The sequence below is a fragment of the Stegastes partitus genome, unplaced genomic scaffold, assembly GCF_000690725.1.
Source record: "Stegastes partitus isolate 25-593 unplaced genomic scaffold, Stegastes_partitus-1.0.2 Scaffold226, whole genome shotgun sequence".
NCBI lineage: Eukaryota > Metazoa > Chordata > Actinopteri > Pomacentridae > Stegastes > Stegastes partitus.
The window spans coordinates 203,656-273,900 of NW_007577957.1; the positions used below are offsets into that span (position 1 = coordinate 203,656).

The following is a 70,245-nucleotide window of genomic DNA, read 5'->3' on the forward strand; positions in this document are numbered from 1 at the left end:
AAACCAAATTTAGTTCATTAACATCAGTCTGGTTTTGAGGTCATTTGAGGTGTGTCAGTCAATTTTGCAAACATCGACAACAATATCAAGGTGAACTTTGCGTGCAGATAACGGTTATATGATAGCAGAACATCTCTGTCACACTGTTGTGGTTTCGCAAAAGACTTCAATACAACAGAGCCATTGTCAGCGTTATTAGTAACGTCTGTGCTTTTCCAACTATGACCAAACGCAACGTTTGCACTTGATACACAGATGTTTTAGGCAGCAATGGCTCAAGCAAAACTTCACAATCAACATAATCTCCTCGCTACAAGTCGTCCGTTAAACATTTAATTACAGCAAAGCGTAGACTTATAATGCGCTTTAAAGCTGTTGAACATGCACGTGAGTATATGTACTGGATGTATGTGCAAAGCTGTTTAATGTAGCTTTATTTCAGTGTTAATTTTTGTCAAGACGGCACGCAGATGACAATAAATAAGATCAGGGCGGTCACTGAGTGGCAACACTGTTGTGCGGACTTTAGCCAAAGCTTGAGGCTGCTTTAAAACAAATAGTCTTTAATGTTTGTGGGTATGGAGTTCCACTTCCTTCCTGCTTTAATTAAAAGGGCAGATTTACAAAATTGAACTGCAGTCACCTGTGATAGATGTTCTACAGAAACTTCCACAACCTGTACAGGCCTGTGAAAGACAGGTGCCAGACGATGAACACTTTTAAACATCCGGCATGCATCAGAGTGAAATAGAGAAGTTATCAAAAAGTTATCTCTTGGATGAGAGGGGAAACGTCTTCAAGAAACTCAAGCAAGTCCAGTTGCTACGATTAAACTGTGAGAATAGCCATGACCTGGATGTCTGAGAATCTTCACAAAGTTGTCAAAACTGAGAAAATTCTCGTAATTTTTAGGTTGTGATGATGATATCTTGGCTTTTTTTCTTTTTTTTTAATCTAGTGCTTTAAGGATTTTGCTTCGTCTGTTGGTTTGCGACGGATTTTTAAGCATAATTTCTAGCAGCATGAACTACTGAGCCAGTGACGGAACCTGCTTACCTCATAACTACCTCTGTGTGATTACACTGACTCCCCGCGGTGGACCAGGTCAGCAGGGGATCCCAGGTCAGTCACCCTGAGGGGACATGAGCCTACACAAGATGAGAGAAATAACTTTGGGGTAGGGGGCCCAAATAAGCAGTGTTGTAAAGTAATGAGACAATGGAAGTGCAGATGACCTCCTGGGGGTCTTAAATCATCTGATGGGCTTAAGTTTGCTTTCCTGAGTCATATAAACTGCAAGAATACATAAACTCCATTAACAGCTTGGTCCAGCCCCAAATTACTCTGGAAGATGTTAAACACAAAATGGTTCATTTCACCTTCGCAGATTTTTTTTCGCCACCTAAACCAGGTCCAAAGCACATTTCTCTCGTCACCAATCATTTTGTAATGTATAAAATTGCAATAGCAATGCTGTAAATGTCCTGGGTTCGGCTTGCGATATCAGTTATGATCAAGAGGATGTCTCCGTTTGGTTTAGATACTGGTTAAATCCCAGTAACACAGCAGGCATTTATCTCCACTTAGTGTTGTTTTAAGAGGCGACACTGGTCCCACGAGTTAAAAATCCATCTCTTTCAGGCCCCTCAAAGGGACTCCTTCATTTGGTCATCCAGTCAGTGAGTAATGCCACTTAAATGCCACCATGACAAAAGCTTGAGAGAAAAAAAAAAGAGGAGGGGTGTCAGGCCTCTATTGGGAGCCATCGGCAGCACTGTGTCTGGGGCAGAGGGCTTCATTTCATGGGGACTGCAAGGTTTAAAGTTGAAGATTACTTTGAAATCTGCATCCCCTACCATCAAACTCTCCCGCCATAGCCCACCCTCCCTCCTCCCTGCAGCTATCAACTCCCACTCCCCAAAAAAATGAAAAGCTGTCGCCACAGAGAAGGGGATGAGTTCAGAGTAGATCCTCTTTGATGACAGAGAAGGGTCCTTTTGTTCTCTAATCCCCACACAAACCCCCTCCCCCCCCAACCCAAACTTCCCTATAAGTCCAACTGGACGTGAAGGGGGCTTCATAAACAGTCAGAGGTTCAGAAGTTATTAGTTGACCTGTTTTACTTTAAAGGAATAGACCAAAACAGTCTAACACCTCTTGCGAACACACAGACGTACTACATTTGGTGTTGTCAGTCTTCTTGAAGTGGAAGAGAAGAAACATATCATGAAAGAAATACTCTGAGAAGTCACATGACACAGCTGTGTGGTTGTTATAGGTCGATCTCAAGGGAGCAGCCATTAGCCACTGTGTACAACTCCAAAAGAGAAAAGGGGTCACCGAGAACCAGACAGTTGCAGGATACATTTCCTCTCTTCCTGTGTCTTTGCTTTAAGTGTGCGTAAAGTGTGTCTTTGTGTCATTATCAGATTGGACACACATATTTCACAGAGGAGATGAAAGTGTTCCTTTTACTTGCAACATCTGCCCTCTGACGGTTTGCGTCCCATCATGACCTCAAAGACATCGCCTGAGGAGAGCGATTATCGCCCCTCCGTACGCACTTTGGCTCGTCATGTGACCGCATGTTTGTGGGGATGTGTGTGCCCAGGCCTGTGTCTGTGGGATGGAAAAGGGGTGATCTGTGTGTCTGTGTGCATGTATTTGTCACAATATGTCTGGAGAGACATATGGCCTAACAAGCATGCCAAAACTCTAAAGGCCAGCAAGAGGGAGTCAATGTCCAGGGGTCAAAGTGTCGAACACAGCTTACCTAGCCATTTCACTTTCATTGTGGTGCTCTTGAGTTGTCAAAGAAGACTTTCCACCTCCGTCTGTCTTCTGTCTTTATCTCACATACTGTTGGATCTTCTCTCTGTCAAGTTGAAACAAACAGCATCAAAGTATGCAATTCATAGTGAAAGAAGTGCACACTGACTCCCTCTAGTGCAGAAAAATGAGATTACACAAAAAAAGACAAGCCACAGGACTCATCTTTACAAAACTCAGATAAAATACTAATTTGATATAAAGATGAATTCAAGATTTTTGCTTTTTTGTTGTGGCCTCTACACTTCTGTCAGTCACCTTCTTCAGAACAAACCCATGTGTTTTCACGTGTCTCTTCCCAGGCACATGCACCGAAGTACATTTTATCAGGACCAGTGCATCACACATCCAAAACAAAGTACATCAGCTCAACAGCTATTTTGGCATTTGGTATCTTGGTCAAAAACACTGGTGAATACTAAAGGTAGTTTTAGCACCAGCCACCACTGCACCATCAGCTCTTTTTAGTAACAGCTTCTCTTTGTGTTGGTAAGTGAACAAGCAAACTCTGCATTAAATGGTGCATTGTGCTCAAGGACATCTTTCTTATAAATGGCCACCAGTTACTGCCACAGGCCAGGCTATATTGATTTTCAACAGCAGCACTATGACGAATCAATACATTGCCGAGGACAGCTCTGTCAGGGGTGGTGCCTGTCAGATGATCCCAGTATAGATTTTAAAAAAAAAAAAAAGAAAGAAAAAAACTTTTCTATCTCCTAGATTTTTTTAAAGAAGAATTTAAAACAAAGCCTTATTGTTTGATAGGGAGTAGTGGACAAGAAACAAGGATTCTCCTACCTAAACTTCGTCAGTAGCTGCAGATTCACTTCCGCACCAATCTTCCACGTCTGGATCACTCCTCTCTCCCTCATCTTCTTCACACATTGAAACAAGAAGACATAAATGGACTGGAAAATAAACAAGAGCAGAAGGGACAAGCAGAGGGAGAAGTACAAATAGCAACGGACCAAAGCCAAAAATTGTTGCGAGACAGATAGTTGGGAGGAAACCGTCACTTCAAACTTCAGAAAATGAAAAAAAAACTAGCAGCAGTGCAGACGGTTCTTTCATCCACTTCATCAAGCATGTTTGTTTACCAGAGTGCAAGAGTTTTTATGACAGGAAATGGTGGTAAAAAGCATCTTCATTATGCATAATTCAATGTTCTCCAATAAAATTGTCAGTTGCAGTTTGGTATTATTGCTCAAAAATAGGAAAACGTATTAGCAGCCACTGAAAGCAGAACTAAAACTGCACTTGTGAGGCCCCATGTCATTTTTGAAACCACGGTGGTGTAAAGTGAGGAACTTTATTGAAATACAATGGGAAAATAATGGCCAGCCTACACTTTTTACAAGCCCTTGTTATTGTATCCCAATGTACATGAATACGTATACCACATGTCTGAATGCCTTGACTACATTACGGACTATATTGGAACCTTACTGGTTCAAAAAGCTTCTTAACATGACATGTAAGCTAGTCTGCTGTGCTGGGTATTTGGGTGAATACGGGTGGAGATTATTGGTTTAGTTTGTGTGTTGTGTTTATTATTATCATCATTATTATTTTTGTCAATTTATTGTTTTTTTTAAAACATTTGATAAAGTGCTTTGTAACTTTACAAACATCCATATGAATTTATTTAAAAATGAAGACTGTGAACCTGTTTAAAACACAATGGTGGTGAAATTCTAACATGTGTTGTGTATCATATTAAAACTGATGCGATTATAGGTGGTTCACTCATTGCTAGACTACACATTACTCCACAAAAAGAGAATAGTTAGGTTGAAAAAGTCAACAGTTTCTGTGGGTGTGAATTGCTCTAACACAGTAACTCCTTTGTATCATGTTTTGGACAGGAGTCTGCACACACACAGACAGATATAGCCTCGTGCACATCATTGTGCAATTTGGGTAAACCAGGGTAAGATACCCCTCGAAGCCCTCCCACATAGTTCCCCTCATGACCACTACATATAGTCCTTTCATTTGTTTTTGCCTGGGATGCTGGTTAATCTTTAAATAGCTTTGAAATCATTTTGATTTTATTATTATTGTAGTAGTGTAGTATATATATATATATATATATATATATATATATATAGTATTTAATTATTATTATAGCATTACTGAATTTCCCTTCTGGGATAAATAAAGTATTTTTCATTTCATTTCATTTCACTGGAGTGAGTAATTTTTTTTTTTTAAAGTGGTTTTCAGGTATGTTGATGTAATATTTTGACATGCTTACGAAAATACATATAAATGTATTTTATTGTTCACAGGAGAGTCACATTGAGAGTTATCCAGAAGTTTAAAAAAAAAAAGTACTTTTTTGTAATATGTCAAAGTAGGTAGTTAAATGATAGTTATATAAAGGTAAAACCTTTGTTCCTAAATAACTGGCAGTAATAAAAACGTTTAAAAATCTGAAATTATTTGTGTTGTCTGATATAGGTTGCAGTTTCAGTGAGAGCAAAATTAACATTTCAAAATAAAGTCAATCCTAGCCGGAAGTACAAAGTGTTTTTTTAAGGAAAAACACAAAATGCCTCGTGAGGTAAAATTCCCCCCGGGGGGGCTTCTTCCCTCCGTAAGGGGGGCATCTTTTTTCCCTCCAAATTTGTTTACTTGTGCATACTGCTTGTGCACACACACTGACATTTAACAGTGACACATTTAAAAAGAAACCACATAGTTCCTAAGGGGGCGTCTTACCCTGCTTTACCCTGTTAGCAGTGCTAGCTACACTCTGCTGTGTCTCCTTCACACACTGGGGCGTCTCGCTCTTCCTGCGGTTAAGACTCAATAACAACTGAAACTGAAAACACAAACCAGACAGCTGTTCTGCAAAGTAAGCGAATCATGTGCGACTCTCGGTCAAACCTTGTGGTGACAGCAGGTCCACTGCTTTTTGACCCATTCAAATGAACCCACAGCCCGGCTGTAAACCGAGCCGCTCGCTGCTTCACATGTAACTGACGGTCCGGACAGCGATGACCGCGAGTAACCTCGCTGACGTCCCCGCTGCCCCAAGCACGCGCCACCTCCAGTTCTCCAATCGCTGGCGCAGAGGCGCTGCGACGTCATTGGATATCTTCCGGGCTGGTAGCACTGGCCCGGTGATGCTCAGATTTACAATTTCACTGAATTATATTTTTGTTACAGACTCACCGTTGTGATTTATAACCACACACACTGTGTTAAGAGATTGTGTCAATATCCCGTCAGAGCTCTGGTCACAAGGACAAAGACGCTCGAGCCGGTACCGCAGCGACTCAGACGTAGCGGTTGAGAAAAGAGGTGAGAATGTGTTGCTGTGTGAGCGCTTTGCAGATGTTGATGAGAGGAGCTGATTGTTAGCCACCGGCTCGCTCAGCAGCGCGGCTCGTTGCCTGTAATACGCCATACATTCGTGTACAATGCGATGTGTGTGCTCAAACTTTTATTTCCGAAGCGAAAATGTATAAGTGAGCTGGTTTTACTACATTAGCAGCCGGCTAACAGCAGCTGCAGTGGTTAGCTGAAGCTAATGCTAGCTTCCTTGCATTGCTAGCTGCTAGTGCGTCTTTGAGCTGTCCGCTAGCTGCGAATCTTGATGCTGCCACAGTAGCCTCCTACAGCTCCAGACATGGACACTGTGTTCTGGAAAAAAAATGTCGCGGTATGATCGATTAGGCTAAAAAACTATCTGCTTACCAGTTATACTGTGGTAGAATTGCACATGCCATCTGAAATCCTGTGCAGGTTATCATGTGTTGTGATCTGTTGTGTTGAGTTGTGATCGTATCTAACATTGATAGCGATTGTTTTTAAGATAAGGACACCAAAAAAAGCACTGATGCGACACTGTGGCCAGTGCACAGCTCGAGAAGGTGCATAATGAAGACAATAAACAGTCTAATGAATAATGTATAGCCATATGTACAGGTAGAGATCATATCTGACTGTGTCAATGAGAGGATGGAGAGATGCTCAAAATAGACACCAAAGTCAAATCATAGAGGTGAGAGTTGTAATGTAGCCTCTTCCTGTTGTTCTAAAGGTCATTTATATTCTGGCACTGTGGATAAAATCTTAAGTATTAAAATAAATCATTGCTAGATAAAAATCAGTATGGAATTTCTTGGGCTGAAAGCTGCAGGACTTTCTGAAACACTATATTCGTGTCCTGCGTGTCGGCTCAAATTGTTGCCCTTGAGTTATCCTGATAATTCAGGAGAGTGGTGTTAAATGCCAGACATTTTACTTTTCAAAGCCTAATGCATCTGATTGTGGGTGTGTTTGTTAAACACAGGTTTTATCACACTAAGTATGTGGGCCAACTGTCAGCTTAGTGGCATGACAAACCTGCATAGCTGGACTGGCATCACAGTCATGGTGGCATTTTAACCATCAGGTGTTGACTGACTTTATGGTAAGTCATGCTACTATGTGTTACATGTTGAAATATTAACCAGGAGAGGGTGTGCCTACCTTATTCAAACTAAAGTACACAATGACGGAGCCTGTAGCGTTAAACCAAACTGTAGTGAGCTGGTCTGTGAATTCCCTTCCCAAGAGCAGAACAATTGTGTCAGTTGGTTGTGACATGTGAGTTGCTGTGAAACAGGTGAGACACGTTTATCTCTCGGTGCATTGTCTTTTTATAAAAACGTGATATCAAAGGCGCTGTGGTTTTGGGGTGGATCTGACTGAGTGAGGTGACGATTTGTATTTTCCTTGTATTTTTTTTTTTAAATGACAGGTTTTTGTTCTGAGGTTAGACGTCATGTGACTTTCATTCAAGTATCCAGAAGAGGAAGTTAGAGAACTGGCATAAACACACACATGGACACATTAACACATGCTGTTTTTAATTTATAGTAAACCCCATTTAGTGAGTGACAGATATTTATTGTTGCGTAGACCAGGGCAGAACAACTTGCAAAAAACAAACCCCCCCAAAAAATCTGATTGCCATTCTTTTGACAAATTTTACAATTGTAGTATGAGTCACAGTTTTTGTGGTAAAGGTATTTTTTGCACTTCTTTTCCTCTGAAAAAAAATCTCTAAAAATGATGATGGGATTTTTGGTACAGCGTGTACCCAACAAGCGTGTCTCGAAGGATCTGGAGAAAATAATTTGTAGGCCAGCGTCTCACTGTAGTGCCGTAATTGATTTATAATAGTGGCACATTTTTTTTCTTTATCAAAAAAAAAAATGCGATCTAGATATTGCATTTGGTCATATTGCAATTTTGATAATATTTCAATCAGGTGTTCGCTCCTGTTCTGCAGTGTAGCGTCGCATTGACCAGAGTGTGGTGCAGTGCAGGTGACAAGCAGTGAGGACTAACAATCTAACTGAAGTTAAACCCACGTCTTGCTTTCTGTTTTTCTGTAGCTTGTGTTTGCACATAGCCAGAAGCAGTCCACCTCAGTCAGCAGTCAGTGTTAGATTCTTGTCAGTGATGTTACACCAGGTTGTTAGGGTGTGCTAACCTGTCACGTGACCTCTAGGCCTCTCCTTCTAAGCTGCAAAATGAGTCACTGCCACTACTTCTAGCGTGGTCAGGCTCAGCGGCTGCAGGGCCGCACTGCCAATTACACTGGGGCCTTAAGCATACACTACAAATAGCTGAGCTCTCAGGGAGACAGTCAGAGTTGATCCAAAGGTTTTTGTAGCATAGCCAAACAACTTCTAGCAGTAACAAGTACAGCACACGATATAATCCTGTTGCAAACTAGTGGTAGAGCACAGAGAAGGTGAATAGTTCCAGAAAATTGTAGACACACTGTCCTCTGGGTTCAATTCAACCACTGCTTGTTTCAGAATGTTGACGGCTGTCCTTTTCAGCAGAGCTTGTTTATCCTGGCGGCAGCTCACTATTATTTCCGTCATCAAATTATCTGACGAATATTTCTTGACAAAATATTTCAAGTGGATAAATGGCTGGGTCTGAATTGTGTCCAGACCACTAAGTGATGGCTTCACATTCGGTATGAGGAACAACCAAAATATACAATTGAATGTTAGTTTACAAATTTGCAGGTGCCACTATAGCTCACCTGGTTGAGCTGGTGTCCCCGATGTGGAGGTCATGAGTTTGAATCCCGCTCATAGCCCTTTTCCACAGGTCCTTCCCCCATTCTTCTCCCCCACTTTCCTGTCTCTCCCTCTCACTGCAGTTGCACTATCAAATAAAGGCCAAAAAAATGACTTTAGTAAAAAAAATTTGATGAATGGAGTAAATCAGCAAATCCTAATATATGAGCGGAAGTTCAGTTTCTATCAACTAAACAATTAATAAAGTATACAGGCTCTGTTATTCAAACTGGATTATGATCAGTTTCATCACATCACGCTTCCGCTGTGAGGTCATCGTCTATGCAGCAGGGCCAGCGGATCTGGTGGGAGACAGAGTGCTGACTGAGAGCCATCCTAAGAATAGGCAGAGTTGGTCTTCATGCAAGCAAGGATTCGTTTACCAAGAGGCTGTCACTCGCATTCACAGCAGCTTGAGTTTTCAAAATGTGCTGATGCACCTTTATTCCAGACTGTGCTTCTAAAATTTCATGTTGTGTCTTTATCTTGCAGGTCCATTTGATTTGCTGCAAAAAAAGAAACCTCCGCCTGCAACCTTCACCTCCAGCAGCGGGCCAAAAACACGTACAGAGCAGAGGCGAGTACAGCGTGTCTTTGCGCTTCAGGTTCGATTCGGCACTCACTTCATCGTCAAAGATGAAGTTGAAGGAGGATATGAACCCCCTGCTGCTGCAGGTTTTCCGCTCCGTGGTCTGGGTCTACTCCGTCATAACCTTTATACCCTGGTACTTCTTCTCGGGTGCTGGCACCAATTTGGAACGAGCCCGCCGGATCAAGGCACGCTCGATTAGCGGAAACCCAGCAGGGCCTTACAGAGCCATCAACAGCCAAGAGAGGCTGGTAGCGTGGCTGCACCCCGGGGTGGACACCGTGGACAAAATGTTTGACTTCGCTGCAAAGAGATTTCCACAGAGGGACTGTCTGGGGACCAGGGAGGTGCTCAGCGAGGAGGACGAGCTCCAGCCAAACGGCAAGGTCTTCAAAAAGGTGAGAGACACAGACAGCCATTGTTCTTTCCTCACCTGCTACACTTGTGTCTTGTTTCATTATTATTTTTAAATGTTTGGTGTGTCAAGAGGCAACAGGCTTCTTATCTCATTTAGATTTAGGAATTTAGTGTTGGGTGAATGTGCAGAATTGCAGAAGTTAGACTGTTTCTCAGAATGCAGTCTGGCGCTGTGCTCAGTGTGTGGGATGTAGGTGGAAGAGCAGGAGTGTCATTGGTCTCACAGCTGAATTAACACCTGCATAGTCACAAAAGCCCTGTAGATGGCACTAACTGACTGCATTTAAATGACGAGGCTGCACGACTGGTACCAACAGGAGGCACGTAAAGTCAAGTCTGCAACCTCTTCCGTGGGTTCCATGTTGCTTTTTTATTGTTTCTTGTAATGCAAAGCAGCGCACATATTCATCCCATCTACATGTGGTTGTACAAAAGAATAAAAATCACACCATCAACTACACCTGCTCTTTGCTTTGAAGCAGGCCTGCCCAATATGAGCACTATTATCATGTTCTTTGGTGTAGCATGTAGGACAGAATCTTGAACTTGTACCTCTGCGTGTCACATTTAGGTAATTCTAGGGAAATATAACTGGCTGTCATACGAGGACGCCTACCACGCAGCAAAGTGCTTTGGTAGCGGTCTGGCAGCTCTCAGCCAGAAGCCTCAGTGCAACATCGCCATCGTCTGCGAGACCAGAGCCGAGTGGATTCTGGCAGCACAGGCTTGCTTCATGTACAATTTCCCACGTGAGTGACTCAAACATTCATATTCATGAAATCTTCGGCCTTCAGTTAAACATTTCAGATGACTGACTAAACCTGACTTGAATTCGACAGTGGTGACCCTGTACGCCACTCTCGGGCCCATGGCCATCGCTCACGGCCTGAACGAGACCGAAGTCACGCACATCATCACGAGCAAAGACCTGCTTCAGAGCCGTCTCAAGGTACCCGTCCGCTGTTGACACGCGTCTCCGTTGTGTGCACTTTGCTAAACAAACTCGACAATGACTGGCTGTTAATTGTGTGTAACATTAGAGCCTAATAAGAAGCGCAGTTCAATTTGCTTAATTAGTTTTTCCCCCTCTCACTCTCCCGCTTCCGTTCTCCCTCCCACTTACATCCTACTCCGCGTCCCAGGCCATTCTGTGTGACGTTCCGAGGCTGCGGTATGTCATCGTAGTGGACAGCAAACCCACGAGCTGGCCAGACGTCCCCAGAGGCATCATGGTCTACAGCATGGACGCTGTGAAGGAGATGGGATCCAAGCCTGACAATAGTGAGTACTTGTGCAATGTGATTAAAAAGGTTTCTAATTTTGTCAGGGAAATGGAAGTACATTGATGGGAGGCTTAATACAAAGCCAACACCCTAATGTGTAATTACAGTGATGTGCTGAGTGTGACAGCGAGTCAGCAAGAGGTCAGATCATCACTTGCCAAACGCTACAATACTGTTATTGTGTTGGCCACATTTTTTAGGACTTTGTTGGTCTTCCAGAATGACTTTGTTTATACTTGTCCTCTTATTTGACAAAGAAAACAAACATGGAATATTCAGAAATATTTAAATAGCGCACATGTGGAATGTTAACTTAAAAATCTAAAATGATTGTAGCCAATCAGATAAAAAAAAACAAGAATACAAGTTTGCAGTAATTTAAGCCAATGAAACTAATTAAAAGATGCCCAATCAATTCTTTAAGTGAGCGTATCTAGTAATCATATACTTATGTCGCTAACAAAATCAGCGTTCCCCTCCAAAATTATTTCTAAAATTGTACGATAACATGCTAAGGGGGAAAACTCATATTACGTGAAAGAAAAATGAAAAAGAGAGTTTTACAATAACTGCGGAGAAGTAGGAGCACATTTGTGAAATCCAGTGGGTCGCGACTGATTCGAATATCTGGCGTGAATTCTGGAAAAATATTATTTTTTCATTACACCAGCCCAGAAAAGATACCGGGGAACTGGAGATACCTGTTGGAGGTGTGGCATCGAAGGAGCAAACCATTTCCATGTTTTTTTTGGAACTGTCAAATTATTCAAAAGTATTGGGTTGGGATCCATCAGCATGTACAAAATGTGTTCTCAGTTGTTTTCCTCCTTTCATTTAAAACTCTTGGTGACACAATACTGAATGACTTTCGCAATAGAGACAAGAAACGACTTCTTTTAGCAGCAAGTAAAAGGGCCATCACCAGAAATTGGCTCAATCCTGAGCAACCAAGAAATGAGAACTGGATCAACATTATGCAAGAAATCTACAAAATGGGAAAAAGTGTCTTTTTGACTTCAACTGCAAATGGACTAATTTTATAAAACTTGGTTAAAATGGACAGAATATGTCAAGCCTGTAAGATCCCACTTTATGTAAAGCTGCCATTCAAATAATGATGGCTGCTGCAGATGATGATGCGATGTTACAAAGGTACCCCCCAACTGTTCCTGTTCTTAGTTTTATTTCTGAAAAAATAAAAAAAAATAAAAAATTAAAATTCCTTTATAAAAAACAAAATTTAAAAAAAAAAAGCTTTCTATAAACCTGCGTACAGCTGGAACCCTCTGAGCTTTTCTTGTATTTTTCGGCACCTCATTCTAAAAGATGTCACAGAAAATTAAGCAGTAATAGTTTTGATAATTGACTGATCAATAATTAGCAAGCGATATTGCCAGATATTAGAAGGTTTCAGCTTTTCAGGTGTAAGGACTTGCTGCTGTATGTTTTATATTGCTAAATTTATGAACAGTTGCTGGTCTTCACTATTATCAGACATTTTATAGATCAAGCCGTCATTTTCTTAAACGATTAATAGATGATTTGATAAGAAAAGTAGCTGCAGCAGTACAAAAACACCTTCATAGTATGCAGTTGTTATTATGATACAGTTATTTTATCGTTAATCAATTAATTCTTCATACTAAGTCAGTTATTGCTACTACTAATAATGCTGGCGTGTGGTCCATTTCCCCTCTTAACCGTCAGCCCTCCGCTCTCCCGTCTCTACAGTTGCAGTCGACCGCAGACATCCAGAGCCTTCAGACATCGCAGTCATCATGTACACCAGCGGCTCCACAGGCATCCCCAAGGGTGTCATGATCTCCCATGGCAACCTCATTGCCGGCATCACAGGCATGGCCGAGCGAATCCCTAACCTCAAGTACGGACAGAGTCACTGCTGTTTCTCTGACACTTCCTCTGATTGTTGTTATGTTCTGATATTCTTTCTTTTTTTTTTTCTCCCCAATGTGTGATGATTCACCAACCGTTGTTTTTACAAACTCATGAACCAGTTTTGTGTCCTTGTACATGAGTAATTCTTCTTGAGTATCTTTTGGAAATTAATTAGAATTTTTTTTTTGTGCTGGCAGTGAGACAGATACCTACATTGGCTACCTGCCGTTGGCCCACGTTTTAGAGCTCAGCGCAGAACTGGTGTGCATCTCTCACGGCTGTCGCATCGGCTACTCCTCTCCTCAGACTCTAGCAGATCAGGTCGGTATATTAGTGACGTCCTGCGAAAGGTCTTCTGACTCTGCACTGCCTCCGTGTTAAATTCATAACGTGTCCAAGATTTATATGATCACTGTGTAATCAAGCACCCATCTACACCTACAGGCTTAAATCTGTGGATCACTGAGAACTGAGCATTTGTCTTGTTCCATTTTCAGTCCACCAAGATAAAGAAGGGCAGCAAAGGAGACACCAGTGTGCTGAAGCCTACTCTCATGGCTGCTGTGCCGGTACGTCTGTTTGGCAAACTTATCACTGGTTTTATTGCTTTTATGGCCTGATAGTTGACATCACAATACATTACTTATCATCTAAGCCCTTGTAAAATGTACAATAACAGTCGGTGTTAACTTGCTCTGCTTGGCGCGTGTAGGAGATCATGGATCGAATCTACAAGAATGTAATGACCAAAGTGGAGGAAATGAGCAAACTGCAGAAGACGCTCTTTGTGCTGGCCTACAACTACAAGATGGAACAGATCTCCAAGGGCTACGGCACGCCTCTCTGTGACAGGTAGCACACACTGCACATACCTGTATACACGAACCCTGAGGAAAGCCCCTCCAGCTGACATACGCTCGCTCCGTTACACACCAGCAAACATTAACCTCTGTTCCTACTTGGCTAATCATAACATAGCACAAATCCTTCATTAACCCTTGCCAACAGCAAAGCCACTACAGCAGTGAATTATTCTCCAGCGTGTGTGAATCATTGGGTTTTATCGACGACGGTGTCCGCGCAGAACATTCTTCAGTATGACTCAATATCTGTGCTGATTAATTGCTAACTTTCTAAAAGTCAGAATGTTTTTTTGTTTTCTAGTAGCTGCTGTCATCGGAGTCTCCTCCACCTCTTAAGTTCATCACCACCATGCTGTGTATTCTTGTCCTTTTCCAGCTTGGTGTTCCAACGGGTGCGTGCTCTCTTGGGAGGGAACACACGGGTGCTGCTTTCAGGCGGCGCTCCACTCTCGGCTGCCACGCAGCGGTTCATGAACATCTGTCTGTGCTGCCCCGTGGGGCAGGGATACGGCCTGACGGAGACCTGTGGAGCTGGAACCATCAGTGAGGGTGAGAAGGGAGGACTTAGATCAGCTGTAATGATCCACAAGGGAAATTGTTTTATCGCTGTAACAAAGCGCACAACATAAATAATTATGGAAGAATATACAAAAAAGGGTGCAGCTACAGCTCACCTTGTTGAGCTGGCGTCCTATGTTGAGGGGCTATAATCCCCGACGCAGAGGTCATGAGTTCGAGTCCCGCTCATGGCCCTTTGCTGCAGGTCTTTCCTGCATTCTTCTCCCCAACTTTCCTGTGTCTCTCTTGACTGTACTATCAATTAAAGGCAAAAAAAAGAATATACACAAAAAAAAGCAGCAGGGAACAAAAAAAAGAATACAATACAAAACTTTCACTTTTTTTGTTTTTTTCAAGTAAACAATGACAATCAGAAGATAGAAAATAAATATGCAGAAATGAACAGTATATACATGTCCATACACACTATAAACACTAAAGAAAATATGAGTGGAGGAGCTATCTGACACAGAGGGGTGAGCTGTTATACAAATGGATGTATAATGAACGGTATAATTGAAGTTCTGCAGGGGAGAAAGGCAGAAAATATGAAAGAGTTAGGAGAGGAACAATGAGAAAAGACCGTATGATAGGGCGGCGCTATAGCTCACCTGGTTGAGCTGGTGTCCCATGTACAGGGGCTATAGTCCTGATGTGGAGGTCATGAGTTCGAATCCTGCTCATGGCCCTTTTCCTCAGGTCCTTCCCCCATTCTTCTCCCCCGTCTCTCTCTCAACTGCACTCTCAAATAAAGGCAAAAAAATAACTTTAATAAAAAAAAAGAAAAGACAGCATGGTAAAAGTAATTCTGCGAAATTCAATATGCTAAGTCTTTTGCTGGTGTTTTCAGTTTGGGACTACAGCACAGGACGAGTTGGTGCTCCACTGGTTTGCTCAGAGATCACACTGAAGGACTGGGAGGAGGGTGAGTATTACAGCAGCAAATCCATCCTTAAAGCACCCAGATATTAATGTTTTCTCTCTAATCAACACGTTCTGTGCTTCCCCTCCCCCAGGCGGTTACTACAGCACAGACAAGCCCAACCCACGGGGCGAGATTCTGATCGGCGGGCCCAACGTGACCATGGGCTACTACAAAAACGAGGGCAAGAATCACGAGGGCTTCTTCGTGGATGAGAAAGGCCAGAGGTGGTTCTGCACCGGAGACATCGGAGAATTCCACCATGACGGATGCCTTAAGATTATCGGTAGGAAATCAGCAAACGATAGAGCGTGTGAGGCAGGTGTTGGAATATATTAGCATCGTAATATGTGCTGTCTCTCTTTCTCGCTAGATCGCAAGAAAGACCTGGTGAAGCTGCAGGCAGGAGAATATGTCTCCCTAGGAAAAGTGGAGGCTGTTCTGAAGAACTGCCCATTCATCGACAATATCTGTGCCTATGCCAACAGGTAGAATCTCCTTTTTTTTTTTATCTCATTGCCCTGGCAGAATATATTGATAAAAACTCTTTAATGCAGACTCAACCAGGTGCAAACATTGCAGATATAATTTTCTTCTTCTTCTTCTTCGTAACTTGTTTTTTCAGTGACCAATCATACGTGATCGGCTTTGTGGTGCCGAACCACAAGCAGCTAATGGCACTGGCAGAGCAGAGGCAAGTGACAGGCACGTGGGAAGAGATCTGCAACAACTCCCAGATGGAGAAAGAGGTCCTCCGCATCATTACCGAGGCTGCCATTTCAGGTAGGGGCAAAGTTCTTAATAACCAAACTGAAGTGGGACAACTGGTGATACTCTCTGTCAAAGTAATTAGTTCAGATTTGCTGCCATGTCGTCCCCAGCCGTCGCGCCAGACGTTGCACAAGTATCACACCGTGTCGTATCCGCCAGGCTGGCTTGTGACTCTGCTCTCTCGCTCTCTCTCGCACGCAGCAAAACTGGAGCGGTTCGAGATCCCCAAGAAGATCCGACTGAGCGCCGAGCCGTGGACGCCAGAGACCGGCCTGGTCACCGACGCGTTCAAACTGAAGCGCAAGGAGCTCAAAACGCACTACCAAGAAGACATTGAGAGAATGTACGGCGGGAAATAACACACAGACACACTCCAAACAAGCACATTGAGCACACACACTCGCACACATACACAAGGAGCTCAAAACGCCACGACCAGGACTACTTGGAGAGGAGTTCTACTTTAGTTACAGGTAACACACACACACACACACACACTCACACATGCATTGTTACACAAAGAGACCCATGCGCCTCCTCCACAGCTTCCCTGCGACCAGCTTCGATCAAAGCAGGGGGGAGGAGGAGGGGGGGAAGGGAGGGGGGGGAAGGAAAACTCCTGAATGCAGCTTAAACGCTCTCTGTCAAGACCAAGAAGCAGAAAGGTCCCCTCACAAGACAGCTGAGCCAGCCGGGCGACGCACGGCGCGACGCACTGGCCCACTCCTCTTTGATGGATTTAGCCCTTTGAGTTGCTATGACTACCGAGGCGGCACAAGGAAGTCGGACCTTTTGCATGACTCGAAGTGAAACAAATGTCAGGCTTCATGACGGCGCGTCCTCCTCTGTTGCTTTTTCTCCCTCCTCCGCTGGTCTCCGGAGCCTTCCACCAGTACAGCACGGTTGCTCGGACATGTTTGGCAGATACCTGGCAGGGACACGGGGTAGCATGAGCCTGACAGAGGTGATCCCTGAGTAACATTCAGGTTGGAAATCTTTGCAGGGATCTCTGATATCTTTTAATGATTTGTGTATCTGTTATTGCTACTTCATGTTTGGTTTGTCAGCTTTTGAAACCCATTTGATGCGTGTTGTGTTTTTTTTCTGTGTGAGGAGTCGGTGTTGCGAAGCCATGAGAGATTGAGCATTACGATGTTTATAGCTACGTTTTTTTTTTCTTACGGTTATTTTATTATGGCGGTGTTGTTCACAAGGGGGTCATTTCTCTTTGGGGTTTTTTTTTTATTATTTCCATTTTGTTGTTGCTAATTGTACTTTCATGAGCTTTGTTTACATGCTTTTTTAACATTTTTTTAAACTCGTTTTCCTCTAATTATTCGCCTGTGTCCCACAAACTTTGTACATTTGAGTATGTGTTTACTGACTATGACAAGCAATTAAGTCTTCAGCCCTTTCTGCTCCCGGCCTTTGCGGCAGAGTCAGTGGTAAACGGCGTCCACTGGGGGTGTTTTTTTTGGGGGGGTTATTTCGTCGGTTCGTTGACGTACGCTAGCCCTGCCGCGTCTGCCACATATTCCTCCAATCATGACCAATGCACCGTATGGATGTCTCCAAGGGAACTCAGCTTACTGTAGAGAAGTAGTTACGAAACTTTCATCGATTGCTGTCCCAGTTCTTTTTTTTTTTTTGGTGCAACCGTACATGTTAACCTTTCTACTCTAGGTCTAGTTACTTTTATCTTCTTTTGTTCTTTTTTTTTACTTACAAATATGAAATACAAAATGAATGTGCAATATTTATACTCAAGTATGTAAGAAGGAAAAACGCACAGACAACAGCCCTTCCATTAATGTTAGACCTCCACTTCAGTGCAGATCGGAAGGCCTGTAGGAGACAAAATCATAGGCATAATAATAATAATCAATACGGTAGAGAGACACTGATAGGGAAGTTAGATGTAGCCCGTTTTGAACGTACTGTGCTTTAAAAAAAAAAGGTTTTTTTTTAATAAGACTGTAAAGTGAAAATGTAATATTTGGCATTGTAGAAATTGCATGACGATAAGAGTGCGACTGTACCAAAGCACCTGAACATAAGAGAGAATTGCACTCCACCTGGAGAAGCTCTTTACGGATACACTCCATGTAGTCGTGAGTATATAGAATAAGCTCAGTTCACTTCAGAGTAACATTTCTGTATCTTCAGATCGGTTTTATGTGTACGATACTGTATGTGCAATGTATATAAAAGGGTCTACAGTACTACAGGTCACCTGCCGTTTATTAGAAGTTGCGTAAAATGTACATTAGGTTTTCAGACGGGTGGCGATGTTCTCCGAGGGACTTTCTTGCTTCAGTATTTCTTTCTTCTCTTTAGGTTTAGGGACAGAAGATTACACGGTGTTTGGTCAGCGCTCCTCTATAAGGTCGATATCTTTGTTGCAGCCGCCTTTTTCTGAATGCAAAACCCTGCTTTGCTCACAGCCAAGACCGAGCAGCGATAACTACAGTCAGGTACTCTAACGACGTCCCTTATCAGATGCCTACTAGCTACATACAGGAGGGTTGTTTGTCCGTACCATCGTGACAAAGCAGAAGCTCATTCCTCCCTGTTTTTTCTACAAACATTTTTCTCTCCTGACATTTCAGTGAAAAGTCAGTAGCTTACTGTTGCTGTTTGCTGCTTTTTTTTCTCTGCCTGGCTAGGGGCGACTAGTTGCCTTTTTGTTCTTCCCCGACACACATGAACTGTCTTCAGGGGGGTCTTAAGAATGTGAAGCACTCCTCCACGTTCCGTCGATGGCACACGCGTCCCGCCAACAGAACTTGACGACAAGGCAAAGACGGCGGGGTGATGCAAAGATGAATTTCACCGCTCTCTGTTGTGTCCACTTGCTTTGTAAATAAGTTGTCTGGGAGGGGAGGAGAGGGGGGCTCGATGATCAAAGTTCAGCAAAACTACCAATAAGTACAGGTGTACAGCCTCCTGTTCATATATTTAATAATCTCTTCTTATTGGCCAGTTTTGGTGGAGGGCGGGGGGGGGGGAGGTGTTCTTGTTTTGTGTGGTTTAAGTGGCCCTGCAAACTGAGCTACTGCAAGTGTCTCCTTCCTTTTTATTTATTTGTGATTTGGCCTTGGAAAAATTATGTAATGAAATAAACGAGTTTGTGTTGTAATTACCGTTGTCCGTCTCGTGCTTGGGAAGGTGAACACCTGAGTGGCGTCTGTGAGGCGTGACGTGTGACTGCTAATCAGCAGCTTGATTAGAATCATCCCTAAAACCAAGAGTTTCTATGGCAACGAAGGCCAGTGTCTGTCTGTGTGTGTGTTTGAGTGTATGTGGTTTGTGAAAGGCTGTGTGGCGCTTCGACGCAAACAGAACATGCAGTTCTGGGAGTCAACCTTCACTCAAGGCTCATAAACAAAGGATTTTTTTTTTTTCTCTCTCTCTCTCTCCAGGCACTCAAAGGCTATTTTTCACAAGATGTTGAATCACAGACCTGTGAAATCATTAATTAGGGGAAGAAGCTTGTGCTCGTGGTGCATGGAAACCTGCCTGCTGCTAGGATTTGTACACAAAAAAGCCTGGATACAATGATGATATCAATACTAGTCTGTTTCCTTAAGTGATTAATCCATTGATTATTTTGTTGGTCATAGCCCATAAAATGCTAGAAAATAGTGAAAAATAATCACTTTTAGCCTAAGCTGACACTTTATATCACACCAATTCTCCAAAATCTACACATAAACCCAAAAGTGCACAAGCAAATATTCACCATGGATTTATTTTTTTCTTGCATTTCTGCTTTTAAAAACCACTACAGTCGTCCTCAGATGTATTCATAGCCTCCCATTAAAGAAGGAAGATAACAGGTGTCACTGAAATAAGCTGAAATTGACAAAATAATAATAAAAAATTATAAAATTTCACGAAAATCATGGCATTGCTTTTGAATTGTGGTTCAACAGAAATATTAAAAAATCAAGCATGATGGGACCCATAAACTAATATTTAGTTGAACAACCCTTTGAGCCAATCACTGCAATCAGGTGTTTTCTGTAACTCTCCATCAGACTTCTGCACTTGTTGACAGGTATTTTGACCCACTGCTCATCAGTAAAGTGCTCTCATTTGTCTAGGACAGTTTTTTTTATTATTATTATTCTTTTCAACCACAATTCAAAAGCAATGTCTTATTTCACTAAATTATAATTTAGCATTTTTTTATTTATTACTACTTTTTTCAGCTTCTAGTTATTTGAGTGACTGTTGTGAATTTTCTTTAATGGACGGATGTGATCTGAGGACGACTGTATATTAATGTGATAATTAGCTACTGAGTTAAATGTTCAGCTCTAGTAAGTCTGAGTTCAGTTTGGATTTTCAAGTTAAACTTTGCACCGACAGATTCTGTAACAGGATGCACGACACACATGGAGTTATAATACACCCTAGAATGAACGAACCGGAACTGAGCCTTTTAACGTATTGGAAAACCGTTTTTTGTTTTTTTTTTCCACTTTGATGCATTCTCCCTCTGCTGCTTTCTGCATTTCGTTTAAAATATAACAGTAACTACAAGACCGCAGGGAGTCGAGCAGTTCTTCTAACTCCTCCTCTCTTCTATTCCCTCCGTCGTGCCCTATGGGACGAGGGAGTGAGTCAGAGGCATAATGCTCCCTTCATTAGCCCACTGATTCTGACGCAAACACACACACACATTCATATAAGAGTGGCTCTACACCACAAAGACAACAACAACAGCAGCAGGAAACAGTGAAGGACATCTTCCATATTGTATGAATGTGGTTTGTGTGTTTCTTGTCTTTGCTCTCTGACACTTTATTCCAACTTTTTTTTTTTTTTGATTCTCCCACTCTCTCTCTCTCTCCCTCCTCTCTCGCTCTGCTCCCTCTTCCTGTCTACTTATGACTCAGAAGTGCGCAAAAAAAAATAAAAAAATAAAAAAAAAACTTTTATCTGCTTCAGGAGCACACTCCGCTGTGAGCCAATAAGCCATACTGGAGTTTACCCAAGGATGAGCGGAGCTGAACCTTAGCTTCCTCATAACACCGGAGAGGTGGGTGGTGTCTGGAAATAAAAAAAAAAAAGGATAATTACATCTGGGGCTGAAAGAAAGGTGGTACAGGGAGGACGGGGACTTAGATATCACCCTGGATTGTTGAGCTGATATGTTAGACACACTGAGGTACACCAGGGGTTGGCTGGATTACGGTTATTAACTGTTGAGCTGCACAGGAAGTAGTTTTTTTTTTATTAAAGCATGTATAATTTGCCCCTTCAACCTTTGGAACCTAATCATTATATTGCAAAAATAAAGCTCAGTTTAAATGAAAATTCTCAGGTTTCTGAAGAATTTTTCTTTATAAATGCAGTAAAAACCTTTTCATTTGATGCCCTCATGTTGGATTTCAGGACTATTTTTAGTGTCAGATGGCAGCAATTAAATGCTAGAAGTGTTTTTTTGACTTTGAAGCTACTTAGGGGTCAGTTTAAGGGAAGTGACATTTTTTCTAATTGGAAAGTTAATGAAAGTGATGCTCCACTTTTTGGTTGACTGTGTCTCTCCTATCGTGCTCACTCCTGCTGGTTTTGTTTTCCTTTTTTTTCAGGTTTGTAATGCGTCAAGCCGACCTTTGGCTTTGCGCCTGGTAACTCTGGCTGCACTGCGCCGCCCAACTGGGCCCTGGCTCAGGTGGGGTCATGGTGATGCGATGGGGGCCAAAGCAAAGAGAGAGAGAGAAAAGAAATGTGTGAGGTCTGGTAATGAGCTTGAGCAGAGGAGCGAGGCAAAGAGATAGAGGGAGGGAGGGAGGGAGGGAGGGGAGAGGCAACTGATACGTCTGGGCGATGACTCACCGATGCTGGGTATTTATAGCATCAGGAGGGAGGGAGGGAGGGTTTGGGGGTGGAGGAGCGATGGGGGCAAGCAGTTTGGGAGGCGGCCAGGACAGCAGCAGCAGCAGCAGCATCACCACCATCATCATCATCATCATCGCTACGCCGACAGGGAGTGGTGGAGGGGAGAGACCGCAGAGATAAAGCAAAGCAGAGGAAGAGAGGGATGGTGGGAGGGACGAGAGCAGAGAAGGGAGGTTGAAAATCAAGCAAAGTGGAGGAAGAGGAGGAGGAGGGGGGGGTATGATGAATGAGACTGAACCCAGGAAAAGATGAGAGGACTGTGAAGAAAAGAAGGGGAGACCAAAATAGAAAGCTTATTTAAAATTCCCACCCTAAAAAAAAAAAAAAGAAAGAAATAGCCGGTCTTGCCACACAGCAGGGAAGGACATACGCCAGGCTACACGTGGCGGAGCGAGAATACATATTAGGTTTTGAATAGAATATCTGCATTAGTCTGTCTCTGGTATAATCCATCCATATTTACTTTCCTGCAGCCTCACATTCAGTCTGCAAAAGGGAGGACGGAGGGGGGGAAGGTGGCAACACTTTAATGAACATAAGAAAAAAATCACCACTGTTGCCTAGACACTGTACATTTCTGGAGATCCAAACAGACAAACAGCCAATTAGGGAGGCAAAAAAGAGCAAACTATCTCTGCAACACACACAAAAAAAAAGTGCATTAAAAGCTGCTGGTATATTCAATTGGCTGTTTGTGTGATGGCATCATTAAACGTGACTAAACTTTCCCCAGGTTTGACTAACATGTGATGGCGCTCGCTTTTAGTTCTTCGTTTCTGCTCGCTTACATTGGCAGGACTTCTTCATCAATAAACACCTCCTGCCTCGGCCCTCTGGGTGACGTCAGCCGGTGCGTCACGCTTGCACCCTGTACCGTAGACATGAATATAATCGGCACACGTGTGCACTTACACACACACACACACACCGTCAGTTTGAGAAGGGATGATTCAGAACGCTCACAGTCATTAATGCACACAAGGAGCAGGGGGATGAAAGGTAATATTAAGTGAAAAGAGCAAAATTGAGGGAGACAGGTTAGAGGGAAGCAGTGCAGGAAAAGAGATGAAAAAGAGTTCAGAAGAGGCAAAAAAAAAATAAAAATAGTGAGACAAATTGGGAGAATGGTTCCTGAAGTGATGGAAGGGAACAAGATCCAGGTTTGTGACGCAGCCAGGTAGATGTGACTAAAATAGTGTCAGTGTCAGAAAGTAGAAACGAGCTCTGGAGTGCAGCTCAAGCGCATTGTTCTCTGGTGGACTGGGGGCTGGAACCAACAATAGTGTGTGTTTGACCATAGAGCTAATTAAGGCATCAGGGGGAAAAAAAAGCTGAGAAGCATGTATTTATAGTCCTCTGCAGGAGCTGAAGGGATAGTTTCACACTGCGGGCAATACATTTTCATGCTTTGGGACAGGTGAGAAAATCAGAAGAACTCTCCTACACGTTGTCTAAATACGCATTAGAACCAACTACCTTGTTTCACTTCACCAGCCTGATCTTCAGTGCTAACACAGCGCTATGCAGAATGGTCTGACTGCACCTGGGGTAGAATTGCCCCTACTTCTTTGTGCTTCTTTAAACCAATCACATCCATCTAAAGGTGATGCTAAGCCCAGGATGCAGCAGCGGTGTCCCCTTAAAATGGTGACTGGGGGAGTTTTGCATGCAAGGAGGTGACTACTAGCACAGCTGCCTGACTGCACGATCCAAACCTGCAAAAAACTTTGAGCGTGTAGGTTACTGCCCAAAGGTTCTTGTTGTTTCCCATAGTGATGGGGCTTTTGAAAATGGTAACAGGTCGATAGCGGGAGGGGAAAGGTGCGTATAATGCCAAAGGCAGCCTTATACCGGCAGACTACATCCGGTGAGTCAGGCTACCACCCAACTAATGCTGTTTTGTTCCTCCTGGTGCTGCCAAAGAAGCTCTGAACCGTCATGATATATGGACTTTATAAGACCTCTAAAGGTGTCCTGTGGTATCAGGCACCAAGACGTTTGAAGTACCATAAATTCAGGACTATTGAGTGAATATAAGCCGCACCCACTAACTTAAAAAAGAAAACAAGTTTTGTACATATACAGGCCGCACTGGTCTATAAGCTGCAGGTGTCCACATTGTAACATGAGATATTTACACAGAAAGATGTTACACAGGAAGATTTTTTTAACTTTTAATAAAATATGTACCGGTAACATACACAAATACGTACCGAAAATGCTTTTTTCCAAACAGCGCCTGTAACACGGCTGGTTAAGAAAATAAAAATAGGGTAACCTACCAGGAAAAGTCATTGATGGCTATCTTCATCTTCCTCCTGCGCACTAAAGTCGTCTTCTTCAGTTCAGAATTGAACAGCCTCAGAATTACTTCGTCACACACTTCCTCAGTCTCTCTTTCGCTCTCAACGTCACTTTAGTCTCGAGGCAAATTCGTAAAAATCCATAAATTAGCCGCATCGCTGTTTAAGCCGCAGTGTTCAAAGCGTGTGGGAAAAGTAGCGGCTTATAGTCCAGAATTTACGGTATGGTTCTTTAATTCCTGTAAGTGGTGAGAGGGGCCTTCATGGATCAGGCTTGTTTTTCCAGCACACATCCCACAAATGTTCAATTGAATTTAGATTTACAGATTTCAGCCTTAGGGACCAACTTCTTGAACTGTTGTTCCTCAAACTTTTACTTGACATCTTTTGCAGTGCAGCAGTCGAGCCTTATCATGCTGAAATAGATCATTCAAACGCAAAACATTACACAGAGCATCACACTGCGCCCTCTAGCTTGCCTTTTTCTCCTATTGTGCTGCCAGCTCTTCCATTAAACATTGCACCCAACAGTAAAATATGATTCCTCAGACTAGGCCACATTTCTTAATCGGTCTAGTTTTGACACGTAAATGCCTATTACAGAAGGTTTTGGTCGTTGGCAAGGGTCAGTGTGGGCATAAGTACTGCATGCCAGGAACCTGTCATTTTGGAGATGCTCGTCATCCAGCCGTCACAGTTTAGCCCTTGCCATAGTTGCTCAGATCTTTGCACTTACCCCATTTCCCTGAATCCAACACATCGACCTCAAGAACTGACTCGTTCCCTGCTTTCCAATATACGCCATCCCCTGAAAGCTGACGAGAAAATCTAAGTTATTCACTCCACAAGTCAATGATTTTATGGTGTTGGGTGTATGTAGCTAGCTGTGACAAGCAACTGGCTAGCTTAGCTTAGCATAAATCCTGGAGGCATGGGGAGATTTAAGCGTCTAAACATCTACATCAAAACAACACTTCACCATTTTATCATGTGTTGGACTGATATTGGTGCAGACCAAGTTGCTAAGGAACCATCCAAGTCTCCAGGAAGTCACCGGCCAAGAACAAAAATGATGGCACATAAAACCTGTGAACTCACAGCTACATTCCTGTGTACAACTGCACAAACAAGACACGACGGGTTAGTTTGTGAGCTCGAGAGGTGGTGGGAGATGGATTTTGTAACACTTGGACCGAGCCGCTTTGCGATAAGCTAAGCTAACGGGGGAAAAAGGTGATATCAGAAGTTTTCATGTAATAATAAGAAAATAAATCAGCACTTCTTTTGAAAATGTCAAACAAGTGATGGAAAGATGGCCACAGAGGACGAAGGGAGGCTTAGCAGTTGAATCCAGTCTCATTAATGCAGAGATATAGAATCCACTCCCACGGGCCTCCAGCTTCATTCCTGTTGCGATACGTGGACATGTGACCTTTCAGAAAAGGTTGAGCCTGTATAGAAAGTCCACCTTCTTTCATTTTTATACACTCTTTTTTAGTTTCCCTCTGCCCTCCCTCAACTGCTCAGACAGCCAACTCTTCCTCTCCTTTTTTTTTTTTTTTTTTGTCCTAATGGCTCAGACGAGATTTTGTGGCTCTAATCACCCTCATCTCTGTTTCTGAAACCACCTGCCTCCCGAAGACAAGGAGCATGCTTTAATCACGGTAATTGGCACAAGGAGAGGGGCTACAACAAAGGTTTAAAAAAAAAAAAGAAGTACTAATGAATGAAAGCCACTAGGAAAATGGCTAGTTTAAGAAAAACCAGTCATCTAATGAAGGAGACAAGGATACCAACCTGTGGGAAGAGATGAAGGTGGAAAAGCAGATGAAAGGCTGTGAGGCGGCGTCACCATGGAGACGTTGGTTGAAAGGAAGGTGAGCCGTGATGACGGGCGTGCCATTCTGCATGCTCTCCCGCCTCACGATGGTGGTGATGGTGACAGAGGGGGGGTGAAGAGGTGAGGAGGATGTGAAGAAAAGAAAAAAAAAAAAAGCTTTCTCTCTCTCATTGATCATTATATGTGTTTCTTTTTTTTGCACGAGTTTACGCAACAGCATCACATCTGAATTAAAGAAGAAGTCCAAGGTGGAAACGATAAAGTGTTTGTCAGCTCTTGGCTGAGTCATGAGTCCTTGAGCTGATTTTAAAGCATAAAAGCAAAAACTAAAAAAAAATCTGAACACGCACAGAAGAACACACTGTGAAAAACCTTGAGATGCAGCTTTGATAAGCAGTATCTGTGTGTGTGTGTGTGTGTGTGTGTGTGTGTGTGTGTGTGTGTGCACGTGAATACATGGGTGTTGTACCAGTGTGACGCACGCAGCCCATTGTTGAGCTGATATCATTCGCTCCCCGCAGCTTTGATTGGCGTGTGGGTAAACAACAGCAGTATCCCAACTGGCTGCTGCTGCTGCTGCCTTCGATGTGGGGAGGCGGAGAAAGATACGTGGCAGATACTGTATCATTCAATCAAGGAGAAAAAAAAAAGAAATATAAACAGATGGTTCATGAGGTGGAAGGGAAAAAAAAAAAGGGAGTGAAAATTAAATCTGACGTACAAATTTGGACCTGGCTGAACATTATCCAGTCGCTCATTTCAAACCATTCATGTTTTAGCATCCAGCTAAAAACAAACACATGCAGGAGGCCAATGCAGGTTCATTTTAATGTTTAAGAAATATGAATCCAATTATATAACGACATTAAAATCAATTACTAAAAGCTCTCAATATGCACCATGTTTGTAGACACTGTTGATGTCTAATCTATTCCGCACAGATGGTGTTTAGCATCTGATTGCCTTCAAAGCTACAAATATGATGCTTTCTGAATAAGGCACACTGTTACCAAAACACCACTTTGTTAAATAGACGGCATATTTGTGATTCTTCATCATTTCTTAGCTACAAAATGGAATGCAGCTTGAGTTTCCAAATCATAAAAGTATTGATTTTTTTTTTCTTTTTTTTCTTGAGTCAAATCAGAGGCAAACCGGTCCTGCAAAAAAAAAAAAAGTCAACTCTGATTGTTCCCCTGTTATTTTTTCCTGTTTCTAGGACAGGTGACTGTGGATTATTATCCATGTATTTGCTGATGAATTATTATGCGAACCACTGATTTGAATAATTAGATTATAACAATTGCTTCCATCTATTTCAGAAATTGCTTCCTATTCCGTAGTAGTCTTATTAGTCCTATAATTACTTCATTATCACATGTCATCCTTCACATAATATTGTGTAGACAATAGCAAATATCTATGATGCTGTAGTTGGCTCAGGAATCTACCAAGAAATCAGCGATGGGGAAAAAGGGACTTATTATGTTTCAACCTCGACAAACTCCAAGCTGCTGCTAAGTACATTTATTCAAGGATTGTATGTAAGAACAATTCTGAGGTAGTGTTTCTACTTTATGTTATTTTACACACAGACTCCACTTCATTTCAGAAGGAAATATTGAAATTTGGTCTCCTTTACGGGCTGCAAGGTGGCGCAGTTGGTTAGCCTCGCAGCAAGAAGGTCGCCGGTTCGCGTCCCGGTGGGGGCACCGGAATCTCCCCGTGCAGCGGGTTCTCCGGCTTCCTCCCACACAGTCCAAAAACATGTTGAGGTTAAATGGTGATTCTAAATTGTCCATAGGTGTGAATGTGAGTGTGCTTGGTTGTCTGTCTCTAAGTGTAGCCCTGTGACAGACTGGTGACCTGTCCAGGGTGTCCTCTGCCTTCACCCTAAGTCGGCTGGGATAGACTCCAGCCCCCCATGACCCTAGTGAGGATTAAGCAGTGTATAGATAATGGATGGATGGTCTCCTCTACATTTATTTAACAGCTTTACTCACTTGCCAGATGAAGATTTTACACAGTGGATAATATCACAAGCTTCTAAAATATACCAAGTTATTGCTGAACTAGAGGTTTCCAACCTTTTCACTTTTTGAAATTTTAGAAAAAGCAGTGTCGAGGTCACATTTCAGATGTCTCTGAGTTGTTAATAGCTCCACCAAATGTTTTTTTCTTCTCTCTCTAAACCTTGTACATGGTTTCATTTCAGTTCATTGCTCATTCGATACAATTTCTCACTAAAAAATCAAAGATTTGAGAAAGCTGAAAACAGATTTGTGAATCCGAAGAGTTTTTTTTTTTCTTCCCTCACATTTATCTGCGGTCATTGTATGTAAATATCTATTCAGAGGAGTTCAAACCTGCAGCAGCTACAGCAGTAACATGCTGCTGACACACTGATGCTTCACTATTGAAGTAAACAAAAGTGTGAATGTCATTTATAATAACATATCAGTCAGAGGCCCTGAACCAGCTCTTGTATTCTTGCTTTAACTGCTAATACTTGTGTACTTTTACTTAAGTAGGATTTTTCATGCAGGACTTTTACTTTTAATATTTAAAGAGTTCATTTTCAAAAACTCCATTTTTCTAGATTTTCAGAAAACTTATTTTTTTGTCGTTTGCTTGAGATAAAATCAATCAAAGTGAAGTTGAGTGGATTTGACTGAGTAGGAATGACATGACAACAACAGACTTAAGTTTGATTGATCTTGCCTCAGGTAGACGATGGAAAAGTGGGATTTCTGACGGTTTGTGAAGATGGAGTTTTTGCAAATGAACTCTTCATTTTTTTACTTTACTGCATCGGTACTTGTATTTGTATTGGACTACTTTTTTTCCCACCACTGCCTGCATTTCTTCTAATGTTCTTCGGCCACTTTTCATAATAAAAGCAATTTAAAAACTTCATGCAACTCAGATTGTTGCTTGGATAGGAAGCAGATATATCACATATACCAGTAATACGCCACTGAGGAAGCAGAGAGGGAAATCCATGCCATCAATACTCTGCCAGAAATTACTTTTGCATTGTCTAGTAATAAAGGTCATCTCTATAGATAGATCCAGAGAGTGAGAACGAGAGCAAAGGAAAGAGAGCATTAAAGTAATGTGAGGCAGGAAACAAAGTCAATGAGAGAGTGAGAGTGGCACTAAGGACTCATAATTCAATTAGCATCATTCTCTCTCTTCCCCGCTGTAACGCTCATTGATAAAGAGAGAGGAAAGGGGCGCAGCGGCACCGATCGCTGAGACGTTTCTTGTTTTTAATGTCTGAAGCGTCTCGTCTGTACACAACGATGCACACAGACAGCACATCACAAGCCCCAGAGAGGAATTACAGATGCAGTCAGTGAATCTTTCACCAGCAGAGCCCTGCTGGGATTTGAATTTAGAAAGCTTGATCTATCACTCAAAAATCATCACAGTGCCCAAGGGGGGGTTAACTTACACAACAACAACAAAAACTGACAGACACACACACAGATAAAAAAAACAGTATGTCATGTGTGTGATATCTAAATAGACGCCCACCCCTGACTGACCCACGGCCTCGACACCAGCAGAGGTAAAGAAACACCGCATCTCACTAAAAACGCGTTTTGCTTGTCGAGTATAATGATTTACAGACACATGCTGCAGCCATATGACATTATTTTTAGCAGGAACAACAGCGTAACAGTGGAGCATTTCTGACTAATGTGCGCTCGTGGCTGTCAAAGGGCTCCTGAGCTGTGGAAATAATGCAACACAGCTCTCATTTGCTTTGTGACACGTGTTTCAGTCTTGCACACAACTTCGTCAGTCAATAATGAGCTTTCAACTGCATGTAGCTCTATTCATTTTTTAGTGAAAACTGGTAGAAGTAAATGAGCGTTGTCTATTATCCACACAAGGGAATGCAACCGTCTGATAACCAACACGGGCTCTGCTGTGACCTGGAGTCGCTGCTGCCCCTCGGAGGGGGTGAAGGCTGTTTTTGAATGGAGAGCTGATGTCAGAGGAGTGATGCTGAGGGATTATACAACACATCTTACAAACAACACCACGCCTCTCCATCTCTGTCTCTCTATTTATCAGCCCCTTGATCTGTGATTCTGTTTTATTTCTCTCCTCCGCGAGCTGTGCACAAACACACATTGAGATGAACTTAAACAAACAGCAGCAGCAGCAGCAGCGAGGGAGGCGGATAAGTCTTTTAACGTCATGAGGCTCTCTGCTCTTCTTCAGCCCCAGAGGGCAGGCGGCTGACGTTGAAATAAAAAAAAGCATTGTAGATGTCTCATGGCGGTGACGGTGACACGCTGTGTGTGAGGGCGAGGTGACAAGATGAAGTGGGCAAGTTTTTTTGTGTGAAAAAGGATGGAGACACGGAATAAACGAGGGGCAAGTTGAAGGCAATTAGATGTGCAATAAAAAATGGGGCTGAAACAGAAGAGCACTTATGTGTGTGGGGTGTCAGAGGTACACTGAGCGGATTCACTTTAGAGGCTCTGGAGGAGACTTGACATCTCGCTGGAGCATCAGGGAGGATAAAACCACTGTTTAATGAGTTTGATTGGGGCTGTGGGGAAAACAGCAACAAGGATAGTGGGCGAGTCTACAGTTTCATCCTCAGGAGTAAATAAATGAAAAGTCTTGCAGTTTGAAAGAGGAACAGTTTGTCTCTGAAGCTTTTGTGTTGCAACACCTCGCAGCCTAAAGTGCACCTTATAGATTCCCCATGTGATGAAGATGCCCATTTTGATAACTCCAGATGTTCACCGGGTGATAAATGGTCCAAATGAGTGGCCCAAGCCTTAAGCAAGGCTTTTGATCTCACCATAAACTTTGTCACCACCCATCCATGACCTTTTATCGGCAGCCGGGCTCGCTGTGGCCCCTTTATCTTGTCAACCTGCGGAATGCTGGAGCTTTGGCCCCCAGCCGACAGGAGGGTGTTTATCACCATCTCTGTCAGCGGAGAGAGAGAGAGAGAGAGAGAGAGAGAGCTGCTGAACTGCGACAGCAACTCCGCGGTGGTTTTAGCCTGTGAGTCATCGCTAGAGGCTTTAACTCTTCGCATGCCAGCGAAATGCATGTTGATTTTAATGACCACCGGAGAGGAAAATGTTGTGTTTTGGGTACATTTGGGTGGGCATCACTTCAGATGACACAAACTAGGGGTTAGTTGAGTTGAGTTGCAACATTTCAAGCTGACATTTTGACCAAATAAAAACTAAAATCTGTACATTTGTGATGCCCAGATGAGCGGATAGTCACATAAACATGCCTCTTACTGTGAGACATGCAGCAGCAGCAGCACTGTTCACTTGTACAGATCTTTCTACAGAGAGCTGCTGTGCAACAGACAGCACGCAGATCTATTTTTAATACTCTTTAGTATGCCATATCATAAACCTGAATCATTTATATGGATTTTTTAGGACCGGCTATTGCGTGTGTTGTGTGATGACGCGCTGGTCAGGTGTCTCCTCATATAACAGGGGGGAGCTGTCCAAGTGCTGAAACCAGAAGAGAACAGATCCGCTCCTGAGGAGATGCCATACACCTTTACTGCTGTCTGAGCTTCATCGCCAAAGGTAAAAAAATACAAAAATAATACATTTTGTTCTAGGATTCGTTATTATTCTTTAATCTAAACGTACCAGATTGGGGAGATCGTGTTTGTGTTTTTAATGCAGCCTCACGCAGATCACGACACCTCACCTTAGAATGATCAACGTGATTAAACGCATCCTCGGAAATCGGATTATGTTGAGATGTTGTTGTAGTACTAGGGGTAAAAAAAAAAAAATAAAGATAAAAATAAAAGGAGGAAGAGATCGTTTTTTTAAATTGAGGTACATGTTGTTAAGAGGAAATCGGATGTTGAGGTTGCCCATAACAACGCGGGGAGTGACTCATCCAGTGATGCGACTGTATCTCCTCACGCACAGCATCATATCATTCAATTTGCGGAGCGTAACTCCCTGATAGGCAGACAAATCCCGGATCAAAACACACCCGAGATAACTCCTAGAAGATCTGGCTTTTCCTCCCCTTGAATTTCTAATCACTCCTTCTTTTTTTTCTTCTTCTCACTTTCTTGTTTCACAGGTAATACATTTGCCTATAATGCTGCATTTCCACCACAAGTTGCCCGCGGGGGGAGCCGTGGTCCTGCTCGCCTTCCTTCTCCACGGATGCGCCGTGCAGACTGCGTCTCTCCCCCGCCACTACAGGCTCCGAGGCGGGGAGAGCGAGGGCCAGCAGCAGGGTGCCTACCCACCCAGCTCCGACATGATCAAAGCCCTGGAGTACATTGAGAACCTGAAGCAGCGGAACGGTGGGGGTCGACCCGAGCCCGTGGATTACGACGAAGTGGACAAGTTCAGGGTCCTGCTTCAGCTCGCCTCGCAGCAGGACGAGGGTCCCGGGGAGCGCCAGCCCTCCGCCGGCATGCAGAGGCAGGACATTACCGCTGAGCAGCTGATGAAAGCTCTGCTCAGGTCTCTCCAGGATCAGGCCGGGAAAGACGCCAAGCTGAGCCCCGCATCGGCGCCCAGGAACGACCGCCGCACGCACCGGCACCGCACCAAAGACACTGAAATCCCCGAGAGCGCACCGGTAGATTACGGTAACTTCCCCAGATCCCACAAGAAATACCCGCTCATGTTTGAGGACGAGGAGAACACGGACGCTTCGAAGCGGGCCACGGAGGACCTGGACGAGCAGTACACGCCCCAGAGCCTCGCCAATTTACGCTCCATCTTCGAAGAGCTCGGCAGGATGCCCACTGTGGCCGGCCAGAAGAGAGACGTGTTTGGGGATGACGACGATGAGGAAGAGGACGGGATCAGCCTGAGAAACCAGGCGTACGAGGACGTGGCCGGAGGGGAGGAGTGGGTCCCCGTGGAGGAGAGGGAGGAGACGGAGGAGATGGTCAACGGGAGCCACGAGGAGATGGACCGGGCGCTCGGCGACCAGGAGGAGTCCGAGAGGGAGGAGATGCAGCGCCGGGCCAGCCAGAACCAAGAGGAGGCTGACGACGACACCAAACTGGTAGATTACTACCTGTTGAAAGTCCTGGAGATGAGCGACCAGACGCAGAAGCGAGACAAGACCGGCGAGCAGAGAAAGAGACTGATCCGCCCCTCCATCGTGGATCCCCGGACGGTGAAGGAGCTGCTGGAGCTCTCCTTGAAGCTCCACGTCCCCCCACAGGACCTTATCGACATGCTGCTCACGGAGGAGCTCAGGAAGCTCCACCGTGACCCCCAAGCCCCAGCTCGCTACACGGCCGGCCAAACCCCCAAGATCAGGTACTTCAGCCGCAGACTGCCGCTAAAGAGCAAGACCCCCGCCCCGGAGGACATGGACAGGGAGGACTTTTTAGACATCATCGGGGTGGAGACTATCCGGAACGAGTATCCGGTGGTGCAGAGGCCCATGAAGACCTCACCGTCCTCAGATAGGATCCCGGTGGCATCCAATCCTGCTGTGAGTTCAGGTCCGGTTAAGATCCCTCCTCCATCCGGGCGCAGGGAGAATCTGTTCCTATCCGAGCTCAACAAAATGCCCCTGAAGCGTCAGGCCGGCGGTGCTGCTGCTGCTGCTGCTGACGAGGATGATGATGATGGAGACGTGGAAGACGAGGTGACAACCTATCTGGCGGCCAAAATCCTCACAGAGTACCCCAACACCATCACCAAGAGGGACACCCAGGCGCAGCTGAAGGGACAGTTCCCCTACGAGCTGTACGAGCGCGCCATGAAGGATTACTTGGGGCAGGCGGACGCTGAGAAAAGGCCAGTGGCCAAGAGGGAGACCGAGGTGGCCACAGAGGAGAAAGTAACACCCACGGAGATGCAGGGCAAGGAGGAGATCACGGCCAAGACCTCGGCTCCCCAAACCGTCAACGAAGAGGAGGAGAAGGAGCACCGTGAAAAAACAGTGGCCGGGATGTAGCCTGCTCCTCCCCTCCTCCCCTCCTCCCCTCCCTGCCTCCTTCTCCCCAAGACGCACGAAATTATGAATATAGTATTTATACTGTCTCAAAAATAAAGTTTGGTGGACGTGATCTAGTTTACAAATTTCTATTATATGAACTATAGCTGGTATTGATATCATCCTAAATGAACTATAGCAATCCTACGAGTCAGATATAATTGTAAAAATAAAATAAAAAAAAAAAAAAAAAAAAAAAAAAAAAAAAAAAAAAAAAAAAAAATACCAGTCCCTACTTGCTGCAAGAACATTATGGAAATATTACAGTGATACCACAGGAGATTAAAAGGTGCACTTTGATTGGATGTCACTCTCAAATTGCCAGTTAGCCTAATGAATAATCCAAAATCTAAATTATTCAAAAGTTTTGTGATGTTGTTTAAAAAAAGTTTGTTTACATGAATGGTGTTTGTAAACAGCATTGAAAAAACACAGCCCTATATTTTCCAACTATAATCGACTGAGTAATGGTTTAAAAAGAACAAAAAAAAAAGGCTTATTTTTCATCTCTGTCAAACTATTCAATTACATATGTGAATATACATGTAAATTACTACGTATAATGCTGACTGGGCCTTTGGGAAAACACAAACACACAGGTGTGATGACAGGGGTACAGAGAAGGGGTTTTTGGTTGGGGGCAGCGTGCTGGGCTGAGAACGAGTGTTGTCGTGACTCGTGATATATTCAGGGTTAGTGGATTTAATGTTATTATTATGGATAATTATTTCCAAGTCTAAATATCAGACCGTCGCCTGCCTTCCGACCCTTTCATACTGCGAAGCTCTGTATTGTTGGCCTACCAGTGGTTGTGCTATGTATGCTCATTTTTAAACCATTTTGTACATGTTCAATAATGTGTGATCAATCACAGATGAATAAAGCATCAGCGGTATTATTTTTCTTCTTTCTGAGTTATGTTGCCTTATTAAAAAAAAATGGTAAAAATCACACAACACACTATAAGCAAGCAGTGTTTCCTAAGTGACTCATTTAAATGCATAGTTATGATTAAAAAAAAAGATCACTTGAAGCAGGTTGCTTATCAAAATAAACATTTAATCATAACAGCGTAAATTCCACATTATAAAACAAACTGACTCACACCCACGCTAGCAACTGCTCCTTTAAAAACTAAGTCCCACACATGTAATATGTTAAACGGTAAGAAACTTCTCGCAGTCGCTTATTGGCTCGCGAGGAAGCAAAACGTTGTAACTCCACAGTAATGTGTGTTTTTTTTTTTTCTTAAGACGTGTTTGAGATATAAACTCGAGTGGCGGAGTAGAACGGTTTACAAAAAAAACAAAGAAGAAACAAATCAGGCTCTTTCCAGACTGAAATCACTCACTTCCAATATATTAAGACATGATTTAAATGTAAATGTGACACATTTAGAAATCTACAATCACTTCATTGTTACGATTTTCAACCCCTCCCTCCCCGTCCTTTATTACGACTTCATTTCATTTTAATAACAGCACATGGTGTGAAAGAATCTTTGAAAAAAAACAACTCTCAAATGAAAACACATGCAGACGTGCTTCAGGCAGAAAGCAAGCAGGCATTTGATATGCCTTCTTTACTAAAATGTTCAGTGAATAAAAGTCCATTTCAGAATCTTCTTTGACTCACATACAGTACATCCGGCTCCTGTATTCCTCCCCGCTGTTGTTGTTGTTTTGTTTTTTTTCAATGCCCTTTAATCCACAGGTTAAAATGCAGGTTTGCTCATATACTCCTCCATGGTCTAGAAAAAGAGGCACAACAGGGTGAAACATTAAATTCTCAAACACCCAGCAAAGAAACAAAACAAACAAAAAAAATCATTATAATACAATTATTATTCACAGGCACACATCTACACATCACCTACACTAAGTGCTGAGCACACCAACACACGGTAGGTAACTAACACAAGCACAACATCTAACCTTTCTGTCCATATTCAAGGTCATCCAAACAGCTCCACCTCATACCACTCACTGCTGTCATCCTGAAGCGATAATGGTCAAAATGAATGAGAGGCTACGCGGCACATAATCCAACTCTAGATTAAAAGTGTTAGTCAGCCCTACTCAGAAGCACAGAACAACACACCCAGTTAAACTACCGTACCACACAGAGCCATGAGCCTACAGGGAGAGCAGCAAGCGTCAGCCAAACACTAAAATTCTAAAACACGTTCCAGGAAAATCTGTCTCTCCCTCGCAATAACACTGGCAGAGAGAGAGAGAGAGAGAGAAATGCACACAGAGAGGGGTAAGAAAACAGCAGCATGAACACAAATCTATTTGAAATGACAAAAAAAAAGCTAATATCCACATGCCTTTTAGCTACGAGAAAGACAAAAGGCACACCAGCGACTCAGCAGCACCATTGTTAATTGAACTCACTACACGACTGCAACTAGTTCACACTCACACCAATGAACTCAAAGTTCCCATGTCAGACCGATTTCACACATCGAGACCTTTTAAAAAGTACCCCACAGCCATAGTTTAAAGAAAAAACAAAAACAAAACAGGATGTAATCACGTCTAAACTACATTTGAAAACACGTCACTGTCGCTTTAAGTGCACTGAGTCATGCAACAGATGTTACATGCTCACACCACAGATGCGAGGAGGTACGCGTTTCGTTGCGAATTCATTTCATGTGTATGCTCCGGCGCGTCTCACCTCCTGTAACATGTCCGAGGATTCGATGCAGCGATTCACAATCTGTTTGGAGGTTTCTTGTATCTCTCCTCCCATTAGAAACTCATCCAGGATAAAATAGGCCTTTTCAAAGTTAAAGATTATGTCCAGCTCACACACCTGAGAGGAGGGAAGACGTCTGTTACTGTAGTTATTATCAAATAAGAGAATTTAGTTCACAAAATATGTAGATTGTTTTTTGGGATGAAACATGCCCATATAAAGGTCAACAGTAATATGCTCTGGATTGAAACAGCCATCACATCTTAACATTAGATTTCGTACTATAGCTACATAACGAACACAAGAGAGTGGAATACATTGCCAAAGTATTTGTCCAGCAGCTCCACGTAGCGATGAATAACCTCCAGGGCTAATAGCTCATTCTCCTGGTTTTCTATGGCCAAGCAGAAGTACAAGCTTGCATACCTGAGGAGAAGTGGACATAAGGATGACTGTCAAGTGGTATTATGAAGTCCAATGGGGTCAAATCATCAAAATCTTAGAACTAGTTCTGCGCGACCATTTCTAATCTGCTCAACACTTTGATGAAATATAGATTTTTAAAAAGACATTTGTAAAAATTTTAGCTTGATATATCAAATACTTTCCGAGATAAATGTTTTAAAAAATGGCTGCCAACCTACTTTTAGCACATTTTTTAAAAAAATGTTTCAGCAACAATACCTCAGGAACATTTAAAGATGAAAACCTGAAACGTTCCCTGTTATTTCTCATGATGCTATTGAACAACTGAAGAGTTCATTTGCAAAAACAGAAAACTCCATTTGTGTAGATTTTCAGAAATTTTTTTTTGTCGTTTACTTGAGATGATATCAATCAAAGTGAAGCTGAGTGGATTTGACAAATGACAACAATAGAGATCATTTAAGTTTGGTCGATGTTGTCTCAGGTAGACGATGGATAAGTGGGTTTTCTGAAGGTTTGTGAACATGGAGTTATCTATAAACTCTTTCATTTAGCTACAATATCAGCTCAGATAGTCTCTAAATATGGCTAAGCTGAAGTGTGAAAATAATCTGGCTTTTATTTTTAATAGTTCCTGAGATACTCCCGTTGAAACCTCAAATTTCAACGCAAGAACAATGTGCTGAAAGTTGGCCCACAGGCAATTTAAAAACTAGTAAAGGTAGATATCTCAGCAAGTATCAATCTAAAGCTTTACAAACATCCATAGTTTATGATAAAAAATAATTCCAACTGAATCAGAGACGGTTGAGCAGAATGCCTGTGAAAAGATCTGAGATGCTGATGGTCCACTTCAATAAGTTACACAGAAACTAATGAATGCAAGGTAAACAAACGTGTGTAGGCAGGAATCACCTCTTGTAAATGATCTTCAGGTCTTTCCAGTGCAGGAAGTTGCAGGAGCGTGGTTGCCGGGCCAACACCAGGCTGGTCATCTCCCTTATGATCTTCTTCTTCTCGCGTTCTGGAATGGGCGTGAACCATTTCTGCAGACGCAGCTTCCCCTGGCGACTGAAGAGCAGCAGGAAGCGCATCTACCGGTACGAGAACATCACACTGTCAGCGAGGAAAAATCCTGTGATATGACGTGCAGACAATGGAGACGAATACGTTCCACACACAGCTACTGCGAAGGACATCATTAACCAGCCGCCCGATGCACACACCTACATACGCTACGGGTCAAACAAGTGAACTGGCATGACTCATTAACGAGTAACTACACTGGACAAACACAATCAGTGAAGGCAAAGAAAGAAGAAGAAAAAAAAAAGGCTTAACAGGCAGAAATGTAAACGAACAATTGAGGAAGAGGTAGTTTCCTTTCCAATTTTCAAGAGAGCTAAGGAGCTGCAGTTTGGATGTTTAGAGAGTTGGTTTCCGAACACTTGGCAGGTTTGGCTGTAAATCAAAACACACGTTCATTTTCTCCCAACTCTATCGGAACCACGCTGCTTCCTTTAGGTCTTCCTTTCATTGTCGACGTTAGAGAAGCTGTAGGGGTAAACTGTGTTTTGTGTCGAGGCTTTGTGGTGAGTTTTTCCTTGTCAGACGTGAGGTTGTCGAGGTTGTAATGCCTTCTGAGACATCTCTGTGATGGTCATTAAATAAATGGACTTGAGCTGAAAATGGGCCAATATTTCCTATAGGGCTGCCGCTGATGGTTATTTTCACTGTAGTGTAGGGGTGGGAAATAAGATAAACTTATCTCCACCATGAAGCAGATTACTGCATTAATTAAAACGATCAAAACCAACCTTTGTATTATTCGTCCAGCGATATAATCTCAGAGTCAGCACAATAATTCTAATAAACAGTTTGCTCTTGGTGATCAGTCAAGAGTGTTTTATAATGTCAGGGAATTAACTTAGAGCTTAGGTAACTATAAAGATCGGATAAAGTGACTGAAAGTAAGCTATAGAAAACACAAGAAACAACTAACAAATAACAGCAAACATAAAATACAAAGATGATGGAAATGCTGATTGAAAATCTGAGAGTGAGAAACCAAATGTGGAGCAGAGACTTCAAAAGTCTTTTCACCCGAAGCAGTGGATTAAACTTTGGGATGTTTGTTTGAATTTTGAAGCACCGGTTTAGAGATAGAAGCTCGATATTTGCAGTTTCCTCGGTGGGTGCAGCGACGTCTGGTGCAGGGGGCAGACGTGGCCTTCAGCTTCAGCAGAGTCGATCAAAGTGTTGAAGTTGAAGTTGGTAACACAGAAGACCAAAGTGGGAGATTCTGTGGCCGTTTAGAAAATCCACTGTTTTTCAGGGGAAAAGCTTTTTAATAGTAAAATAGCTGACCAATCACAAAGGGGAGCTCCGGCTGTAAAGTTTTGTGCCTCTTGGGCATATGTGTCTGTTCATATATCCTACATAGATTAATCTAAGGAATAATTTTCTTGATAAATGTGGTAGCTCTTGGGTCTATAGGAAGTCAGACCAGCACTTCCCAAACCCTAAGGTAACACCCTAAGGTGTCCTGTTTTGAACCCAACATATTCAGTTTACTGTCATAGAGGAGGAAAGAAACCAGGAAGCATTCAAATGTAAGAAGCAGAAATTAGAGAATTTAGACAGTTTTTTTCCTTTAAAAAACAGTAAATTCATGTTTTAGTTGGCAACTAATCGATCAATCATTGCAGCTCTAGTTTGAGCTGAGAGGAAAGACTGTACGTTTGTATGCTGTATGCTTCAAATCCTTTTCAACACTCACAGACCCATTAGTGCATCCACTCTAAATCATGCTGTGCAACAACGATCATCTGAGCACAATTTAAATTCTAGAAATGCCCAATAAGCTACATTAAACTGCAAGCAAACATAAAAACTCGCACTGCAATATTTCATTCAAAAGAATAAACAGCTGAAATGCACGACACAGTTGCACAATGTACATCTAGAAACAATCATCAGAGCACCTCCATCACAGCTTTCTGACTCTTAAAGAGCAGCTCTTGGCTGACGGATGCTGTTTTTTTTTTCTTGTTGATGTTGTAATGAATAGCTGGTTTGATGACTTCAAGCCCGACAGCAATCACTTTCTCACTGTATCCCTCTTTGTTAAACACCAAGATGGCTGTCATCTCACAATTCTCTGCTTTTTTTAGGCATCGTTGACACCGGATTATCTGATGTCTTTAGAGCTTAGTCAGAAAATAATTCTTAAGTTGTTTTTTTGCTGAACTCCTTTATTAGGTTCTCCTTTCTTTTTTTTTTGAAAACCTATTTTATCTTGACTGTTTTTATAAACTGTTTTAATAATCTTAACTACTTTTCTCTTACCCTGCAGAATGTAAAGTGCAATACAAATAAAATGTATTATTATTATTATTAGTGGTAGCAGTAAGTCATAGAGTTTGAATTTTGAACTTGTAAACAGTCACTTTTAAATAGAAGTATTGCATGTATTAAATAAGTATAAGACATTTCACTTTTTTTTAATATATAAAATTATTTTTTTTTAGTGTTAAAGGCTGAAGTCCTGTTGAGTAGACTGCAAAATAAATAAATACAAATAAATACAAATAAAAAAGTCAAAGCTATACCTTTCTCTGTAGCCAATAAAGTAAAAACACTAAAATAACAATAGTAATAATAATAATACATATATTTTTTTATAAATAAGGGGGATGTCAAAGGTCAGTTGGATTTAACAAAAAGACATACCAGTTGCTTTATTGTGTGCACCTGGACAGAAAAGAACAATACAAGCTTATTTAACGGACACAAAACCAGTTTAGATCTAAAACCAATCCCTGCATTGGCAGTTTAAGATGTTTATCTGCCGTAAAAAGCCCATAGGCAAATTGTTATGGAAAGCTTTGAACTGCCAGTAGAGCAGAAGTCGACGGAAAGTGACGAAACCCGTTTTACTAAAGGGACCGGTTGAGTCAAGCTACACCTTTGTTTCCGACTGTCGTAAAAAAGTAGGATTTAGAAAACGATATTTAAAAAAAATAAGAGCCGCAATAAAACCAGAATACAGTCTCTGTTTGGAGGCCTGACAAGAACAAAAACGGCCCCTGCGTCAATGAGGAAGTGGTACTTTTAGCTACCTGTCAGCGACGACAGGTGCGACAGGTGAGCGGCGGGGTGCGGCTAGCTAACAGTCCCCCGGACAAGCACTTACCATTTTTGACGCGTCGCCAGGAGCCTTAAAACGCTATCAGAAGATTAGAAATGGTGCACTTTAACCCTCACAAAGGGTCAGACGGTCCGGCCGAACGCATATCTGATCCTCGGAGCGTTTGGGGAGCCAGTGTAGAAGTTGGTTAACTCCGCCCTCCCGGCCGCCCGGAGGAGCAGACGTGTCACCGCCCCTCCGGATTGGTCGTAGTAGGTTTGTGTTACAGAGGATCCGCCCAACCTTTAGCCCACGTGACTTGCAGACTTAACAGGAAGCATGTTAATGAATGAGCTGGTCAAACTTTTACTTACTGCACTGTCAGGGTGTGCTTTTTTTTTTTAGTGTTATTCCCGTTTAGTGTCGATAGAGAGCAGCAAGTGCCCCCTTCTCTCCTCCTGTTGCCTCATGTGATGCTGATCTGTCACAGTGTTGCACAAGGACTGGACAAAAACACTTTTTTTTTTGGAGGATTGTTGAACACATGAAATCATGTCCATGTACCGAAATGCCATCTGGTTTTTGAACGGGATCCATCATTACACCAGGTTAGTACCACATCACTTTTGGTGCTGATGTATACTGCTGGATGTGTGGTCAAACAGAGGCAGGGCATGCTTGGTGATTGCAACTCTATTGTTTGTTCAGTGTGTTTACTATCTAAATGTAGGATTTATTGTTGGATAAAAATGATTTTCATGTCATTGATTTAAGCCTAAAGGCTTCTTAACAGAAGGTCTGATCGCTGTGTGGCACCCGTCGCTGCACAAACTGGCCTTTATGCACAATTACAATTGTTCTATTGAGCGTCTTGAGGATGACATTCACATCACCCAACTGTGCTGGAGTTAAAATGTGTTGAACGGCGAACAGATTCAATCAATCTTTAAGCTGCCTTAAAAAAAAAAGAAAAGAAATCAATAACCCTCTCTTAACTTTGACACCTATATTGATCAGGATGTTTTCTGTGTTGCCTTCAGAAAAGGATATGAGGCTGCATCTAAAGACTTTGAGCCCCAAGACCTGAACGTATCTGTCGTGGGAAGGTCTTTTATGGTCACTGGGGCCAACAGTGGAATTGGCAGAGCAACAGCCATGGCTATAGCCAAGAAAGGTACAATTTTGGAGAGGTGTGCTCTTTGTCACACACCTGATATTGATAGAAATTTAAGGGTGACGATGGTTTTTTACAAATTTTTATCTCCAGGTGGGACGGTCCACATGGTGTGTAGGAACAGAGATAAAGCAGAGGAGGCCAGGACAGACATCGTCAATGAGTCTGGGAACACGGTGGGTGTGGTAGCTTTGCACATGCTTGCAATAAAAAGCAAACAAAGAAGTGACAAATATTAAAATGTGATAATTTGTGAGAAAAAAAAAAGAGAAGGTACTTACAGTCGTCCTCAAATGTATTCATACCCTTCCGTTAAAGAAAAGACAAAATTCACAATAGTCACTCAAATAACTAGAAACTGACAAAAGTAATAATAAATAAAAATTTGCTAAATTATACTTTAGTGAAGTAAGACACACTGCTTTTGAATTGTGGTCTAAAAGAATAGTTAAAAAAAAAAAAAAAACTTTCCTGGACAAATTGATTGCAGTGATTGACTCAAAGGGTTGTTCAATAAAATATTAGTTTAGGTCCCATCATGCTTGTTTTTTTTAATATTTGTGTTGAACCACAATTCAATTCAATGTCATGATTTTCAAAAATAAAAAAAATATTATTTATTTTTCTTTTATCCTTCTTTAATGGGAGGCTATGAATACATTTGAGGACGACTGTATCTTGTTCTTCTAGGAGGTATACATCCATATTGTGGACATGTCACAGACACGCAAAGTCTGGGAGTTTGCGGAGGCCTTCAAGAAGGAGTATCCATCACTGAATGTGTTGGTAGGTGAACTACTTTCACATCCTTATTTCTTAATACTACGAATGATCTCAACTGTCTGTTCTTTCCTACGCTGTGGCAGATAAACAACGCAGGCTGTATGGTGCACAAGAGAGAGCTGACCGCTGAGGGACTGGAGAAGAACTTTGCCACCAACACTATGGGTGAGACCTGAATCTAACAGTCAGAGGAGTGTCAAAGCTGTGATACACTTTTATAATCTGCCCCCCAATCTCCGTAGGAGTGTACATCCTCACGCAGACTCTCATACCACTTCTACAGAAGAGCCGTGATCCAAGAGTGGTATGATTACACGCACAAACACACACAAACGGAGTCTTCATCTGCATCATGTGGACAGCATAATGCCACTTTTGTCCAGGCTGTAGTGGCTGTTGTCTAAGCACAGTGCTGCGACTCTTTCTCCGTTAGATCACCGTGTCCTCGGGAGGCATGCTGGTCCAGAAACTCCGAGTGGATGACTTGCAGTCGGAGAAGGGCTACTTTGATGGCGTCATGATCTACGCACAGAATAAGGTAGGAGAGGAGGAAGATGTGATCCCAAAGAGGAGGCTGGCATTTTAAAATGAGATCATTCGATGTGGTACTTAGACGTGTGTGTGGGGTGTAGTGGTTTGGTTTTCCTTAAAATAAATAAGTAAACACAACTCTGTGATACATTTAAAGGCATGAAGAAGATGGACGAAAAGATACTAGATGGAGGTTTAAATGAGGTGTTGTTTCTTTGCAGAGACAGCAGGTGGTGCTGACACAACACTGGGCCAAAGCCAACCCTGTCATTCACTTCTCTGTCATGCATCCAGGCTGGGTAGATACACCAGGTACCGTCTCAGTAGGGGACCAACCCAAAGGGCCAGCGAATGTATTACTGCGGTTTCTCTTTCTGTGTTCGAATAATTAGTTTGTTCCTCAAAAACGCCTTTTAAAAGCGCTCACAACGTTTTCAACAAAGACTGACCAACATGTAGGAGAGAATCTGAGTTGGTTTTTTTTGTTGTTGTTGAAATATTAACCTTACTCATACACCAATGACTGCTAATAATTTCCTGTTTCCAGCTGTTTCCTCATCAATGCCTCAGTTCCACCACATGATGGGAGACAGGCTGCGCGGCGTCGAACAAGGAGCCGACACCGTGGTGTGGTTGGCCTTGTCCAGAGTTGCTTCCAGAACATGCAGCGGGCAGTTCTTCCAAGGTGAGCAGGGCTGTTCAACCTTCTCAGGTGAATAAAGACATCACCGTCATCTGGCGTCCTGACAGATGATTTGTGTTGCAGATCGTAAGCCGGTTCCCGTCCACCTCCCTCTGGCCTGGACTCACAGTTCCGCTGAAGAGATCCAGAGCTTCGTGACCCAGCTGGAGACTCTGGCCAAAGCCATTCAGTTACAACCTGATGTGGATCTTAATGGTCCCCTGAGCCCCTCCAGACCTCAGTTTGTCTAGATTCTGTTACATGCCACTGAACCTTTAAAGTGTTAGTAACCAACATGAGAAGTTACTGGAAAACGCAACACTGTTTGCCATATTTAGCCTTATGCACCTCCTAACCTTGTTCACTAATTGTACAGTTACTGTTCAGTGTCACATAATCTTGACCTGTGTTGTCAACTGGACTGTTTGTTCTGAAACTGTCATGAACTACTGATTAAAGACTAAGTAACTGACTTGAGTTGAATATATCCAAAGCAGTTAGTCAATGCATGTGAAATTTGCCTGTTATATTGATGGTTTGTGGGACTGTTTTGGTTCACGTTTGAAAATTTGCATCAGTGCCTGCAGGCTTAAATTGCAGTACTACGGTAAATAGTGCCTTGTGAAATAGATCTCAATAGACCCAGCTACACTATCTCCTGCATGGCACCACATTGTCCAGCATTTACACCAATTATAATACATTAAAAGCTAGACCAATAGATGGAAAATGAAAAATGCCAGTAATCATCTCCAATTAAAAAATCTGACAATTTGGGGTGGAAACATACAAAATAAATCATTATTAAATAAATGTTTTCACACTGATACGTAAGAGACAAATGTAGAAGATGATCAGTGCGTTTCTATGACAAACTAGAGCATCAATACTCATTTTATTTTGTAACAATCCACATTTGCTGTTTTTCAGAATTTTATTATTTTTATACAGTATTGAAACAAAACAAAAAAAAAAAATAATGTGGTGCATTCACATTTTTCCCAAGGGATTCTTTGCAAGTTTGATCTCTACAAGGGTAAAACAGTGAAAAGCTTGAAGCTGGATCCATCCATGTTAAAACTCACAGGGAATAGGAAGACTGGGCCTGATTTAAAAATCATCTAGAAGATCTGGTGGATTGTTGTTTATTTTTATTTTTTTTAATATTATGCGCCAAAGATTTTATTCCCCATTCGTGTGTGTTTACTGTGTTTTTGTAAGGTCGATGAATCAGGTTCCCAGGGCTTGTCTTTAAAAGAAACTTCCAGTCCATGCGTAACAACAGTCCAAAGAAAACAAACGATTCCAATTTTCCCCGTCCAGTCTCCTCCTCCTCCTCCTCCCATCCACAGTTCATCTTCTATGCAACGTAGGTGTACACTTTACGATCCTCTGGCGTCCTCGCCAAGTATTCTCTTTCTATTAGTCCTTCTATGCGCTTCTTGATAACCACAGGACTGGGAAGAAAACGTGCCCTGAGCTGCTGAGTCACCTGAAGAGACACAAAGTCACAAAATCTAAGGGAACTGTACCTTTTAGTGACATCTTACACAGCGTCATTATAAAAACATCTGGCATCAAGAAATGGAAAAGATGGAAAGCAACTGAATTTGTTCCTCATTTGGATTCTAAAGTGTGTTCCTTACCTCTGCTACCAGGACATTATGTTGCATCTTCTTCCTTGACTTCATGATTCGAACAATGGCTGCCTCAATCTCATGCTTCCTGTCGTCATCCACTTTCTGCCGAGTCTCTTTTCTTTCGGGGTCTGACTCCCCTTGTTTAGCAGCAACTGGTAAAATCGGATGCAGTTAAAAGATGAGGTTATTGGGGGGGGGGAATGCAAAAAAAAACATCCTCAAAGTATTGTTTTATGTTACAGAAAGGAAGAGATCAAACCCAACTTTGTGGCTAGCTTGTTATGTAGCCTCCATGGCAAAATATTTTTGAACAGAGGACTTTATTTATGTCTCTGATAAACTATAAGGTTATTCTGGATACATTCTGAGCTCAGCGCTGTACAAGTGGTGTCGAAACTGTAATTATAAGTGTTTGCTAAAAGAATACTAGATGATCTTTTTAGCTTTGAACATCGAAAGAAATGTGCTGTTTCAGCTTTCTATAAATGAAACTCTTTAAACAGTTTCTGTTCCAGTCAGCAGTGGACATACGTTGGTCCAGAGTTGAGGTACTTTTACTATGCATTATATACACATTATATACTATACACACACTCTATAGTGTATTGTACAAAGACTTTGCTCACCTGTCTGTATTTTGACTCTGTGCAGCTTGGAAGTAAACTGATCATTGACTGTAAACACATGGCCGTTTTCTATCTCCTTGGACTTTGGCTCCTTGGTGAGAACTCGCTGTGTGGGTTTCCCACAGGCCAAAGACTGCAACGCTCGCACCAACTCTCGCTCTGGAATATCTGTCTCCTGCTGAATCTCCTATGGAAGGGGACAAGATGGGGAATACTTTTTTCAAAAGGGGGACGCAGATTATTATTATTATGAAGTTCTGTCCTCGCTTAGAGGGATGCAAGAAAGTTGTACAAAATGTTTTAAAAAATAAAGAAAAGAAATGAAACAAAAACATCTGATGGAAGAGTGAGATGCAGAGGGTCAGATTAAGTTGCTGCGCTGTGCTCCCACCTCAAAAGTGCACTTTTCTCTGTTGTTGAAGAGCATGAGGATGGTCATCTGGAAGGTGGAGACCTGCAGTATGTGCTTCCGGGTGTTAGAACCGGTCACCTGGGCACCTCCCACGCCCACCTCTGAGCCATCCTCCTGCAGATAAGGTTGAAGAGAGGGGAACTAAGACTCTAAACTTGCAAAATACTACATTAACTTAAACTAAATTTAACATTAAATTAACCAAATTTGAATACTAAAAGCTGCACTTTTAAACTTTAGCGTTTACCTTTTTAACAGCCCCATAGAAAGTTGCGTTGAGGTCTGCCCCACCCATGTGGTGCTGCAGTGTGAGCTGCCTGCCACTGTGCTTAGCAAGGTAAAACCTGAAAAAGAAAAGCAAGGACCATGTTCTTTTGTGACCACATAATGGGACACTGAACCCTTGTTGGTGTAGCAAAATACTGAAGTGCACTACCGTCTGAAGACTTCAAAGGCGTGTCTAGGAGCAGGGGGGATGGTGCATTTGGGTGTTGCAGACTGTGTAGGCCAGTAGCCAGTAGTGAGGACCCTTACTGTAAGGTCCACACCACTTAGAGATGCCTGAAAGGGAGTAAAGGAAGTTTGAAAGAATTCCTCTCACAGATATAACAAGTACATCACCATTACAAGTTGGCTTGTTTTCTTGTTTACGTTTTGTAACATTCTGATGTACTAATGATCAAATATGCAATCAGCTGAATTATGGCTTTCAAATCTTGTGATTCATCAACAGTAATTCATGTGAAATGTGGGCCATTATGTGTTTTCTTGCTTTGATCTCGGTAACTGCCTTACCGATGTGGTCTGTATGTGCTGCCTAAACTCATCCATGGTAGTGTTGGAGATGCTCATGTCTCTGAACATTCCTTCCAGTTTTGAGGTGAACTGACATCCACATTCCGTCTGCAGAGGAGAAAGATAGGGAACAATGTGCTCAGACTGTTGGCAAGGATTCAAACAGGGTTAAGACAGAGCAATATGAGCAGCTATACGAGATCTACAATGTGAGGAGCAGTACCTATAGAAGTATGTGCACAAATCTGTACCCAGAACGTTTTTTTTTTTCCTTTTTTACCTTGAGCTTTGAGATCATGTTTTTTTCTGAATCGTCCGAGACACTCTTGTTGCTGAGCAGCCGGCGGCCCAGATGCTGCTTGTAGTACCTTTCAAACACATCCTTCTCTTGCATAAACCTGAACAACACCATGGCCTTGTCAAGAATCGACTCCACCTCCTGTTCTGTCAACTGGTTAAACAAGACGGGGGGAGGAAAAAAAAAAAATGAGGGAATGTACAGTCCAAGTGTATGCCTGCAGAAAAAAAAAAAAAAAAACACGTTACAGCTGCGCTTAAGCAATATTTCTGAGAGGCCACATACCCCTTTGACTCCCTTCTTGAGCTTATCATCAATGAAGAGAGACAGGTACTCTGGTGAGCGGGAGTTGAGGTTTAAGAAATACTCAAAGTCTCCAGCTATGGTTTGTTTGAAGAGTCTGTCATTGTTGAAGGACTCGAGGAGGAAACGATCAAAACGCGTCTTCAGGTCTAGCAAACCCTGTTGAGGAGGCAGACACAAAAGGGCTGATATCATCCGGCACAATACATTTCTCTCTTAGAATTTTAAGCCAAGTCCCCAAAGTATTCAAGTTTTAGAAAGTTTTTTGTGTGTGTGTGTTTTCATACACCCTGTTAAACCAGCGTACCTGGATATAGTCGACGGGGTTCTTGCCCTCTCCCTCTTCTGACACCAGAGCCTTGCCTTGTTCCCTCAGGTAAGAGCTCATACACTCGCACATTGTTTTCAGGCCATTTGGCACACGACTGAACAGCTTGTACATGCATGCCAGGTCTGGGAATGAGACACGATTTGAAAAACAATAAGAAACAAAAAGATAATTCTTTGGTGTTTCTTTGGCTTGTTTTCTATACACATCAAAATGAAAATCAGAATCAGAGAAAAACCTTAATGAACTAAAGCTTTTACCTTCTGTTTTGCCATTCTTGAGCATATGGACCAAGCCAGAGTTCTCCATTTCCACAATGGTTTTCATGTGTTTAGAAATGAGTTCCCTTTCCACAACCTTGACAATAGGCTCCTCTGTAGACTTGTCCAGGCAGTGCATAACTCGCTCAATTTCTTCATTGATTCTGGCCTCTACCTTCTTTATGTAGACACTGGCACTGTTTTCTGCAAGGAACTTTTGGCTCTCCATCTGAAAAGGTCAGATAGAGTGTGTTGTTTTAGATATATATATTTCAACAAAAAAAAAATCAATAGTAACAAAAACACGGAGCACAAAGCACCAAGCAGAGACTCACCTGGAAGAATTCAGCTGACATATCTAAGAAAGGGCCCTCAAAGTCCTCCTCATATACAGACCTGCCATCCAGGCCAAGAATCATCAGCATCTGGCAGGCATTTCTTATAGCTCCCCTGCAATGCATTGACGATAGAAAAAAATAAAAAATCAAGACACTTATTTAAGAAAGTTGTTAAGAGTGGCCCTACAGGTACAGGAAGCTTTAGATTAAGCTGCACTACTCCTGCATACCTGTCGACAACTTCGCCCTTCCTCTCACGTGCAATCATGTCCAGTAACGTCTGCCGTAGGTGGTCTCGAATGCAGCCATAGCGCACCACCTGGTCCCTGAATATGATGAGGCCGAGGTTGTACACATTCTCCACATTGTTCTGCTGAACGTAGACCCGGTCCTAGAAGACATAACAATGGGGCAAAAAAAAAGTTATTTCATGTATGGAAAGAAGTGTTATGATCTGACGACTCAAATGTACACGTCGACAGACTGAGGCTTCAAACAACACACGGGACAATACATTCGGCTCTATTGTATTGTAAAGGCAAAACAGCTTGTTTCGTTTATGTACACCAGCATTCCTTGACTTCTAATGAAAGATGCAAACAAAAATAGGGTCAGCACCATATCCAACGTAATAAAAACTGACAACTGTAATAAGTTCAGTACTGTGCATGTCCCCCGTTAGAGTTAAAAGCAAGCAGTGATCCGTCTGTGAATAGACCGTACAAGACGCCTGATGGGATGTTCTTCCACTACATGTGCTGCCTAGCAATCCTGCTGGCAATAATGTCGCTTCCTAAAAATCACTCATTTGGAAAATACATTCATTTGTTATAAGAAAATAAAGAAATCATAAGGGCTTCCTGCAGATGTTCTGTGTGGAGTTACTACCCAACCGCGGGATATGTTTACAAAAGGTGCAACTGTAAAATCTGCAAACAAAGGAAATGTTGCATTGTCATTGACACTGAGTGAATCTAAGAGTATACGGGCTATTATGAAAGTTATAGACATATTATGTATTCAAGAATGTACTTCAAGTCTTTTCCAATGCTTATCAGTATTTAAAAACTATATATATATATATCTTTTGCAATTTCAAACTCTCATAAAAGGCCTGATATTCCAGCAAAGCTTTCATTTTATACTCACATTCCCTCTGACAGGTTACAAAGATTTTACAAGTTCATTTGACAGCCAAAATAAATGACTGGCCAGTGTCTGAATAATCTCCCAAAAAACAGAAAGTTATGACATAAACCCCGTCGAAATGGTATAAATATTCAAGATGGTGATAACATGTTCAGTAACACAATTTAACATGACGAATTTCAGTACAAAATGATAAACTTTAGCCAGGGCCACTTCAAAAGAGGTCTATCTAGAATATACCACGTGATGGTAATGTGACTTGCAATACTGTTTTCTGTTTAAATGTGTAAAAGGGTGTCTTTATTTTAGTCTTACCGTTTTCCAACTGCCTGTTTTATGAGTGGATAACACTTGGCCTCCTGATGTGTTTTCTGATTAGAGCTCTAAATAAGCAAAGACTTCTAAAAAATAATCACACAGCAGGTAACAGAGGATAAAAGAGGGGGAAAAAAATCATGTATTCTCCACACAGTATTAATGGGAACAAATAATACAAAGTTTACAGAGAGTGGCTTCTAACAAGGTGAATACATGTGGTGACTGGTGAGTGAAACTTGCTGTTTTTCTCGCTCTCCTCTAGAGGTCAGCAGGCAGGCAACAACAAAAACAACAACTGGACTCTGTTCTTTCTACAAAGCCGCAGGAGAATTACATTCAAAAAGCAGAAGGCAATGAAAAGCGATACATTTTTAGTTCGGCACTGTGGCAACTTTTTGTGCGTCCACTGATCTTATCATTTATTCTTTAATATTTAAAGAATATTTAAATATTTTAATTTCGTTGTACCTTGTGTATGATGACAATAAAAAGCATTCTATTCTATTATTCTATTCTAAAGCGCGTAGCAAAATGCAAAGGACTTGGGGACAAGTTAAACTGAAATATTAAACTATTCATCATAATGGCTTTTTTCTACTGATCTATAACTTAATAGGCCACAAGGCCATTAATGCCTTTTGCTTCTTTTAAAAGTCCTATATCGTGAAAATTCATTTTATTCTGTTTTGTGGTTGTCACAAACTTGTGCAGTAAAAGCTGTTGAAGAATAAGGGCTACTTATACTTCAACAACTTGCGAGGTTGGCTGTCAACCACAGACAGGGAGTCTTCTTCCTGAACAGGATGCTCATCTGCATTTAAAGCTACAGACACATAACAGCCTGTTCAAAATAGCTTCAAAACTGAAAGATGCTTTGTGGGGACGTGTGATCATCCATTTGCTGAAAAGGTGCACAATATAGGACCTTTAAAACACATAAAGACAGCAGAATCAAAACAAGGAATATCTGGGCCACACTTGACCCTAGCTGAAGAGCCACCTATCCGCCAAAATATATCTTCGTCAGAGCCGCTGGCAGGATGCAGCAGTGGTGACTTCATTTCAGGTTAAACGACCTCATTGGACATTCCTACTGTTTGCGTCACAGGTGTAGCTTATTATCAAAGGCCCTGTGGCATGCTGCACTTAGATTCAGTCATAATGACAACACAGGTGATGTATTAGATGAGGAGATAGTGACTGACTGCTTCTCTTGCTATCAATGCACCGATCGCAACTGGCCCTCCTGCACGAATGGTGCGCCCGTGCTGGGTGGATTGAAGTTCGTCATCTAATCTTGTTTACATTGAACCCGCTCCCGAGTAGGTTTGACCTCACGGATATGTTGCTGTGACAACCGCTCCAACAACTGTTTCGAAGAACCGAGAAATCTGGGATCACGCCAAAATCGTCAATAATTTAATCCAGCTAAAACGTTAATCCACACACACAGAGAGAACGGGGGCCCCAGCTCTCACCGCGCAGCCTTGGTGAGGCTGCAGCAGTGAAACAACAACAGAGAGCCAACTGCCTGGGGTAAAGCAGGACAGGAAAGAGGAGAGTGTAGAACAAATGGACCCCAGGAGAGCTCTGTAGTCTCTGTTCTGACTGTGCCATTGTTTAGACTACACTTGCACTTATCTCAAGGGCTCAATCACTCACACACACAACCCCACACACACTCTCTGGACCTGGTGCTGGCAAAGGTAAATCAACTAGTCCTGCCAATTTTCCAGCAAAACAAATAACTACAGCAACAAAGCCTCATTGTTGGGTTCCCAAATAAAATAGAACCTTACAATCAAAGTCCAAAATAGGATGTAGATGAAGACCGGTAACAGTTGGAAACAAAAGGCCGTGTCGTGAAAAGCACAAAAATACAAACGCCATAACTCGCCTGCGTAGAAAAAGACCGGATACACAACTAAAAACACATTCTAGGCTTTTCCCACTGACAGAAAAGTGAACTGATTTCATACACTAATTAATGTGCAACGACAGAACAACACAATTCTATGAAACGAGCAAGACAAAACACACAGCAGCATACCTACCATGTACATGAGGATATCTCTGATCATGACCATGGCAGTTTGATGGTCATTCCAGGCCTGATTCAGTGTTTGCAGAAAGTTATTATTTAGAGAGTTTAGAACATCTTCCCGCACCTGAAAATACAAACAGCACATAACGTTATCTAAACAGTAGGTCATTATGGATAAATCAGTTCTCACATCAGCATTCTGTGCAGCATTTTTAACAGAGCTGTATTGGAGAGCATGGATGTCACGAGAACGGATATTCTGAAAAAGGGACGGTACTTTCTCGATAACAAAGGTACTTGAAGTATCGCAGCTTTCATAGGTGGAGCAACAGGTCTAAGTTGCAAATGAAAATATAAGTGCATGAGTCCATAATTGGGGACGGGGTACAGACGTCCAAAAGATAAGAATGCAAATCGTCTCATTTCTGGACAAACAGGGGAGACACCTCAAACTGATGTAAGCAGCTCAAAGGCAGACATCTGGATCTGTACACAGATTTTAAGCACAGAGAGTTTTAGTTGTTATTTTATATGAACAACATGTGACCACATTGTTCACACTCTAGCAATAGCTCAAAACGTGACCTGAGAGTTGCATTACTAAGCAAGTCCGACAAAGCCAGGCTTTTCTTTGTGTAGCTTGGTTGCACTAAAACCCCAATCAGGGTAATGGGTATCACTATAGTGGCTATCAGCTGTCTTTAACAACGCAGGTTTTCTTCAATGGTTCCTGTGCAACTCCCACAAAAGGAGATGTTTGATGTGTCATGTGACTGTGACTCTTCTTTCTCACAAAATAAACCAATGATGGGCGGCCTACTTCAGTCACGAGCAGCAAGCGGTTATAATGGTGCGCTATGAGGAATGTCAAACTGTATTTTTAAGAAATGATGCCGGGGAGGAATGCCGGTAGAAAATTATTAATTGTATAATTTAGTATTGTTTTTACACTCATTTTACTTTGTATTTCTATTACAACAGCTGCACATGGAAGCTCTGAAACTTTAAACTTCATACATTTAAGCATCAGCATAAACAAGGGCATTTCTTGTATGACTCTGTCCCGTAATAAAAGACAAGTGGAAATTACTCTAGTTTTTATCCAAATACAAATTAATGTTACTGATTGAATATTCACCAATAGACAAATCAATTTTCCGATCTGTGTTCTGTTAGCGGCAATGCCAGCAGTGTAAAATGGACTTGGCAGCAAATCAGGACCAAGCACAATATTAGTATAGGTTCCCATGGCAACATGACACATACAGTTTGGGCTGCTGTATCCGCACGGCTTCAGTCAGTGGCATTATTAACATATGACACAACAGGTTTGCAGAGTTTGCATGTTCTCTCCGTGCAGCGTGGGTTCCCTGGCTTCCTCCCACACAGTCCAAAAACATGTTGAGGTTAATTGGTGATTCTAAATTGTCCGTAGGTGTGAATGTGAGTGTGCTTGGTTGTCTGTCTCTAAGTGTGGCCCTGCGATAGACTGACGAACTGTCCAGGGTGTCCCCTGCCTTCGCCCTAAGTCGGCTGGGATAGACTCCAGTCCCCCTGCGACCCTCGTGAGGATTAAGCGGTGTATAGATAATGGATGGATGGATGGACAACAGGTTTGCATATATAACATAAAAGTCCATCATAGACAATAACTTCAAGAAAAAACTGCTGAAAGGGTGGCACTTCTTATGGCCGATTTAAATCCCAAACTCTGCTATGCACCATAGGTTACCATGGTGATCTACAGCCAGGTTAAAAGACAGCCACCTTCATAGCACTGACAACTCTGGTTGTAGCCTGAACATAGCTCGCTAACCCATTAATCTCTCTTCATAGGATACCTCTCTGAGTTCTGCTGATAACATTAGTAGGCTACTGACAATACTGCTCATCCTGTCAACATATAAAAATGTACGTGTGTGTGTGTGTGTGAGAGTTAGCATGCTGTGTGTAGCAGCCTCTGTGGTTTTCCTCATATTTCCTAATATCAGCATGATGAGGATGCTAAGCAGGAAAAACAGGCACAAAGTAGATCAACTCACACATAGCAGACGATATTTGTAGCTTCTCAGAGGCGCCGAAAATATGACAAAAATTTACATGATGTCCTCACAAATAAACTGGATAAGTGAGTTTCACAAGACAGTGTTGTTTGTCTTAAATACTTGAAGGCTACATTCCACAGTTTGTTGTTTTTATGGCAATATTTTTTCAAACATTTAATACTCATAACCTATTTATCATATGCATTCTTGCTTGTCATATATCAAGAAGGAAGGCACTGCTGTAGCAATGCTATACCACCATAAAAAAACAGTTCTTTGTTTTTTTTTTGTATAATATTGTTTCAAATAAGTAACATCTTTTTGTTTCAAGAAAGCTCCATCCCAAGTTTTTTTTTATTTTTTTATACAAGAGTGGTTTATTTTTTGCTGTAGTATTGTAATTGGTATAGAGGATCTTAGAATTGTAGTGGTATTGGTACCAACTACAATATTTCTGTTATTGTGACATCCCTATTGGAAAGGAAAATGTTTCTTTACTTTGTTGATGAGGTGCTCAGTGACAACCTCCCTCAGGCCCGTGTAGAGCTTCTCTCCATGCTTGTGGAGCACCATGGTGTAGGCATTCCTGTACAGCTCCTCAAAGCTCAGCCCGCTGTTGTTCTTCCTCTGAATCTCCTGTATGGCATTCTTTAGAAGGTCCCAGATGTTGTTCACATATTTCTCATCCATTGTCATCTGAAGGAGACAGAATGAGTATTTACTTGAAAAACGTCTATTCTTCCACATGGTATAAGCAGATGACCACAGTAAAATCAAGGACTATTCTTTGCAATACTTGGTAGACCTGTAAAAAAAATAGATCCATTCACATAAAACCAATATCTACTCAATGCGGTTAATGACTAATAGCATTGCCGTTTTTGTAACACTATGACTGCACAAATTTCAAAACACATTTTCCTTCAAGCAAACAACTCCCATCTTTCCTAGCAGATGTTTGACTTTCATGATAAAGCTTTGTTTCTACATTGTTGCAACAATAATAAAAAATCAACATTTTGGACTTGCAGTTCTCTCAGTTCCCTCAAAAAGCTCATTACAGGTGATCCCAGGATAATTTGGTCTGTCATCAGATAATGTTGCAAGCATGTAGTAATGTAATGAAAGCCTGATCAAGTATTTGAATGTAGCAACACATCAACTGTTAGCTTTGACTAGCAGACAGCTTTGATCAAATCACTATCAGTAGACATAAAGACAGCAACAGAGAAATCTACCATTGTCAATTGTGCAGCAAAAATTGAGCAATAAAAACCCAATCACACAGCAAGGTTTAGAGAAAGTTTTCTACAACTACACATGGTATTGTTTAGGTTTTGATGGAAAGCCAACACAGCATGCTTTTGGTTTGATTGTAACTGTTGGTGTAAAAGAAAGATAAGTGAATTGTCAGCAGCAGCATCAAGCATCTGCCAAGAAACAGGCAACTCAGCAATTTCAGCAGTAGTGACACTCGTGGTAATATTATGGCTATCAGCATTCTACAAAAAATTAAAAAATACTAAATGTGCATTATACGGTCTACTGAAGATCTGACCTCATGTAGACTGAGCCACCTTGTTGAACAAATTACATGAAAAGCTTTATAATGCCACACAGGTGACCAAGCACCCTCTTAACACCCTGTCTTTAAAAGATATTGATTTTTTTTTTTTATAAATGATGAATGCTTGAACACATAATTATAGTCACTAAACTAAACTGCCTACAAAGCCGGACAGAGATTGGAGGGACAGTATAAACTAGCAATGTCAAACTTTTCTACCACTGTGACCAAAAATAAATTACTTTGAACCAGAGTTACCTTTCTGGCATCTTTAGTTTTAACCGAAAGACAAAAGGTATGATTCAAAGCACTATTTTTATCAAGCTATGTTGAGGTGACTTCCTGGATCTCTCACCATAGGCATACAAATAACAACGTCAAAGACAAGCTGAGAAAAACAGTGTATTATTTTACTAACCTAATCAATAACCTGACCAAAATCTTATGAAAAAAATACTTTATTCATCCCAGAAGGGAAATTCAATAATAATAATTATTTGAAGGAAAGACATCTATATTTTCTGCCACTCAATAAATGAAAAAAAGGGACACATATCAGTCTAAATACTGACTTTAGTAAGCAGACTGGTGTCATTCAGATGTGAAAAATTCACATGAAACTGTTGTCCAATGTTTCAGCCATGTCAGTTTTTGGCATCATGTTACTTTTTTAAAAAAAATTGGGAAAGTGGTGTCAGATTAAGTAACCATTATCAGAGGAGAAATGGCTGGACAGACGTATAAAGTGAAAAGGAAATCTGGCTAACCTGCCCTAACTCCAGTTTAAATCTAAGTATGGACCAGAATTTTTTAAGATCACACAATGAGCATGCCTCATTAGAAATGCAAAATGGGATCAATTTAAATTAATTTCAAACTAAAATGACTTATTAGCGAGCACTTTGAGAAGTGGCTATACTGAAGATTGATGGGCTCGTCAAGCATTTGCATGCAAGCTCAACATTTCAGAGAGGAGAACATGTTTTCTCTCACTTAACCGCTCTCTGACTCACCCTTCCGGACACCCACTCATACACCTAGATATACAAGTACTTCTGTATATTTCACATAGAAGAAGAGTTCAACGACAGCTTAGTGGACTGCATATACGGCAGCTTGACAAGTGTGCTCATGACAGAGGGTAATTGGGTTTGTGGAGATGTAATTCTGCCCAATGATCAGTGAATGTTGATGAAATTACTGTGTGACAGCTTTACTACTAGAATATACGTCTGTTGCCATCGTCCACATTAACTGCTTAAGTTTCTTTAGGCATGTTTACTTTAGCCTCACACTGTAGTGAAGTTGCGCTAGCTCTCAAGCTAACCCTCCATGATAATGTGTTGTTTGCCACCTATCACAACCCGAACCAAACGTGCGGTGCCAATGAATACCAACAGCCAAAACTGCTACTTGAATTATACTTGCCTGGTTGACAGCAACTTAGCAAGCATCAAATCAGGTAACATTATCAGGCCTGCTACTTAGCTAGCTTCTATTTGCTACTGTCTCACTGAAGAAGTTTCCCTACCTATGCTAACATTAGCTCATGACACTCGACGAAGGCACATTCAAACCAAGGAACCACTTGACGTGAAACAAACCGAGCTAATAACATGGCTTTTGTGATTCGGGTAATTCGTCCCGGCAATAGTAGTTGTAGCTTGACAATGACGTTTTGTTTTGGTTTAAACTGCTAGTTAGCAGGCAGCTGCTAGCATAAAGACCTGTCATCCCCGGTTCTCGAGTCTCATAGTTAGGGTCTCGGCGTTTCCACAGCCGGTAAATACTTACAGGAAAGGCTCGTATCCTCATCTTGGTGTCCTTCTTGGTGGGGCCTTTGAGGTTGGACATGATTAATTAGAACGACTTTCGTTTCTAAGTTGACTTAAAGACTACATGAAAGGCAGCTGCTAGTTTGCTTTCTGCGCCAGGAAAGCGACAGGGAAACTCAGTGACCTCCCCTTTGGGAACTGGGTCGGTGTGTGTCAGATATGTTGTTGTCAATCGCTCTCCTCAGTGGGTTTTAGCTAACGTTAGCTTGTATGCAGTGATGGCGGACGGCTGTTCTCCACTGCGCAACCCCGAAATCTCGCGAGATCAGTAAAGTCCCCACACTGACAGGTGCATTCCACAGGTTGATGTTCCCTCGTGCCACAGCGGTTATGACGGCATTAATATCATATTAATATTGCGACAAAACATCGTAAGTATTTCATAACTTCGCTTTCTAAAAGTGCAAAGCAGCTAATTCAACTTGGACAAAAAAAATAAATACTTTATTTGGTGACGTGTGCTAGCGAGGATTCAACATTATCAGTGTGTAAATTCAGGCCCCCACTACATCAAGTAGCTAAGGTAGCTACCTGTTTGAAAAAGCAAGACCGCCATTCCGTGAGATGTATCCAAGTTAGGCTATTTTAAGTGTCCTTCACGTTCAATTTGTCCATTCAGCGTTGCTGTCTTCCGGTCCATCTCTCACTCTTCACATTGCCCATCTGTAAATGTCGAGGACCGACCAATGGCTGGAAAACTGAATATCTTCTGACTGTCATAACAACGCTCTCTGAGGAAGAGAAGGGCAAAATGCAACAACCAAAGGGTGAGTACACCGTTTTACCTATTGTAAGAAGAATAAATGCATTATAAATGTATAATAAAAATATTTCAAAACATATATTCAACAGGGATAGCTTGCTCTATAACCAAAAACCAAACTTGGAGTACAATAAGGCCACAAACACAATCTATTGGTCACATATAAATCATTTACAATGTTTTCCCACTACATTTTCAAGGCAAATAAGCACATTTTTATATCTTTGTACTGGATCAGGTGTTGATACATGGGCCTAAGAGTAGTAGTGTATATAAATCTACCTTTGCACCCTGCTGTCATGGTTGGAACCGTTGCGTTCTTTCGAAGATTGGCTCCAGCCCTCCTCCGCAGACCCATGTTCTCCAGCTCCAGCTTTCTGATTTCCCATTGCATCGCATTGATCACCTGTATAATTCTCTGCTCGCTGTCCATGGTGCTGACCCCAAACTCTGCCACCTTCTCCGAGTCTCTCTCAAAAGCATCCAATCCACCCATCGGCACACGTTCTGCTTCCTACACGTGTGCTTTTCATTTAAGGTCCATTTCAAAGCTCACCTTCGGGACGACCACAAAGATCCAAGCAGCCAATCAAAAGCAGCAATCTAGTCTGTCATCGGGCTGTTCACGGTGGGGTCACATGGTGGGGCGAGTGTTATTTTCTTCTAGTGATCTGATGCCTACCACTTTCCCTCCTCCTGTTAAATATTCATCTACTCTGTCAACATAAAGCAACAATTGGCACTTGGGAGAGGCATAGCTTGTGGTCCAACAGTCTGTCAATGTGAGCTACTTCTTCAAACCAAAATTACTTCTTAGTATGGCTAAAATGCAAATAGATGATCATAGGAGCTATTTATATCGTCTAACATCTTTTTTGATTTGTATCTGAATCTTATTTTCTTATTTCTGCACCAGATGTTTCTGCTTACCGTATTATGTGATAATAATATCTATCAGGACAGCCAGCTCTGTTCCCTCACTGATACTCCGATTATCAGGGCTTGTACAGATGGCGTCAGTGGATACACAGAAATCTACAAACTGCACCCACACACACTGTTAGATGGATAACATAGTAAAAATAGGTGTGACAAATCAGTAGATGGTTGCAATGTGTATTTATATGGGTAAATGTTTAATATGTTATGATTCAAGGTAAGAGTGCATCACATGTGCAGTACAGAGGAGAGTCAGTGGGTGTGTTTTTTGGTGCTCTGCTGCTCTCTAGTGTCTAGTATGTCCAACATCAGCTCACAGAGTAGCCTATCACCAAGCAGAAAAGTGGCGTTTCACTGACCTATTTGTTTGAAACTGTCAAGTCTGTAGCACCTCTGGCTACAACCGGCAGTGCTGCTTTGGATTTCTTTATTAATGTGTGCCAAGGAGACTGATGGAGAAAAATACATAAACACTGGACGAGCTAGGTTCTGAGGAAATGTGCAGATAAAGGGTTTATTGTTAAGCAGTGTAATGCCGCAGACAAATAGGCTACAAAGCCAATAATACTGCAAGGATATCTAATTCTTATACTAATATACACTCGAGAGATAGCAGGCTCTATTTGAATACCCAGCCTGTCAGTAGTTATGCAACCACTGTCCTTAACAAATGACACGTTACCTCATCGCACAGAGGTAAGATAAAACACACCTATATCTGGTATTTTGTGGTGCAGTATTTCCCTTCCTCTAATTCAGTCGGACTATAATTTTGCTTTATGAAACTGCAAGCAGATCTCGGTTACCCACATTTGACAGCCGAGTATATCATAATATCAAGTTGCCTGTTTGCCTTGCGCTGTGTTTTGACACCACATTACATACTCTGAGTTCCTCCCATTCCACAGTGCAGTGTGCGTGCTGTTTGTCTGCTGATAACAACCCCCTCTGCAACTGACAGATAAACTCCAACATGTTGTTGTAGAGATGCTGACAGCCGACGTAACAGAGGTGCATTGTTATTGTGGAAATAAAGACTCAGCTGAGTGAATTATGTCTGTGTAAAGTTTTGATATGGATTCTGGTATAACTCCTGCTGGTACATATGAAGTCATTTTAAACCATATAAACCATAAAAATGCTTTTAAAAAAATAAATAAATAAAATAAATCAATTTAATATTTACTGTTGTTAACCACATGTTATATTTAGGATGTCCAGCAGGTGGCATGTGCTGCAGTGTGAGTTTAACAGAATTAGGCCTAATGTAGTCAAGACTCCCTCCATGTGCAAGCACATGACATCCTCCGTCATCACGGTGAGCCCAAAGGACGACAGTATAAAGTGGTGCATTTGAAAGCAGAGGTAATTGATTTTTTTTTTTTGCAAGTGATTACAGAAGCAGAATTTAATACGCTGCTTTTGATTTCAGCTCTTTTCATCGCTGCTACTTGCTTTGCAAACTTGACACCAGAGGGTCAGGACAAATGCAGCTCCCTTCAGAATTCCGCACTCATCATTTTAGCCAAGTTGCTGTTGACCTGGCGCCAACACTACAAAACAGGACAAGTAATTTAATTTGCCACCACCGCCGACCTTGAAGCAGGGAATGTAGGCTACCAGAATCCCAATAGGGAGGTTTGAAGAAAGTGTCCTGGGAGGAGAGAGAGGGGTCAGGCTGTTCTGCTTGTAGCATCACACACAGTTTCCTCACCTCCAGAGGAATACATTTGTCCTTCAGGTATGCATGCAGAGATTGAAAATGTCTGTTGTTGTTGTTTTAAAGGTATTGGGTTAGCATCACTGAGACCTAATGTGACCATATCACTATTTCCTGTAGTCAAAGGGTTCCATGTATAACATCATAACCTTATGAGCAGAGCAACCTAACGATACACTTCTAGCCATCAATACTGTGTTCTATTTATAGCTTTTTTTAATGGCATGAAATATGAAAAATTAAAAGGATGCAGTGCTTGTCCTTCAGCAAAAAATTGTTCTGTTCAAAGTTTAAAAAAAAAAAACTGTAGTCAAGGAGTAAACTCCACCATAGCAACAGATAAAAAGCCAACATTAACCCATGCCTAGATGTGCACCTACCTAAGTTTTTACACATCACCAGAGATAAGATCACAACTCACTGGATTCATCACACTGAAATCAAGAAAGTGTCACTTCCCATGTGAGAGGTGCAAAATAAAAGGAGTGCAAGGGAAATGTAGGCCGCATCTGCTTTCATTATGTGATACACGCCAAGTTTTGCGCTACCTCTATCTCTCATGTTTACATATCTCAGTAAGTATGTGACAAGAAGTGATACGCTGATGCAGTTGGTATTTCTGCTGATAAGATCACATACCTCTAAAAGTTTGTTCCAAAAGGCCTTGCAGTAAGGTTAAAAAAAAATAAAAGATGCATTCACTGATCTCTCAAAAATTGCTGGGTCATTGTGCGCCTTTGCAGCCATTTTGTCATTGTAACTTGTCACCGCAATGACGATGATGATATGACATTAAGAGGTTAGATAAATTCTCAGATCCCCAAAGTAACACAAGTGTTCTGTCACTTTTATAACACGTTAGTAATCCCTCGGGGGCAGACACATTCCCTAGCCCATCACTCATCACCCAGAGGGAACAAATGTCCTAATGCCCTCTTCCAGCCATGTGATGTGATGTGATGTGATCTGATCGTAATTGCAGCCATAACTTGTTGCCCAATCGAGGTGACAACTTAAATCACCCTGGTGAAAATGTCTTGGGTCAGAATTCAATATTGGTCGTAAAATCTAAATATATATGGCCCCGGAGACTAAGTTGTTTCGCAGAGTGCCGCGGTAGCTGTCTGGCAAAAACATGCACAGGGTAACAAGGCTTGAAAGTGGAGTGCTTACTGCTTTTAAGGCTCTGCTGTTGAGATCATTAGTGTAACATTTGTGAAATGTTGCAATTACTTTGAATAGGCTATTTGAAAGGACCTCTTATATCCAGTGCTATGCGTCCTTGTCTTCCAGCATACCAGTGTTTCAAATAGAGACCTGTAGGTTTTCCAGCCATTTGGCACAGTCTTTAATGACTAGCTCATAGCCACAGTCCCATTTAACAGCCTTCATTATGACTCAGTAATCATAGGCTGCATTTGTTTTTCTTTTCCTCTCCACTCTATCGCTCTGGCTCTTTCTTTTTTAAAACTTCTAGGCCTCTGTCTCTCTCCCCTTCTGTTTATCTTCATCTGAGCAAGACAAATCCCGTACCGAGCAAGAGCGGCTACTGGAGAAAGTGTTTGTTGACTTTTCGGCACAGACTGGTGCTCTGTAGGGGAGCAGTCTGTTATTTATGGCTCAGGGCCTTATGTGATTGGCTGAAGAGAGATATAATTATGTCTGGCGCTTTTTAGAATTACAATAGGTGCCATGTTGAGTTCACTGGTTGCTAGGTTACTAAGTGAAGGCTCTTGTACTATATAGAAAATGTTTCTGATATAGACTGTGTCTGGTGGTCGAATAGTTTTCTGTACTTACAGCAACCTCAGCTTTCGTGATGCAGTAATTCATGACGGATATTGTTCGATGCGCCTAAATGCTGTTTGGATTTTTGCACAGAATGAACTGAGAATTTTGTCCCCTCATCACTTACATTGGAAACTCTTGAGGAAGGGGTTTCCTAAAGGTCAGAATGAACAGGAGGAATGAGTCCAGCAACCAAAGTAAGTGTCAGTTTACATGTGGACACCTGTTGTTTTAGGGCAAACTTTAAAATTGCAAACCTATCCTTTAATCACTTGAAAAAGCATTAATGGTGGTGCTTTAACTCCAAAGGCTGCAGTATGCACTAGTTTATGTAATTCATGTATCACATCTGAAAATGTGTCTAAAATTATCTTCAAAACACCATCCATCATCAAAATACTGGCATGTCTTCAGTATACACAGGAGTATAAACTGATCAATTTATCATCAATATTATAAATGTGATATTTGATTAAATAAGTCTTAACATCTCCTAGAGAATAAGAAAAAAAAAGATGCACTTTCGCCTTCCTATTCTAAATATAAACGAACAAATAAAGCAACATAATGCATAGTGGGTTCCAGGTTTGCAGATTAAGTCGTCCTAAAATAAATAATTCTGTATTTAGCTGAGGATTTGGGTGATTGATATAAGGCTAAACAGGGTTTAGGACGACCAACTCGGGTTCCTGGTTTGTTGTTTATTGTTATTTCTCTTCTGTCCCATTGGAGGGGTGTTATCTGAATGTGTTGCTATGACAAATTAAGTACAAATTAAACATCAGATTGTCACGTTTTACTACTTGCTGCCACTTCAGTCGCTGTTAGCTTATCTGAGATGCTTGTCTGATGGCATGACAGTTCACCCGTCACATAAATATTGCTAGATGGCAAAATGATTTCCAAGGACCACAGGGATATCCAGTAAACTGTGCTATATATGTAGGTGAGATTGCTGAACTCCGATATGGAAGAGGCTCTCAAGAACTGGTGTAGCAGCTGGTGAAGGGGCTGACTTACAGTCAAACACTAATATGTAATGAATATTGCATGTGAAAATTAAAAAATGCAATTCCTGTGAGGGGAGGGTAATTGAATTAATAGTGGTCCACGACACAAGAGGCATTCATAATTCTTTTTATAAAAACGGTTACTAATGGATATTGCACCAGCCTTTATCTCCTCATTATGCAGGGTGGTCGGACAGGGACCTTGAATAGACTAATGGGATTATGTCAGTTTGAATCGGTCCTCGCTGGGGTTATTCCACACACTTGCAGTAAACCTGCAGCCATGTGTTTCTCTGCTCCCTATAGGTGGTGGGAGCTGGAGATGATACTGAAACACAGCACCATAGATAATCCTATTGTGCATTCCATACCATGGCTTATGTGATCACTGTCTTCAATAATACATGTGTAGTCATATCATCAGTGGAAAACACAGGGATGTGAAGGGAGTTGAGGCTCGATGAGTAATCCTCATCTAATCCATTTATTTTAAATACACGAGCTGCCACGGTTAATAAATAGTGACATGTCTATCATTTTTATGAGTGCACGGAGTTGCAGCGCTGCTTTTCCCTGTCTGTTTTTCCTCCAAAGTGTTTAAAGAAGACATACTTAACACGCAAATAGTTTTTTGGCATTTTAATTTTTGGTTCTAATGCAGATTCTTGGTGAGGATAATTTAATCACTTTATCTGGTGAATCACATTTTCAGTCACAGGTTTATTTCTATGAAGCAAGTTGAGAATTAATTAATTTTAAGCTGAAATATGATATAAAAAGAAAATACTGCGTATCTCTGAAGTTGGAGCTAAGTGTTTCCTCTCCTTCTCTGTCCCATGAAAATCATCCCGATCACGAAGGAGAAAAGAATGCACTTCCAGGCCTGCAGCATCTAGTTATCTAGTTTCAGTGTAGGCTGGGTTTATTAAAGATTATGTGACACAGTGTCAAGGCCTGACTGATAGTGTAAGTATAGCCTCTCTGATTAGTTTTCTCTTCTCACCTAATTACTGGTGAGATTTTATTGCAAGCTGTTGTGATACTGGGCAATGCACCCTGGTGTCTGAGTCAGTTATAGGACCACGCTGCCCACGTATCTACTGAAAGATAAGATGGCTGTAAAACTGTCCAAACCTGCTCGTTAAATAAACGTGCAGTGAGGGTACTTTCAATAGTTGCTTTGTTAATATATTTACATAGTTCCAGTTGTGCAATGTCACAGCAATATAAATGGCACATCTGTATTACAAATCTAAACTGTCACCCATCTACCGCTCTCTCTCTCCCTCTCTCTCTCTCCCTCTCTCCGTCTTCCTCTCCATCTCCATAGTGTAGCGAGGAATGCAGTAGTGCCACTTGCAGACTGCAGTGTCCGGGGAGCCCTAAAAAGGGAAGGAGTCTCACTCTGATTCCTGGCAGCTTGTGGAGCAGTCAAGGCTAAATTAGGCCTGGTTTCATTGACTTCCAATCCCCCGAGTCACAGCAGCCCTTCAGCCCCGAGGAGGGGAGGCCAACTGGCGCTCTGGGCCACGGATGCTCCCTCACAGCTTCTGCCTGGGTGAGTTAAAGTGTCAGATGGAGAGATGATATATCTGCAAGACTTGGGAGGGATAGTCTGAGCAAATGGAAAAAAATAACATTAATTAAAGGTTTTGTGATGCTTAGCATTTTAACATCACTAAATCATTACTAATTAACTCCATGGGAAGTATAGTAACTGTACGCAAACGGCTTAAATATTGTGTGTGTTATTCAGTAGAAATTTAAAATAATAGCTATATTTCGTTGTGGAAGTAGTTCCAGATCTGTTATTCTTTTTCAATTTAGCCAACAAGCAATTTTTCATCAAGTATTAATTTTATTTTTTACCAAAATTGGACCAAAATAGGAAAATACAAACATAATTTTGTCTAATGAACAACATTGTGTTCTTTCTGATCCCCTTTAAAATTTTGTAACTGCTCAAACGTGTACTGGGTCCCCCCCTCATTTAGTCCTGATCCCTAAGGGGGGCAAACATTGGTCTTTTGAATTCCAACATACATGACACAACAGTCGATTATTCTCCAACTTCATTTAGTTATTGACAGGATATAGCAAAATCCTGTGGCGGCCCACCAAAGCTGAATGAGTGATTCATTAGAACCACATTGAACTACAAATTACATCCTAAGTTTTACTGTGCATTGATATTCAACTTCAAAGATTTTAATCATACAGAGGCTGTTTTCACTTTTGTTTTATGTGCTGTATAAAAAGTCACCAAAATTCCAGATATAAGGTCTCTGCATCTGCCATGCAGTACTTTAATTTACTATTATAATAGAAATTCGAAGAGTGTAGTGTGCCAGCAACCCTATCATTGTAACATAAAGCAACATGCAGAACAGAATATGTGGCCTTAAACATTAAAGCACAGAAACAGCAAGCTGATGCAAAAGCTGCAAGTTATCTTGACCTTCATTTCATATGCTAAGATCCTATAATTACTTTAATAATGATAAATTATGTTCAGCCACGGTGGGATGTTACAGATAATATGCTGCCCGCTCAGTAGTGTATTTTTGCTGATAAAATGCTTGTTGTGTGCCTCCCACTCTTCTCTGCTCTTTTCCCTTTCGCTGTGCTGTCCCGTGTGATTGACCGTGTCTCTTTCTCCGTGCTGGCAGTCGGAGACAGGTGCTGAGTGCTGCTGAGTGTTGCTGTGTGTGTGGGCCCCAGAGGCCTGGTTCAACATTCCACTGATAGGTTGATAGACACAGTCTTTGGGGGAGGAAGGGGAGGGAGGCAAATGGGGAAGGGGGGGGTAAGTGAAGTCCTGTGATGATGTACCTGCTCAACAGCCTTTACAACACCCCGCTTCCTGATTTACAAAGTTGTTTTACTGCTTATATCTCGGGCTGCAAACTGCTCTAATGTCACAGTCACTTCCTCTTTTCACACACTCGTAGGCTCGTAAGCGTGCGTACACGTCGATGTGTATACATTGTACGCCGAGCGTGTGCACATCATTGTGCAAATGGAGGGAAAGAGGAAGTTATAAAAAAAACAAAAAGGGGGGGACGCAGAGAGAGGCGGGGAGAAAAAAAACAAGGTGACCATATTTGGCATAAGTGGATAATGCAAGCAGAAGATGCAAATTAGATAAGGAGTGGTTGTCATGGAGACTTGATGTTGCGCAGTGATGGTTCGCTGTAAACCTGACCACATTTGTGGTATGGCCGTTGCCAAGCAGAAGGTGCTATTATGAGAGTGTGAGAGAGCAGCGTGAGAGAAGTAGAGGAAGAGAGAAATGAAGATGTTAGTTCATCCCACAATGCATTGCATCAGTGTGACCTGTGTTGAAGTGGCTTGTTCTGTCCCAGTGGCACGTCAGCAATAGACAGACACGCAGGTAAGCTCGGTCTGTAAAATCTATCGATGTGGGATTAATGGCTGTAGATAACTTAACATAACTCCATGTTTAATTATTGATTGTATTCTTCAATGCTTCCTATTTGTGACGTTGTTGTTGCTCCTCAAAATATTGTACCTATTAGCCGGTGAACTTACTTTCTGTTTTGCGCGAACACTCTTGAAATGAACACGCGCAATATTTTGCTCTTTTTAGAAATTTGTGTAATTTTCATCTCTCATTTGAAGAGTATGTGAGAGTTTGATAATGTAAGAAGAGTTATATAATACAGGCAGCAATATTTCTGCAGGCTACATTTAGACAGAAAAACTGCCGAAAGCTCAAATGAAAGGCCTCTTTGCAAAGGGTGTTTCCCTCAGTTTTCATTTTATCTTCAAGATAAGCCTCAAGCTTAAATGGTGCATGCACACATGCATACACACAGTGGTGTCAGATGGGGACAAGACAGTGTGCCATTTCCTCTCTCGGTATTTCAAACCTGACAGCTTGAATTGCACCTGCTTCCCCCAACTGTTTTAAAATGGAAAAAAAGTTAAGACAAAACCACAAAGAATGCAGCAGGGAAACGGGACTGCAAATTTGCACAAGAAGAGGAGTGTTTTTTTTCTCCCCTGTTAAGTTGTTTCAAGTTTAGAAATTACCCCAAAGCAATATTTTGCTTTGTCATTCTGCAGTCTGTAATATAAACTATACTGAAATGGCCGGCGTTGAATGCAGCTCCCTTGGCTTTCTCCAAGACTTTATACTGTTGCAGTTGTCGCCGTGATGGTCTGTAGTGTGAGTGTAATGTGTATTTGGGGCCTTAGTGATAGATGAGCCGTCAGAGTTTGGCATACGAATGCTCTGGGACATTTCCTCAGAGGAGTGAGAGTTCACATCAGCCAGCCAGTGTCATTTACAGAGGGCTGAGAAATAGCAGAGCGCTGAGATGATAGCGACGCTTAAGGTGGAAAGTTGCATTCGTCAGGGAGGAGGGAGAGTAAATAAAATGTGAACGGTTAGGATTTGATGATTTGACAGCGACACAGAAGTCACCCTCGCTGGACTGTGCTAGCTTAGGGTTAATGGTGTTGATGAAGAAGCTGAAGGGAATTTCTTGAATAGTCTTGAGCTTCCTTGTGAAACTGCTGTGTTTCTCTCCTTTTTACCTCACTTCCATAAATATAGAAGGCAAGAAAATGAAAGAAAAGAAATCAAAATCAATGCAACACAGGCAATTCCCATAAAGCAATTTGATAGTGGCATTACTAAGGTTATTTTCTCAGACTTGGCAAAAGGCTGTTGCAGAGCCACAAAGGACAATTATACAACTGTTTTTACAGGCTGAGCAGTACTCCCCATGACTAGTTCACTAATCTAAGTGTAAAAGTGGTGGAATTCCCCTTTAAATCTACCACATGCACGTACACACACACACACACACACACATACACCTCTTCCTGTTTTCAGTTGGATTGCTCAACCTCACTGTGTTTATTCGTGTTGCTCTTTGCTCATCTTTAAACAGCTCTGCAGTCTAACTGATCTCCTGGAGAGAACAACAGTCACTCTGTCCTCCTATCTGTCAGAAACAAGACACGTGGAATAGGAAGTTAAAACAGTTGGCTGATGCCACAGATAAAGAAACACGAACTAGGAATGTAGAAACAGCCTCCTGTTGTATGCTCATTTAAATGATATGCAGATTGAAATTTGAAAGCGCTAGTCGTGGAATGGAATGAGCAAACCATCTGGTAACTGCAAAACTCAGCTCTGCTCTCATACCTGTGATTGATGGAGTGGGATATGATCCTGTGGTCGGTGACAAATAAATGAGTGGTTGTGGCATTTTTTTTTTTTTTTAAGGGGAAGTTTAGGGGAACTAAGATGTAGTCATAAGTGTGAAAAAACAATGAAGAGGCAGGCTCATAGATCGCAGAAGAATGATAATGACTATTGGAGCAGGGCAGA

The 70,245-nt window shown here is 41.9% G+C and overlaps 6 protein-coding genes across 9 annotated transcripts in view; 4 read left to right on the plus strand and 2 right to left on the minus strand.

The window, feature by feature from the left end:
* Positions 1-5,926: 5,926 nt before the first annotated feature.
* Positions 5,927-19,365, plus strand: acsl3b (acyl-CoA synthetase long chain family member 3b). The gene is made up of 15 exons (XM_008281182.1): positions 5,927-6,141; positions 9,420-9,914; positions 10,505-10,682; positions 10,773-10,882; positions 11,076-11,214; positions 12,948-13,098; positions 13,310-13,433; positions 13,610-13,681; positions 13,825-13,964; positions 14,352-14,524; positions 15,384-15,458; positions 15,550-15,741; positions 15,829-15,943; positions 16,081-16,238; positions 16,428-19,365. The coding sequence occupies exons 2-15, from the start codon at positions 9,564-9,566 to the stop codon at positions 16,583-16,585; spliced, it is 2,136 nt and encodes a 711-aa protein (XP_008279404.1). The 5' UTR covers positions 5,927-6,141; positions 9,420-9,563; the 3' UTR covers positions 16,586-19,365.
* A 12,434-nt stretch (positions 19,366-31,799) lies between these two features.
* Positions 31,800-35,169, plus strand: scg2b (secretogranin II b). The gene is made up of 2 exons (XM_008281183.1): positions 31,800-31,867; positions 32,385-35,169. Exon 2 carries the CDS (start codon positions 32,403-32,405, stop codon positions 34,233-34,235), a length of 1,833 nt encoding a protein of 610 aa, XP_008279405.1. The 5' UTR covers positions 31,800-31,867; positions 32,385-32,402; the 3' UTR covers positions 34,236-35,169.
* A 143-nt stretch (positions 35,170-35,312) lies between these two features.
* On the minus strand, positions 35,313-41,742 carry ap1s3b (adaptor related protein complex 1 subunit sigma 3b). Of its 2 annotated transcripts, XM_008281185.1 has the most exons (6): positions 41,599-41,742; positions 38,319-38,497; positions 37,295-37,403; positions 36,957-37,094; positions 36,209-36,270; positions 35,313-36,024 (listed from the first exon to the last, which is right to left on the minus strand). In XM_008281185.1, the coding sequence occupies exons 1-5, from the start codon at positions 41,599-41,601 to the stop codon at positions 36,229-36,231; spliced, it is 471 nt and encodes a 156-aa protein (XP_008279407.1). In that variant the 5' UTR covers positions 41,602-41,742; the 3' UTR covers positions 35,313-36,024; positions 36,209-36,228. The 2 variants fall into 2 exon arrangements, with proteins under 2 accessions (XP_008279407.1, XP_008279408.1); XM_008281186.1 differs by lacking the exon at positions 36,209-36,270.
* Positions 41,743-42,084: 342 nt separating this feature from the next.
* Positions 42,085-45,739, plus strand: dhrs12lb (dehydrogenase/reductase (SDR family) member 12-like b). Its single transcript, XM_008281189.1, has 10 exons — positions 42,085-42,140; positions 42,573-42,706; positions 42,800-42,882; positions 43,397-43,492; positions 43,573-43,654; positions 43,732-43,793; positions 43,923-44,027; positions 44,242-44,332; positions 44,568-44,705; positions 44,787-45,739. Exons 1-10 carry the CDS (start codon positions 42,085-42,087, stop codon positions 44,951-44,953), a joined length of 1,014 nt encoding a protein of 337 aa, XP_008279411.1. The 3' UTR covers positions 44,954-45,739.
* LOC103356876 (cullin-3-like) lies at positions 45,623-58,886 on the minus strand. Of its 2 annotated transcripts, none has more exons than XM_008281188.1 (16): positions 58,620-58,886; positions 55,757-55,954; positions 53,224-53,337; positions 49,933-50,093; positions 49,700-49,814; positions 49,365-49,593; positions 49,084-49,229; positions 48,759-48,935; positions 48,456-48,626; positions 48,176-48,283; positions 47,817-47,941; positions 47,628-47,724; positions 47,360-47,491; positions 46,969-47,155; positions 46,349-46,494; positions 45,623-46,194 (listed from the first exon to the last, which is right to left on the minus strand). In XM_008281188.1, exons 1-16 carry the CDS (start codon positions 58,677-58,679, stop codon positions 46,063-46,065), a joined length of 2,298 nt encoding a protein of 765 aa, XP_008279410.1. In that variant the 5' UTR covers positions 58,680-58,886; the 3' UTR covers positions 45,623-46,062. The 2 variants fall into 2 exon arrangements, with proteins under 2 accessions (XP_008279410.1, XP_008279409.1); XM_008281187.1 differs by having other exon boundaries at positions 47,360-47,494; positions 58,620-58,885.
* Positions 58,887-66,224: 7,338 nt separating this feature from the next.
* The window catches only part of mbnl1 (muscleblind-like splicing regulator 1), a 43,429-nt gene continuing 39,408 nt past the window's right edge, over positions 66,225-70,245 (plus strand). Inside the window, exon 1 of one of the 2 annotated variants that reach the window (XM_008281193.1) lies at positions 66,225-66,438. The gene's annotated coding sequence lies outside the window, so the exon portion shown is untranslated. Of the gene's footprint in view, positions 66,439-68,173; positions 68,275-70,245 lie in introns of those variants that run through there. The other variant, XM_008281192.1, reaches the window with a different exon arrangement.

Excerpts from the sequence above, each read along its gene's own strand:
- acsl3b (XM_008281182.1), top strand. The coding sequence starts at position 9,564 with ATGAAGTTGAAGGAGGATATGAACCCCCTGCTGCTGCAGGTTTTCCGC. Across the intron at positions 13,965-14,351 it reads GGCACGCCTCTCTGTGACAG|CTTGGTGTTCCAACGGGTGC; the intron begins GTAGCACACACT and ends GTCCTTTTCCAG. Across the intron at positions 15,742-15,828 it reads CGGATGCCTTAAGATTATCG|ATCGCAAGAAAGACCTGGTG; the intron begins GTAGGAAATCAG and ends CTTTCTCGCTAG.
- scg2b (XM_008281183.1), top strand. The coding sequence starts at position 32,403 with ATGCTGCATTTCCACCACAAGTTGCCCGCGGGGGGAGCCGTGGTCCTG.
- ap1s3b (XM_008281185.1), bottom strand. Across the intron at positions 37,095-37,294 it reads TGGACAAATACTTTGGCAAT|GTGTGTGAGCTGGACATAAT; the intron begins GTATTCCACTCT and ends CCCTCCTCTCAG. Across the intron at positions 36,271-36,956 it reads CCTCGGACATGTTACAGGAG|GATGACAGCAGTGAGTGGTA; the intron begins GTGAGACGCGCC and ends TTATCGCTTCAG.
- dhrs12lb (XM_008281189.1), top strand. The coding sequence starts at position 42,085 with ATGTCCATGTACCGAAATGCCATCTGGTTTTTGAACGGGATCCATCAT. Across the intron at positions 43,655-43,731 it reads CTTTGCCACCAACACTATGG|GAGTGTACATCCTCACGCAG; the intron begins GTGAGACCTGAA and ends CAATCTCCGTAG. Across the intron at positions 44,706-44,786 it reads CAGCGGGCAGTTCTTCCAAG|ATCGTAAGCCGGTTCCCGTC; the intron begins GTGAGCAGGGCT and ends TTTGTGTTGCAG.
- LOC103356876 (XM_008281187.1), bottom strand. The coding sequence starts at position 58,679 with ATGTCCAACCTCAAAGGCCCCACCAAGAAGGACACCAAGATGAGGATA. Across the intron at positions 48,284-48,455 it reads ACATGATCTCAAAGCTCAAG|ACGGAATGTGGATGTCAGTT; the intron begins GTAAAAAAGGAA and ends TCTCCTCTGCAG. Across the intron at positions 46,495-46,968 it reads CAGAGTCAAAATACAGACAG|TTGCTGCTAAACAAGGGGAG; the intron begins GTGAGCAAAGTC and ends CGATTTTACCAG.